Below are 56,447 nucleotides of genomic sequence, written 5' to 3'. Positions count from 1 at the left end.
AAAATATATGTCCATGCTCCATATGACTACATTAAAATCTCCAATGTTTCAAGTTTCTTAATTTGCTAGTATCGTGCACAAATTAAACAAAGAAGATCTGCTTCATTTAGGATTTCATGCACCATCAGCGAAACTATCTAATTCAGACTACACATATTACAATATGCATTCATACCACCTGTTATTTGGATCACATCTTTCAGTTCTTAAAGCTAAATTATCTATGGAAGGAAAAAAAGTTATCTCCAGTTTGATTCAGATAATGAAGTCAGTCTCCTCATTCATATTCTATATTTAATAACCATATCTCTTGATTGTAGCAGATATTAATCGTAGAAAAGTTCTTTGCAATTTTGTAAAAATGATTAACTGCTTCCTGCGTTTTGTACAGTTGATATATAAGTCTTCTTTCAGTGTGCTGAAGTGATATAGAGATATACACCAACAGTTCCTACTCGTATTCCATCTGCTTTTTTCTCTTGCCCATCAGTGTTTAAGGCTATGTTCGGATGCTTGATATTCAAAAATCATGATTTTATTTTCTAATAATTCTAAATGTTTGAATTTTAAAAAAAAAGTTGAGTTTTTAAGGTGACACTTGGTTGTTGGAAAGAGAAAGTTCATAACTGGAAAGATTTGAAGATAAGAATGAGAGAAAAACATGAACTTTGAAAATTTGTACTCAAAAGTAGAAATCCTTAGTTTCATGATTTTAGGTGTTTTTTGAAAATTTATGCGACAACATACATTTCACATTACAAAATTATGGTTAGTAATTTCGAAAAGCTAAAATATCATGATTTTGAGGGACATCCAAATGCACCCTAAGTGATGTACTGAGCAAAGACACTTTCTTTGTGCAGGTTGGATTTTCTCATTCAAACATCCTTCGTACCATTATCCAGCATGCTTGCTTGCGGTTCCCTTGTCTTGTACCATGGAGAAAGTCATGGAGTGCATTGTCTACAAGACTGCAATCTGCACATCGTGCAAACGTCAAAAGAGAAAACAGAGAAGCTCAAAAGGTCTTTGTTATCTTTGGAGGAGAAACTTCAGAACGTCAAGTATCTCTCATGAGCGGGACAAATGTCTGGCTTAACTTGCAACGTTTTGATGATGTAAATCGCAAAAGCTTACAAATAATTGAAGCTAGTTAATGTCTCATCTTGGATGTTAAAATTTGTGCTGTTAAGTGTCGAAAATATACTTTTTCAGCTACTTTTCATGTTAATATTGTTAAAAAGTTCAAAACCATCTCTACATGAAAGTTTTACCAAGATTTCTTCTATTTACCTGAACTCTATGAAATAGCCTCAATTTGCATCGTCCAAGAAATTTTTATACTTTATCTTTATAAAATTCATTTTTGAGCCTAAAAAATTCTCTTAGAACTCATTTTTTAATTATATTGAGATATTTGGCCTCATCATCATCTTTTTGTGATATTACTTGTTCTATTATATGGATTGTTTGTGATTTTTTTCCTTTCAATCACCAATTTAACATTTTAGCCATAAGCATAGTTCTCTTTGTACTATAACATAAAACATCAATTTACATGCATGCGCTTATTTACGCATGTCAATGTTCATGTAATTGCAACTGTGAATCCTCTTTTGGGAATCTGAAGCATCAAATTCGTTTACCTGACACACACCCATACTCGTATCTTAGCAACATGCTTTGCATGCAGCATACCAGTTTATAATATCTGCAAATAAGTGCATAAAATTTTTTAAGTGACAGGCATGCCTTCTTATGGACATTGATGTCAGTGTATGTAGACTTCTCCCCCTCATCTGGGTTTCTTCATTTTGTGAATTTTTTCCCTTATGTATTTAGAATATAATTCATTGCTTCAAAGTAGCTTACATTTTACCTTTCTGGCCTTATATTTTCCCACTGTATCCTTTATATTTTCCTATCTATTCTATTGATAATATAATTTGCTTGCCTCTAGAATTTTTCTGTTACTCCCAAAGAATATGCATATTGAGATTTAACATGAAATTTTTGTTATCATTGTTATTTTCTCTTTAATTGTTTTGGGTGACTTCAGGTTGATGTACTTCCATGTCTACTTGCTCCTGCAAATGGATATTCATCTACCCAGCACCACGACGAAGATAATGATGCAATTCAAGAATAGTTTGGTCTTTACCGTAAGTGTTCTTTTTGACATATATCTACAGTGATCCAGACAAGTAAATCCTTGCCTACTTAAATGTTTGAAATCTTTTAGGCCCAAAGGGTCATGCTTGCTTTTACTGCAAGTTGTATAACCTGATTCTTCTTGTTATTATCACCATTTTAACCAATAATGTTAGAGCTTTCATATCATGTATTCAATGTGTTCATTGGAAAATTTGACATATAAGAATTTTAATATTTGATCAGGGAGTCTATCTCCTAGCATATCTTTGTGCAACATTATTCTTTTAGTTCTTTCAAAATATATTACTAAAACCCATTTTCTGCTGCAGTTATTCTCTAGTTCTGCGTCATACAACAGAGGAGGTTTTTGCTGCATGTGTTGAGGCAATCGAACCAACTAGAGCTGCACTGACATCTCATTTACGCAAGCATGTGGTGACTGAACTCGCAGAAGCTCTAAATAAACATAGTTGGTTCACGGGTTTTGACATTGTTGATGAACCTCCTGTGAAATATTCACTGAAACAGTGGATTGAGTATGCTAAAGAAGCTCAAGCAGTAGCGTTTATTGCAGGTTCATCCTGAATGATACCACATTCAGTAAATTTATGTTTTATGATTGGTTTAATTTTAATTTCAATTTTAGTTAGTGATGCTTGCTTCTTGTTTTTATGGTAGTGGAGTATGTGTATGGACATAGGCATGTAGATGGAGACATATACAAAACATGCCCACACACTTATATGTGTACTTATATGTGTGCATATATATATATATATATATATATATATTTTTTTATATGCTATGAGGCGTGTGTGACGTGCAAATGCATGTGAATGCACACATACTTGTGTTTTGCTTGTTTATTTGTTTATTACATTTATTTTGGCAATTAGTATATTGGGTGGAGAGAGGGGGGAGAGAGAGCAAGAATGAGTGTCTGGCGTGGAGCATGCTGCCTGTTTGGAGACAAAAAAAATGACTTGATAAGCCTTCTTCTAGCTAAATTTATCTCAAAAAAAAAAAAGAAGCCCTAAGCGGTGCTGTGCTGGGTCCTGGTACTGGCCTGACTTGGACTGGCACAGGCTGTCACTTGAGATGACGGTGGTATAATGTAATTCCCCGACAAGCCTAATATCTCTTTCCCTTATGTACTGCAAAATAAGCTAGTACATTAGTCTATGGTAAAGTAAGATCAATCGATGCTTCGTACTTTGTCATAGTTTTGTTTGCGTACTACTGATCAAAGAGTGTCTCTGTTAATTTGGTTCTAGTTTATAATCAGAATAAAGCCAAAGAAACTGAACTTCTGTTGTGTATTGATGCCTTATTTTTCATAAGGTTACTTTAGTTCTTTCGATTATCATCATTTGCCATTATCTACAGTGCATGGTGGTATTGGTGAGGATGGTACCCTTCAAGCTTTATTGGAGGCTGCAGGAGTTCCTTACACAGGTTTGAGCTTTCATGATCGTTTTCTATCTTCTAACTTATACTCTTTTGCTATACAGCTGGGCTTTTGTCATAATAGTACATTTTTCAGGTCCTGGATCAATGGCTTCCAAAATTTGCATGGACAAAGTGTCAACATCTCTAGCCCTTAGCCATGTATGCTATTTGCAATACTTTTCAAGGATGGATATGCATACCAATTAATTTATTCTAATTGAATGGTTTTATGTTTCTCAACCTATGTATTTAATGTCGGTGTATAAGCTAAACATGAAAATGGCTTTGGTATCAACTGTCAAGTATATTCATTATGAGGTGAAATAGCTCTATTTGTGATGTTGAATTGTAGAATAACTTGCACAAGTTACTTTATGCAGGTGTCTTGTTTCTGTTTTTATGTTAAATGGAATGATTCAAGTTTTAATATTGGCTGAACTATTAAAAATTTGCAAGAACAAGATTATTAAGCTCAAGATAGTGTTGTGGGTAACTCATGTTCCACCATGCCTCTTCATATAGGTTTTCAATAACGGAGGCTTGAGGCATGTTTCAAGTTGCATATTTTGCTCTTAGCCTCTTACAATGAGTCACACCAGAAAACAATATACATTACTTGCTCTGACAATACACATACTTGAAAGTAGTGCCTAGGAAACAACAAACCTCAGGTCGCAGTGTTCCTTTTGGGTCTGCCTATGAGTCGCATCAGAAAATCTTTAAGTTTCCTTTATATGTATATGAATGATCTAAGAACTGTGGGGCATGCGCCTGCCATATTATATCATACCAACTTTTGGCATGAACTGGCATGCTTCGGTGCCCAGCCCTATTTATTTCTTTTGCAAAATGCTGTTCTTTTATGGATTTATGCCTGTCAACTATGTGAATGAGACCTGAGATTTATGTATCTATGATTTGGCTAAAGAGCTAGCTACCTTAATCTTTTATTTTATGATGTGGCATTTATTATTTACATTCTCAATCTGCTAGAATTTGTGATTCTCTCCACTGTTGAATGCAGCTGACAAGTTCAGGAGTGCTTACCATACCTAAGGATGTAAGGAGTAAAGAGGAGCTACTAAATTCATCTCCTCTTGATATTTGGCATGACTTGACGACAAAGCTCAAATCTGAAACATTATGTGTGAAACCAGCTCGTGATGGATGCTCGACTGGAGTTGCTAGACTATGGTATGTGAATGCTCACACAATTGTGACTCTCCATATGTACTTTTGTTTGCCTGAGACTGGCATAGTGTTTATTAGTCTGCATCTGCATGAGTTTTGATGCACCAATCACACTGTTTTGCAGCACTGTGAAGGATTTGGAAGTATACATAAATGCATTGCGGAACTTTCTTCCACGAATTCCAGCTAATAGTTTGTCAAAGGTCTGCAAACTCCTACATTTAGGTTTTTCAGACATTGTGGGTAGGAATTTGTCTTGTAAGTAGGTCCTTTGTTTAAAGGCAGATATAATGCCAGTGGAACTTAAGTTTTCTCCAGTCATTTGTTTGGCTCCTTATGGTCAACTCATTAAATGGATATTAGTCAGAATATGCATAATCATATCCATATCTGCCTTTTGTTTTAATGTATACGAGTACAAATGTAGATATCAGGTGAATTATGATCTTAATTATTAAGCATTCTCATTTGGCATAAAAATGTACAAATGCATCTCAGATATGAAGAACACATCCCCTTAATGTTCAGTTCCGGGCCAGTATCAGCATTCTGCACTGGGTTGGTACTGGGCACCAGGCAAGCTGCTTGTTATTGCATTGCTACTTATGTCCTCTTTTTTCTTTGGGCATGGTATCATGCATGCAGGTGGTCCTACTTAAATCCTTAGTGGCATCATAATATGTTTGGTAGCTTACCTATAGTTCCTTCACTTAGATTAATCCGAATTTGGCTTTTAAATTAACATAACGTGCAGTGCATAAATCTCTCTCATCTTCAGGATTTATAAGTTTATTTGTCATGATAGGAGACACATTAAGATGATCTGCCTTTCAATTTAACCCTGGCCGGTAAAGCTATGCTATAGTATACAGGGCAAAGTGTCATTTTAGCATGGCAGTTCATGATCATATTGAAAATATTTATCATCAGGCACATGACCTCTAGATATTGAAAAGAATTTATCAAGTGCATCTTTCTAGACTAAAATTTGCTTATCAACTTCTTTTTATTTGTTGGAAATTCTTAAGTTATTCTTGCATAAATACATAGTATGCTAAGATAATAAATTAAAAATATATTGTTCAATCAAATGCAATTTTCAAAAGTTCCTGTTCAATTGTATGTGCTAGGCACACGGGGTGATTGAGATGCCAAATCCTCCTCCACAATCATTAGTCTTTGAGCCTTTCATTGAGACGGATGAAATAATTGTTTCATCCAAATCAGCAAATGATGGTGCTCGTAGTCTAATATGGGAAGGACACAATGAATGGGTTGAAATAACAGTTGGTGTCATAGGTAAACGTGGAGAAATGCGCTCACTGAGTCCTAGCATTACTGTTAAAGAAACTGGTGACATCTTATCGCTTGAGGAGAAATTCCAAGGTATGTTTTCCTATGCCTAATCTTACAGACAATCATGGTTCCATGGATGTGCTCTGGCTATTTTTTAGTTGATCAGTTTAATTATATAGAACAGCATGTTATGTGTAAATTGTACCTTTTCCACATTGCCTGCTCGTTGAATGCTTTGTTTTCTTTTATCTTCTTTATTCTTTATGATAACTGTGTTATAATGAAAATAACCTTGGGCATCACCTGTGCCTTAGACCATTAGTTCTAGGACCTCATTTTAGTCTATGTACCCTGTAAACTATATTTCAGATCAGTAAAGTGGGAATGGCAACAAAGATGCGGGACAATATATATAGGTCTCTATATGGATATCTACATTTTAGGTATTCCACCTGAATTGGACATGCAGGTGTTTAATTGAGTTTAAATATTCCATATATAGTATACATGTCACATGATGTGTGTTATGTCATGCTCGCAGTTGCAGCTATAATTCATATTGACTGGGTCCTCAGTACAATATGATATTAATAATATTACAACCATGGTATGTTGAACCGGCCGGTACGGGCCGGTTCAACATGTATCGGACTGGTCCAGTCCTTGACCAGTTCAAGCATGGAAAATGGTTTGGGGCCGGAATCGAGCGGTATGGGGTCCGTACCAGCTTGAACCGGCTGGTACAAGAGCGAACTGGACGGAACCAGACCGGTTCCATCCGGTTCGGCCAATGCAAACTGGCACCTTAATGCCACAGAGTGGCATTTGATGCCATTCTTTGGCATTTGCCACAGAGTGGCTAAATGCCATAGAGTGGCTGTGGAGCGCGTCGCACACACGCGCTGTGCGCTATTGGCCGGTTCAATATAGGACCGTACCGGTCCGGTAGGCGACCGGTACGCCTACCGGTACTGGTACGTCATACCTTGATTGCAATGTATTTTTTCTTCTTAAAAAAGTTAATGTTTTTTATTGAGTTTGGGTTTAAATATAAGATCTCAAGTAGCACATGCTAATGTTATAATAAGATATTTTTTTTTAACTTGTTATAAGAAAAATTGCAGGAGCACACTTACGGACATATTTTTCAGGCCTTGAATTGGAATATGTGATGAAATGTCATCATTATCTATTCCTCTGTGTGTGTGTGTATTGTACATATCCTATATATATTATGCATATATATTATAAATACGTATTATGAATGTTAATAAAAGCACATTATACATCTAAAATGATGATTTGGAGAATGAGACTTGAAATATTGCATCCATGGTTTGTGATTTGCTGGGGTATGTAGCCTTCATAAGTTTTCGCTGATAGGTTATGAAAGCAGAAAAGCTGGAAGTCATTATGTTAAGGAGGTTGGTGTACTTCTTTTGGAAACTCAGCAACAACAACTTGGGCCATATTGTGAATGCTTAAAAACATACTTATGTGGATTACTTTAGGAGTAATAAGGTTTGATGGACAGGGATTTTCCAAGCATATCACCACATTATTATCCTAGGCAGGAATACTGAGAGGACAAATATTAGGCTATAAAACTGATTCTATTGTGATAATGTTAGTGTGATTGTATGTAGGGTGGTATTAGTAACTATATTATAATCCTTTCATCATCTCATCAGATTTATTTCTAACACAAAATTAACCCTTGAATGCAGTGGATTTTTTTTACATTGAAGGGACCATTTAACTATGACTTAATATTTGGGGGAAAGTAGACAGATTTGAAAAAAAAAGCCATCTGTTTGAGCATAAACAGGTGACTAATAGATTCAAGTGAGCCTTTAGTTCACCCTGGGCATGCATATTGAGATCCCCAAAAAACCCCACCCTACAACCAGGGCAGTTGAACCAATTTTCTATCTTGAACTTGCCTTGCTTTCTTTTATCCTTAAGTTGTACCAAGGTTCTCTTCCACCTTTGTCATCAACAAGGTCTTAAAACCTAGACTCTGCTAACTAAAACCCTATCACCTGGGATCTTGACCAAAAATTTAATTAGATGAAGCCTTTAAATCAGGCAAAATGCCTGATTATAAAATTTAGTTTCAAGTGGACAAAGTTTTAGCAAGAAGGGTCTCAAATGTAGGTGATAGTGGACAATCTTTAATTTGGTTGTAGCCTGGTCAAGAACTTCTCTGTAATATTGTTATACATGTACTATGTATCGTAGAGATTAGTTGCATGAATGACAACACATAATATTTAACAACTATATATGTTCCTTTAAGCTAATGATATTGACTACTAAAACTGACTGTTTTGTAGGTGGAACTGGCATCAACTTGACACCACCTCCAGCAACAATTATTAGGTTTGTTTTTAAAATCCTTGATCTCACCTATATTTTAATTGCTTCTAGAAGTACGTTTAGTGGTTTGGGCGGCTATACAAAAAGTGGTTTGGATGGAGTTTTCTAACTCATTTTCTAATTACTTTTGAGGCATTATAGCTTTGTGTTCACTGGATGGTTAGGATGCCTGACATTATGCAGGAATCTGGCATTTGATTTAATCTCTAGATACTATTATCCAAATGTAAGTCAAGAAAATCATCAATGAGTCAACTTTAGCTATTGAAGCTGGCGTTTAGAGCGGTGTTTCCTTAGCAATATAGGTGGAGTAGGTTTCCACGAAAGCAACTCAAAAACATTTCAGACAAAGCTTGTAGTTGTATGTGCATTCATGCATGTAGGTATGTATGTATAAGCAAATACGCATACATTACAAACCTTAATATTTTATTGTGCTGCCTTGTTAGTGTTTTGGCACTTCAGTCTATTGAAATATCATCTGTCACTGAGGACTCTGCATTCTTTTGTTGTCTACATATAAAAAATTCAAAAACATCTTGTCAAGTGCCTTGACTTGGATGTGAATGTATTTCTCACCAATATAGGAAATAATTTCTCCATATTGAAATTTATTTGATAAGAACTTAACATAATTGAGAGATATTGATATGAATACAGAGAGAATAGCTTGTATTGTGCGCATAAAATGTGGCTGTGCAGTTTTGATGGCAGTTTTGACATTGGAGCTAAAATGAACTTAGTTTGCCCACAATATCTGTGCTTTGCTGAGATGGAACCTTGATACATGATAAATAGCATGAACAATGTGCAAATTCTATCAGAAGCTTTGACACGTGATGACTAGAGTATAACATTTATCCTTGATTAAAACCTAATTTTGGGAAAATCTAATTCATCTTATACTATTGGGAGGAAACTCTGGACAGTGTAACAGCAGGTAATGAAAGCTTTTCAGATTTGGTTAAGTAGGTTGGATGAAGCGTCTCATTGTTTGACAATCAGAATCATGGTACTCCCTCTCATTGTTTGACAATCAGAATCATGGTACTCCCTCTCGAATAATCACATAGGAAGCTTTTTAATTAACAAAAGTGCACTCTCTTGATGCTTCTAACAGATTTCTGCTTGTTGCGGGTGCATGAACTCACAGATTGTGTGCTCATATATCATAAATTACGTAAACTAGTACTCCTTGCTGGGACAAATCCGTCATGAAGTTTATTGTTGTTATCTCTTTTAAACTTTGCAACTAATATGCTAATGACCAAAAGGAGCTTGATAAAGTAACATGCATTGAGACTTTCATTCACATGCGCATTTTGTCTTCAAAAGAACCTGTACTGTATCATCCTTCTGAGGAGATCGCTTGCCCAATTTCTTCAGTAATGATGCCTTGCAAAGATGCAAACAGCGGATGGAGGAAATAGCAAATTATTTGGGGTTGGAAGGTTTTTCACGAATTGATGCATTTGTGAATGCATACAGTGGGGAGGTAAGCTGATCTTCTCAATTAATTGAATATTCTATCGTCACTATTCGACTTTGTTTTGTTAGGAACTATTTGACTTTTCAGATAATGATATTATGCTAATGTTTTAAAGAACCTAAGAAAAGAACTTCTTTCAAAATTAAAAAGCGAACTTACTGTCTTTGTATCTCTTCTATGTCAGAAACAATTGGTCTTAATTGCAAGTGTACGCGGCTGCTGTGCATGCATCTGTGTCTGGTCGGCACTGGAATACTTATAGGGACAGTTAGACTGTTAGTGTAGCAAACTCGAACAAATGTATACCCAAGATATCAGTGGACCCAAGAATTTGGGATCAACTCTACTGGCTCTCCAATCTCTCTTACTCTCTCTGCCTACTCTACATAGTTGAACTCGGAACTTCCAGTTGCACTTCTTGCCCATACTGGGCTAGGATGCATGGAGTGTATCAGTGCATCCAACACCTCTTAAAAAATTTACATGATTTATAGCCATGGAAAATTCCGAAATAAATTAAGTTTCAACCAAGGTTTGTTTTAGTTTGATAATACATGTATTCTCAAGATTATTTACCAGTGTTTTTTTTTAATTAAAATCTGATAGTACAAGTATATAAAGAAGGCAGCTTTAGCGTAAACTGGACACAACCTAGCTACTTAGCTATACCTGAAGTTAAATTTGTGTGATAGGACATCCAAATTAATGATCCATTGCACTCTTCATGATCTATAACATCCTAAACATCTAGAAACAAAATATGCTTTGGAAACTCATCACCTATGAAACAAATGGTCATTTTAAGCGAACAGATTTCAACAATGGAACGTGATGACTGTGTCAATTGGTGGTTGCTAAACAACCTGGTTCACTTGAATTTTGGTTGATTTATCTTTCAAAATATGGGGAACAAGGTGAGCCATGTGGATCATTGACTTGGATGATGAATCATGTGTTTTGGCAAAGAACACAACTAAAATAGTTATCCCTTGAAAGTGTGCCATGCTAAAAAATGGACAAATGTATGATATATTTTTATTAATTTATTTTAAATATGGCTCTTTTCAGGTACTGGTGATAGAGGTTAACACAGTACCTGGGATGACTCCATCCACTGTCTTGATTCATCAGGTAATAGTGAAGTCCTCAATAACAATAAGAAGCATTCTTGATATAGTGCTACCATCTCAGGTCCATTGGTTTCTGTTCTTTGCCATTTCAGGCACTCGTGGAACAACCACCAATCTATCCCCAACAATTTTTCAGGATGGTTCTTGACTTGGCCTTTCAAAGATCTGAATAGATTTTTAACATCTGTGCATCACTTTCTAAGAATAATTAAAATGTATGTGAAAAGTGGCAATCCGTGTCCTTGCTAAAACAAATTTAAGGGATTATTTGATGAAAATTTTTCAAGTGCCAAAGTCTTTTGTGGAGTCCCATTCGGTGCTTGGGTTGCATCTAAATTGCAAGGGGTTGCAGTTGAAGGAGTAGATAAATACTTGGAGCGGTGAGCCACTAATGTGGTGCTAGAAAGACTGCCGTTGTGATCTCCTCTATAATATGCGGGCCAGCTGATGGCTTATTTTATAATTATTGAACCTTCTCTCTCCAGGTATCATCATTAGGCCACCCTGGTATTTATCCCCAAAGTCATTTGTGTCACAGCAGATTGTCTGTCTGTGCTAACCATGGTGGCTGTTGTATGGAACCTTCTGAATATCTCTTATTCTCTATTTCTTTTTCCTCTGTTCCTGTTTGCTCCTTTCTGTAACAGGGGGTTATGTACTCTCTGAAGTCGCGGTCGAGGCCCATTGACTGCCGAACTAAAGAAGTCTATGGCTTCCTCAGTAGTGACTGCATTAAATACAGATGAAGGTTTGTTAAATGAAGTTGGGACATTGAAGAAGAGGCAGATATGGAAGCAAATATAACTTACGTAGAAAGGCTAGTTTATGTTATGACTGCATGGAGGTGGGAGCGAGCTGGGCTTGCTTTGAAATTGAAATTTCAGCATCAGGAATTTACTGCAATACATTGTACATGCCCAAGGCTGAAATTATGTGGGGCTTGATTATTTTATATGTTCTCATAGACAGGTTTATCACAATAATGCTTCAAATGACTGGATCGCATTCTGCCTGAAACGGATGTCCTGCTAACCCTGTGATTAGAGAACACTGTCAACTTAAAGTTCATTTTTAATCATGCAGCACTACGTTGTAATGTCAGGTTGTCATGGTGCAAGCAGCAGCTGAACGCTCAATAAATAGGTTGAACTAGGTTATATGATTTTCGAAGATATAATTACTTCCCATTTGCTTCTAGGATTTTCTAGAGAGAGAAGCTCTGAGATTTGGGAAAGGTTCGAGAGAGAGAGAGATGGACCAAGATGCGTTCCGTTTGGCCCCCCACCCGCCAACTCTTTCCTCTCTAGCCTCTTCCCTCCAACCTCCCCTATTCTTGGCAATTGGAGTCTTTTGCCTTCCATGCCGGCAACTGTGAATGGCCGCCCAGTAGTAGCCGATGGGGACAATGGGTGGAGCAGCGACCTCGCGATGAAGCCGAAGTGGTGGGAGGGAAAAAAGTCTTAAAAGTTGCCTATCTCAGTCAATGGTGAGGAATAGGTCGACGTTCAAAGTGGTGGTATTGGAGGCGACGAGGATGAAGACTGGTGATGGAGGTGCTGTGTAGGTGAGGACGAAGACTGGTGGCCATAGCTTTCGTGCTCGGAGGGCGACGGCTGCCGAGCCATAGAGTGGAGACAGCGACGATGTCGAATCACGGAGGTGTATGAGGATGCTAAGAAATGGGCTGTGACCAAGTCGCAGGAGCGGCAGAGCTCGACGAGGAATGGAGGATAAGAAATGGGCTGGTTTAGGCTGGCTGGGCTGATGTACTTTGTTGGACTGTTCCATGGCCTGGTTGGGCTTGTTGGTTCGCCCGTTTTTATCTTTTCTTTTTTATTTTCTTCTTCTACTTAGTATACTTTTTCTAAATATGGTTGGTCCTCTAAACCTCCATTCTTCTCAAAAAAAAAAAAAATTATTACTTCCCTAGGCCACACGAACTAGAAGCAGCTCTTAGTTTGAATTTATGCTCTGAATCAATTGGAGATTTTGCAAAAAAAAACAGGTACACTTTATTTTCATTTTTTGTGAGTTTGGATTATTTATTTTTTCCTTTTTTATATATTTGGAAAGGTTTTTTTTTTTTTTTTTCCTTTCCCGGAAGGCACGGGGGGATGGAAATATCATTGTTTTATTTATTTATTTATTTGTGTTGTGTTGTCCATTCTTCCTTCTCTGGAAGTTCCGCCAACTGTTCAAAATTCTCAGCCTTCGTGCTTTTGACGCGGAGCGGAAGGTTCCCTTCAAGAAAATTAAGCATGCGAAGCTTTTAACGCGCTCGCCTCGAGCACCTCTCTTCCCTATTTCCCTTTCTGGCTCACCTTTACCCGCTTTTTATCCTTTTAAGCTTCTCTGCACTTGAAGAGGATGAAGATGAGGAGGGGCTTCCATCGTTTCTCGCCTCTCTCCAGAATTTAGTGTGCGTATATTTTTGGCTTTTGAATTAGGCTTTCTTTGTTCTACTAGGGTTCGATATTCTCCAAGCTAGCTTTCTGCATCAAAATTTTAGCCGAAATACAGAATATTTTTGAGTTGTTGGGGATGATATGCCTGCTTGTTTCATGGCTTGTTGCTTTATGGATGACCTAATATATGGATCGCGCTTTACATCTGCATGCTTTGGTTAGGAAGTGTAGGTTTAATTAGTAAAAATCTGGTGCTGAAGTAGATCCTGTTGTTCTTTTCATGTGAGAGTAGTTTAATCGGTGCTTCTAGCCTTAAAGTTTAGGGCTTCCTTTCTTGAAGGTACCAAATTTGTGTACAGAAGTATTGAATTCTATGGTTCTGTGTTCTGGATCTAATTAGATCAAACCAAATAATATTCATGTCTTTTGTTTTGAGTTGCCAGTATTATGAACTCTTTGTAAACTTAGTTTGAGTTATTGACGGGGAGTACTTCGAAAAAACCTTTTTAATAGTTAATTTTTGACATATTAATTCTTATAATCATAATAATATAGCTAATAACGTAGGTGTATAATTTCTTTTTACCAAAAAATGGGTGACATTTTGTATATTCATATTATTTATCATCTAATTTTGTTCTTTTATGCATGTCAGCTTCTTCATGTTAGTGTTTTTACTCTTCATTACAGTTGACTTCTGTAAGCATAGATTGCTGCAATCATCAAATGAGAATTTACTTTAGGAGTCTATGGTTTTTTTTCCCCTTTTGATGTAAAACAGAACTACTTTAGGAATCTATGATTAACTTTCTGAAGAAAATACAATTGATAGCTGATAATTTGGTAGCCTTGGTTGCTGATCTTAAGAACAAAGGTTTATGAAGCCTTGCACTGCTTAGGAAATTAGTAATTGTTATTTTGAATGGTTTGGTTTCAGGTTATTCTCTCATGAAAATCAGGATAATAAAGGATAAATGAAAATATGATATGCTTCTTCTGTTTTTACACTGAGATTGAAGAGCAGGTGCAGATCTTATAGTCAGAAGGGCTAGTTTTCGTCAAGCCACAGAAAATCCCCAGAAAACATTCACTATAAATCAGGCTTTCTGATACTAAACAAGAGAATGGTTTCAAGTGGTTATGTGAAACACACAGATGAAATTCAGGAAGAATTTGGGCCAGCAAAAACACCTAGTGGTTACGAGGCAAAGGATCATATCTCTGTTCATGTTAGTACATCTCAAAGAGGACTTTTAGATGACAAGAAACACAGGAATAAATTTCTGAGGGGGGCAGCAGCTTTTCCAGGTAAATCCATGTTTGTGAAATTTGGATCTTCCAGTAGGTTGTCTTCCCCTTCGTCCAAGTTCCGGCGGATGGCAGAGGAAAGAGATGATATCTCTCCTGTAAGTCAAAATCGTTCTGGACGTTTCAGTGTGCCCTTTGCCAGGAAAATCAACTGGGTTTCTCTATGGAGAATGTGTAAGGAATGGATAAGAGATCCCTTGAACATGGTGCTGTTTGTTTGGATTGCCTGTGTTGCCATCTCAGGTGCTATCCTGTTCCTTGTCATGACTGGAATGTTGAATGGTGTGTTACCAAGAAAATCCCAACGAGACACCTGGTTTGAAGTCAACAATCAAATCCTCAATGCACTATTTACCCTTATGTGCCTCTATCAACATCCCAAACGATTTCACCATCTTGTGCTTTTGTGCCGATGGAGACCAGAAGATGCTCTAAAGCTCCGAAAAATATACTGCAAAAATGGAACAAACAAGCCTAATGACTGGAAGCATATGATGATCGTAGTGATTCTTCTTCATATCAATTGTTTCGCTCAGTATGCCTTGTGTGGTCTTAACTTAGGATACCCAAGATCCAAAAGACCTGCTATTGGAGTTGGCCTGTGCATATCTGTTGCAATTGGTGCACCAGCAATTGCCAGTGTGTACAACATTCTTAGCCCCCTCGGGAAGGAATATGAGACTGAAATAGATCAGGAAGCAAAGGGTCAGACTAGCTCTGCCGTTGATAGCAGACCTGCTCATCTCCGGCTGAAATCTTTAGAAAAGAGATACTCTTTTATTGTAGGTGATGAAAGCAGGGTTGCAGAAAGTAGCCCACAATGGGTGGGGGACTGTTTGATTTCTGGGATGATATTTCTCTGGCGTATCTCTCAGTGTTCTGCAGCTGCTGTATTTTTGGATGGAATATGGATAGGCTTGGGTTTGGTAACATGTATGTTCATATAGCAACTTTCCTTCTGTTTTGTCTGGCTCCCTTTTTTATCTTCAACTTGGCAGCTGTCAATATCGACAATGAGGTTATTCGAGAAACATTGGGAATCACAGGCTTTTTGCTCTGCATCTTTGGTTTGTTGTATGGTGGTTTTTGGAGGATTCAGATGAGGAAGAAATTTAACCTTCCTGGAAATACCTTCTGTTGTGGTAAACCAGCAATTGCAGATTGTTTTCAATGGCTTTGCTGTTGTTCGTGTTCTCTTGCTCAGGAGGTGAGGACAGCAGACTACTACGATGTTGTGGAAGATAAATTATACTTGAAGGAAATGAACAATAGCACTCCACCAATGCTGTTCCCTCTGCCTCGTGAAGCTGGGTCTACTTCCTTCAGATCAAGCCCTAGCTCTTCACAGGGCGATTCCAACCAATCCCTCCTCAGGATGGCCAATTTAACAAGTCCTATCAGATCTTCAGGTGGTTTAGCTCCGGAACGGCATTTGCCCATCGTCAAGGACTCCTCAGTACAAGGTAAAGATGAAACAATGAAGCCACCTGTCCTATCTGTGATACAAAGATAAGATAATATGTTGTCATGGTGTATGGAGCGTGATATCCTAGCCAACATATCCATTTTTGATGCTTCCGTTGTTGTATAGAATATCTTCACAGAAATTGTTGTTGATATAGCGATCATTTTTTTTCTACACCTGTCCTTGGTGTAGAGATGAGTGATATCCAATTTGTGCATGCAATTATCATCCATAATTACCTTCCTTTCATGTGCACAGACCCAATCTTTTGAGGATCTCATCTGTTCCATTTCCACCATCAATGAAGTCTCTGGTGCCTAGCTCATGAGAAGTATATTATGCTGAAATGAATGCCAAAATTTTTCAGACCCTTAATCACCTGCAAATGAGGTTTAAAATGCTGAATCAGTCATGCAAACGATGCTTATGAGATGATCTTCACTTCATGATAGAAGATCTCTCATTTCTGCAGGAGCTGCTACATTAAGGTGTCTTGTTGTGGATGAAATGAACCAGCTTTGCTGGTACTCATGTAATCTTTCTTATCTTGTTTGTATTATAATGACTATAATCAGTGTCATTTCTGGAGCCGGGAGTTTTAAGCCAACTGATTATCTGGGGTAATAATTGTGAGCACTGTGGCTTCAAATTCTTCCAAGTATTTCCAGAAATATTATCCAAATAGTGTTGCATCGCATGCATTTTCTTGACGGACTGGTCCATGCTGTTTGCCTCTCGAATCTGATATCCAGGACAAGATTCTATTAGAATTGCATCCCATCTCGTTAAATCCCGGTATTCTGCAGCATTACAATGGCATGCAACCAAGAGGAAGCTGTTCGAAGAGCTATCATATTCTTGCACCAAATTTTCAGGTTCTTCATGTCAGATTGTTCCAGTTTCGTTCTTTGAATTTTTATCTGATGAGCTGCAAGACATGATCCCAATTCGGTTGTTACATGACGACTTCAGAAACGCAACCAATTATAGAACCATTAAGAGAAGCACTTTGGAGCTGTGAAATCAATATTTAAATAAACCCTAGCAACCAATACCAGTCCAATATTCTGCTCCTACCGCTCCACCGTGTTGTTTGAATGGTCTATGCCTACATGGTGCCTGCTGACTGGAAGCTTCTGCCCTAAATTCTAAACTATGGTTTTGTGCGACAACTAATACGAGTCTCTGAGTGCATTAGACCGCAGCAGGTTCTTAAATGAAGAAACCAATGTCAGAAAAGATGGGAAGAAAGTGGTGGGCGTTTCCAAGTCAATAATTGCAAGCAGGTTTGGCTTGATCAAACTGATGCTCATATCCTACGATATCTCATTGGGGGTTTGACATGGTCATGCTTCGCTATTCCTTTTCCTTGTTCCCAAATTCTAAAGTTGGATTCCAATGTTCCCGTTTGGTCGTCTCAAGAGCCTTTTGTCGTTATACTGGGGAAAGTGGTGACCGAGCTCTCTTTTGGACACGGCGTGGGTTGGAGCGTCTGCTGAGCCGCGCTTGACCGTTTCTTCCCGCTATGGTGATGTCGAAGTCTTCTCTTCCCAATTCAAGGGCCACTAACAAGGAAACTTCTCTGGTTCTAAAGCTTCTTTCTGGGTGATTTCCTTTCACGCCGGGAGGACGGGAGGAGTTCCGATGCTCAGTTCTCTTGCCGGAACTATACTATGCAATCTCTGCCATCTTTTGTGAGGATCTGGACCGGTACGTGTTTAGTCCCACATCGGTTATATATTGAATAGATCTTGATCCTAACTATATATATTTGGTTTTCGAATGTAGTCGTATCCTTACTTGTTTTTTCGTCTTTTTCTTTTTCTTTTTTTCCCTAATTCAACTCTTCTTCTGGGTGATTCGAAAATCTCTGATTTTTTTTCCCAAGAAAATGGAAATCTCCGTACCTAACGAAATTATTTTTCACTTTTGCGAAATATTTTTCCTGAAACTGGAAAAACTTGCGAGCTAATGCTGATCTATTGAACTTCATAAATCAGAAAGTTATATTATAGAACAAGTTTTCTGCCGAATTCTTACTGTTATGAGAGAGGTGGTGATGATATAACTTGATAAGTGTTTTTTTTTTGCAGGAAATTTTGATGAGAGGTTGACTAAGGTTGTTGAAATCCATTGAGTTATAGGATAGTCGATTGTTCACTTACTTCTTCGGAGGGGACTCGACAACAGTGGCGAAGCAAGGGTTCGTGGGTGTTTTATGTAATCGAACAGAGAGATGTTATCAAATGGCAACGAGTACACCAAAGAAATCCTCAGAGAACTCGAGTTGGGCACGAATTCAGATGCCACCGAACTCATTGAAAGCATTCGTGTTTCCATTCCATCAGTTAATCAAACGGAATTATCATATCCGAAAAATCACAAGAGACGATTTCTCGATTTCTTGAGGGCTGATCTCTCAAGAGACTGGTTTAAGAAACTAGGATTCTCTTCCCCATTAACCATCCTCCAGCGAACTGTGGATGAAAGAGAGGAGATTTCGCTTTCAGTTTCTTCTCCTGTTGGCACGCAACAGCATTTCCATATCAACTTTATCAGGAAAATCAACTGGGCTTCTCTTGTGGATATCTGCAAGGAATGGATAAAGCATCCCATGAATGCTGCTCTTCTTATTTGGTTAGTATGTGTTGCCATCTCTGCCTCTATGCTGGGCCTACTCCTGCTTGGACTGCTAGATAAAGCATTCCCCACAAAATCCTCGAGAAATCATTGGATTGAGATCAACAACCAAGTTCTCAATGCTCTCTTCACGCTCATGAGTCTATATCAACATCCAAATCTGTTCCACCACTTTGTTCTTCTATGCAGATGGAGATCAGAAGACATCATAAGACTTAGAAAAACATATTGCAAGAGTGGAGCTTACCGACCTCACGAGTGGGCTCATATGATGGTGGTTCTTGTGCTCCTCCACATCACCTGTTTCTCTCAGTATGCCTTGTGTGGACTCTACTGGGGATATACAAGGACACGACGACCAGAATTTGCTGAAAATTTCTTTGTTGTTCTCGGCACTGCGACAACCATCATTGCCGGTGCCTACACTGTATACAGTCCTCTTGGCAGGGAGTACAATTCTGACTCGGATGAAGAATCACCACGTCGAAATTCTAGTGCTGATGTTAAGCACTATAATATGGTCGGCTTGGCGTTGAACGATCGAAGAGTTGTAGTGAGCGAACCAGAGTGGGCAGGGGGGCTATTTGATTGTGGGGATGATATTACTGTGAGCTGCCTTTCCTTATTCTGTACTTTCTGCGTCTTTGGTTGGAACATGGAAAGGCTTGGATTTGGGAACATGTATGTCCATATTGTCACCTTCCTTCTCCTGTGTGCTGCTCCATTCTGGATTTTCAACATTTCAGCGCTGAAAATTCATGACCAAGTTATTGGTGATATGGTGGGGACTGCAGGGATAGTTCTCTGCGCCTTTGGTTTGGTTTATGGTGGTTTCTGGAGGATCCAGATGAGGAAAAGATTCAAACTTCCTGGGAATACTCCATGTCTCGGCTCCCCCTCGCTGCCCGATTACGCCCAGTGGATGTTTTGCTGGGCTTGTTCTCTAGCTCAGGAAGTGCGCACAGGAAATTTATATGATGTGGAAGATGGCAGCCTCTACAGAAAGCAATTGGAAGGTGATGAAGAGAGCAGTCCTTTTCTAACTCCTCTACCTCGTGAGGGGGGATTAAGTACAAAGTTTGGAACAGATGGTGCCTCTCAGTTTCCAATCTCCTACCCTGCTAAGTTGCCAAATTCGACGGGGGTGGGAGAGGAGCATGGCATTCAAATTGATCAGCTGCATGTGATGCAGGTGGAGTCTTCCATATTAGCTTCTGATGATGCATTGAGACCACCTGTTCGACCATTAATACCGTCATTGAAGAAAGTTGGTGATGGTAATTCAGCTGCACCACCACATTTTCCCCATTTACAGGCACGGGATGATTCATCAGCTTCCATTCAGAATGGCTGACTCGAGTCTTCAGGATTATGTTAATGAAATCTTTAGGCACTTGGTGCCTACTGCGTTCTCAAAGAAAAAGTTCTTGTATGTAGCTTCTTCGGTATCACTTGCTCAAGCTTATACAGGAAATTTTTCTCTGTATACACTATCTTTTCCAAATTATCAAGAGAAAAGTTTGCTTTCTAGATACATTAGTACCCGATTAACAATTCCTCCTATGAAAACTGTTATATTGACCAAGAATATTGGTCTATTTCAGTATCTATGCATTTTAGATTTCTTCTGGGTGATCGGTTTGGTTCATAATTCATGATCGGACCATCGAGAAAGGGAGCTTCTAGAACAAATCATGCAGGCTGTTTTGTCTTGGATGAATACTAGAACTTTACAGATAAAATGAAAATCAAATGGTACAGGTCAACCTTGACATTATGTAATATATCTGGAAACTACATATTGGCTATGATTCATTGAATTGAAATAAGAGAACTTTTTTCTTCTTAAGCAATTTGGCTTTCGGGATGGATATCAATTTGTAAATAGAAGGAATAAAATGATGCAATCCAATATGCAGATAAAGACCTGAGGCAGAAGATCTATCTCTCTAAAGATTTGTGATCAGGTTTCATTGAAATATAAAATGGCGGCCAGACGAAGAAAGAAAGACAAAAAGGCTGCATTTTTTTCATGGAGACTGTTTTTTTTTTTGAGAAACATGGAAAGTGAATTTTTTTTTGAAGGACCAAGTTATCTAATTTTGACATTTCTTCACCATGGGGATTAGCAACATTTATATGGTAACTACTTTCCAAATGCATAAAACCTTATGTTGCTGGAGTTGTCATTTGGTTTGCGATTGAAATTAGAATCAGAATCAACAGTTTGAAATGGAAATATGAATGATCATGTATTATTTTTTATATATTTGGTTCCCGACTAAAATTAAAATGAAAATCGGAATAGAAATAGAACTTCCACCAACCAAATAACTTAAGAGGGCGTTACTCATTTTCATTATCATTCTAGAGCCCAAGAGCCCAACTTCTCCTATCCAAACATAGCCTTAAATTGTAGTTGATAGAAAGGAAGACCCAAGCCTTGCTGCTTATATCCTCCAATTAGCCCTGCGCTACATTTCCAGGTTTGAAAACTGGACGACAAGTGCAATCATATCTGGTCAAAAGTGAAGGTCAACCTCCTCTTTCGTCAGCCATTAACAAGTCAAATTATGACCGTTCGTCCTTCCGTGATCCACGTTCCACCAGTTGGAGCCGGCCCTTTTTATAATAAAATATTAACAACTTCATAGTGAAATAATAACGGTTTTTTTGGGTTAATGAAAAGAGTTAAACAACACAAGTGTTCGGAAGCATCCTAAATGGTTGACAAATAATTCCATTCAACAAAATCGGAGTGCTCAATACGCCGCATCGTTTCTTGGACCATCAATCAAAATTTCTAATTATTATTTTATTATTTTAAATAAATATAAAATTAATAGACTTTAAATTACTTTTTTTTCTTGACTCTTACGCCAGTGCAGCTGTTCCTGGTCCACTTCTGAGCTCATCCTTGAAACTTTTATAATTAAGCAAGAGATCCTCTAAATCTGCCAACTTGTAGCTCATGCAAGTTTGACAATTTCTTTTTGAGCTTCACTAATTAATACGTTAAAGAAAGGTTTCAAATCCCTAGAATGAGGCCAATTCCGTTTTTCTATTTATGGAAAAGGATGAACCGTTTCCCATCCCGATATTTGGGATAGGGATATTTTAAAATGCATTGATCGAGATGCTAAGACGATGACAAGATGGTCCCATCCTGATGCCTACCCCATCAAAATACCTCGCCCGATATCTTATCTGAATTTGAAATTCATGTGTTAAAAGAGCTCAAGTAACTATTTGGTGTTTTAATGGTTACATAGAATAGTTGAAGCCTTTTATGGTGAAACCACTGACCTAAAACCTCAGTTTTGTATATAAAAGTTAAAAATGATGCCATACTATAGCCTAAAAAAATCGAAGTCAAAAAATGATGGCATGTTACAGCTTAGAAAATATCTGTCCCAAACCCACCTCACTTACCGAGGGCTCAACCAAATTTTTAATCACTTTTAACCAAATAATTTGAGCATTAAATGCAATAACTAAAGCCAGATATTAGCTATAGGTAATTGCTAATTCTAGATACCTCGTATAACTTTTAAAGAATTATATCTTTTTTGAATTGGACAGCAAAGATTCCACATAGATCACCTAAGCCGTTAACCATGACCTACTATCTTTACATTATTTATGCATAAAAAAAAATATGATTTGATGACTCTTGATTTATATATAAAAAAACTGAGTGCATAATGAAGCGTAAACGTGAATGGAGCAAAAGAATTCTATTAGATTTTTTTTTTTGCTAGAGCGGGTAATTCATACCTGACGAGTACGAATGCATCCAAGAAAATCAGAAAACAGAATATTTCGGAGCGCCCAGGGGCCCATAAGGCATTCCCAACATGGTTGGCCATATAAGCGACCATCCAATCCGCACCCCTATTAACTTCACGAAATACATGCTTAGTCTGAAATGCTCCTCCATTTTTTTTTATTGTCTAAATATCTCGAAGCAATTGGGGGTTGTCATCGACATCCAATCCGCAGCCCTATTAATTCACTGCTCTAGCTGTTGAGCTGATGTAGCCGTCATCCTTGACGAACACGCCGGAAAGTCAACAACACGATGGAAGTGGGTGGTGGTGGGGCCCGGATTCTTCTTTCGTAGAGCCAGCAAAATTTGACCTTACAGTTTGGAGCTCGTTATGGAGACTTAAGCAGGAAATTTTTTCTGCTTGTCATTACATCTTGCTCTCAAAGCCGCGGCATGCACAAAATTAATAATTTGGACACGGAACAAGCAATACCGTCTTGCTATCCACCTCGTCAATCTCCTTTTACAAAGTCTCTCTATTCAACTCACTTACAAGAGAGCACATTTGCTCTGGATCTGTATTGATTTATTTTGTTCTTGGTTCGGCTGATTGATGCTTGCTCTAGTTGGTGAGCATGAACTAGGTGAATTGGTTTTCATAAAGGTTGACTTATGCTCAACCTAACCTTTAAAATATAATCATTAAAGTTGAATCGGACCGATTTGAGGGACGAGAGAATCGGTGAACTAGAACCCTAGACAATCCAATTTTCCTATAAGATCAGAAATACAGGTTAATTGATCAAAAAGTACCAAAAATATGTTTGAACTAGTGGAGAACCATTGAGTTGCATGGTTTTTGTAAGACTGATGAATCAAGCATGCAAGAATCGATGAATTAGAACCTTGGCCTATCCACTTTTTGCTATAAGATCGAGAATGCATTTGAAGTGGTTCAAAACCGCAATTTAAGTTGAATATACATACATACTCATTTTAATTTTTTTTTATATTCTTAAAATTTATTATTTAAAATGTTGAAAATACCAATAAGTCTTATTTAGTTTGTTACATCATATATTTTTTTTATTTTTAAAATTAAATGATTCACTTTTCTATTTATGGTACAAGTAAAGACTATTATATGATGTTGAACAATGTAATTTATAAAGCAGTATATAAATAAAAATTAATATAATTATATACTAGTTTTATATATTTTATTTTTTATATGTAAATCTAATCATCAACTGACCTAATAGTTGGACTGATTACCTGATGATGCAGATTCTTGACCATGTGATCCGATCGGGAAAAAAAGAAGAATTTTTTCAACCTACTTAATTCGAATCTTTGAAAAAAAAATTTAAAAATGGATGAAAAATTGGTGAAAATAGGGTTTAGATCCCCTTTGTTTCATTAACTATCATAAAAGTGAGGTTTGCCCTTGCATAATTTAGATCGGATTTCTCTTTTAATTCTAATAGAATTTACTTTTCTAAAATAGTTATGATTAGTAAAAATGAACACAAAAAAGCTAAAATCCTATAGGACGTAAATCTTGACTCTTACATCAACTTTTTCTTCTATCACTCCACGTAATTCTTTTCGGATTGGAACATACGTCCAATTAAAATAAAAAATTTGAAAAGAAAGTTTTTGGTTTGACAGGTCTATTTTGGGCCCAAACGATGGAATTTGGATCTGATCGCTACGGGCACGGCCCTTTTTGGAGGCATTATATAACTAAGTTATGATCTTCGAATGGCGCATGATTCGGATTTTTGATGTGATGGATCTCACTCTTAGATCCTATCCAATTCCATCTATAGTGGCCAAAGTGGTCCATGTTAAATCTAGTGATCCTTCTGAATCACTAAGTTGGTCTTTGGTTCGGATTTAAGAATTATACTTGAAAGTAGTATCTCATAATATGGTACAAGTTTTTCTGCATTAGTTTTCTTAAGACAGCCTTTATGATAATAAATCTTGATGGCAATCCTAAAGTTGTTTGCAAGGGATGCTAAACTAGATAGCCTGGGGGATAAGTTTGACATTAGAAACTCATATAAATAGCCATATGATTTGTGGTCACTAAAATTAGAGTGGATAAATCTCATACTATTGTAGCGAGAGGATTTCAATCCATTTGATTAGCACATCCCACTAAAGCACTTGTATTAAGAAAAGTTTGGCTGAGCTTTTCTCTGCTTGCATGAGGAAGATATATATAGTGATATTCAGGGTTTGTTGTTAGCACAGTTAATCAATTGGCTGATATATTTACCCAGGCCTAAAGGTTCCCTCAACTTTGATCCAAGTTCAACATACTCATGCACCATTTTGCTTGAGGGGGTGTTAATTACAACATATCATCTATTAACACCACCAAATCGACTTCACCAATCACATCTGTTAATCCTAATGAAATTTACTCCTATTTTAGAGGAAACAAATAATGACATAGACGAAAACAAACTATGGCATATATTTGCTTATGAGAGAGGAAATAAACAATAGCATACAAAGAAATAAACCACGGCATATATTGTTTTATGATAAAATAAATAAATAATGGCATACAACTAAACAAATTATGTCTTTTTTTTTTTCTCACGTTGTTGTATGGTTGAACAATCCTTGTAATTATAGTAATATTTTTATCATATCACTATAATTATGCCTATAATTGTACAACCAATAAAGATTTTTTTTTTTGTGTGGGCGCGCGTGCTTTTAATATATATATATATATCCCCCACCAGTTTAATGCTGTTGACTTATTCCATTTATCCTTTTCCTCTTCTACCAACTCTTAATTTTTTTCAATACAGTGTTGATTTTTAGGGTGGCGAACACTTTTTTTCCCCTAAATGTTGATGATGATGGGGATGATCGGCTCCTATTATTTAAAAATTAAGGGAAAAAAGAGAGAGGAAAAGACTGGAAATCACGTGGCAGCGGTGGATCAACCGTTCCAACGGCTGCAAACAAGTGTTCTCAACCGTCTAGAAGCTCAGTTTTTTCACGACACACGTCATCATGATGCCGTAATTGGGCCGCAGTTTGGTAAATCCAAGTCGTGGGCTGAACCGCCACCGGCCTCAACTCGGCAGCGGACCGTGTGCGCCGGGTTAGAAAGTTCCACTGACGACCATTTCTGCCCCTTTTGTCAAATGACAAACTAAAAAATGAATGCATTCCCCTCTCTGAGTCTCAACCGGCTTCTCTGACTTCTTCTTGTCTCCCTTCACACTCCGAAGCCTTTTATAGACTTCATTTCCAGGCGCGAGGAAGAAAGCAAGATTTGACCCAATTATTGGATCTTACGATACTCTGTCAACAAAATAATCTAGGTGGACTATGGAAACACAAATGTAGAAATAGAATGGCCTTTGAGTCACCAGATGCCCCTTTCACCTAGCCTTCTCTGTATGTTCATATATAGATGAAAGAAATATTTCCAAACACCTTCTTCACCTTTTTCTGTGTTCTCCTGACGCTGGAAACTAGGGAACCAAAGGCAAGAGGATGCATTTCCAATCTCCCCTCAACCTATGAAATGAGGTATTGCTGCTGGCTTATCCCCTTCGATGAACTTAGTAGCTGAAATCAAATGTTTTGCCTTTCCTCAAGAAGTTTATTGAACTTTGATCTAGTTTCCTTCCATTACTGCTTCTTCCTACTAGCTTTTATTGCAAATGCAGACTTAGTACCCTCAAAAGAAAGAGATGAGTGCAGGTTTAGAATTCTGGCTTACGCTGCTGGAGGTTTTGGATGTCATATTATCATGAGCTTGCCTTTCTTGTTTATGGAATTAAAATATATTTGTAGAAATCAAACTGGTGGTCATTTTTAATTTCTTTTTTCTTAAAAAGAGTAGATCTTTCAGTTAATCATCATGTATGATAAAAAATGTAAATGTTCTTTGCCTTGTGCTTCAGTTAATCATCAGTTAATCCAAATTACTCTTATATTTTTCTGCTTTACTTCATTGGGGAGATTTGGTCGAGTCATATAGATAGCGCTGAACACAGTTTAGTTGGCTGATGCCCATGAAATAAAAATATTAGCATGTCAGTGTTTTTTTATGCATTAACAATCTATATGAGATCCAAGCGGAACAACAAGGGTATCCAGAATATTTTATATGTCCTAGAATTTTCCAAGCGGATGCTGAAAGACTTTATTGCATAAGAGGAGGAAAATGGAAAAATTAAAGTTTTAACAGGAAAGCGAGAATAGGATTGATGAACAGGGGAGGAGACAGAAGAAATTATCTAATGGAAGAGGAAAAAGAAAGAGAAATGCAACGTAATGAAAAAGAGGAAAACGAGAGAGATTCCGTGTGGAACAAGCAAGAAAAGAAGAGGATGGCAAGCAAAAGGGATATAAAATAGATGGAAACAAGCATAAGAAACAAGGTGAAGACTGAAGGGAACATTTATTCAAGGGGTTTCAATTATTCATAAACTAATTTGTAGTTGGCTAATAGAAAAAACTGGTGGTTTTTCTCAAATACTAAACTCTCGGAAGGTGGATTAAACAGTAGCTGTTATTAAAGTTGGATGATATCTGTGAAAAAATGTGATGATGATTCTTGAAATATGGTGAAATCATACCTTGAAAGCTGACCTCAACTGTTTCTAGGTAGAAGGAAAAAAAGAAAGTTGAGTTAAACCAAAATTTAGATCTTATTTTATTCTCCTGGTGTAGATTTTAAATAGTAGATAATCTAGCTTTCAAATTGTACTAATAGATTCTATTCTCGAGTTCCTGCAGGTAATTCAGACACCAGTCAGCTAAGTTAAAATATTTGCCGTTTGAAGCCATCAACAAAGATAAAGTGACACTCAACTTTGCATGATTGCTCCCTGCTTAGCACTCGAGATAATAGATTATATCTATCGAGAGAGCTAGGTAGACATTTGAAGGAGATCCAAGTATTGGGTATCAATTATAAAGGCACAATGATCTCAAATGAGAATGGAGAGCACAAAGATGAAATCCAGGAGGAACTGGAGAGAGGAACAACAGGCACCAGAATGAGGCTTGTGGATTACATCCCCATCTACATTCCGACAGTTGAGAAGGGACTCTTGGATCAGAGCCACCAGAAGAAAAGATTTCTAGATTTTCTCAGAGCCCATCCATCCAAAGATTGGTTTCTTAGGTCTGGTTTTGTCGGTAGACTGTCTCCTTTCTCCTTCGTAAGGCGAAATGGAACCCCAGGTCATGAGTCCTCTCCTTCTGATCCAGCTCCTGGCGGTGCCCGACGGCGTTTCCGTGTGCCATTTGTCAGGAAAATCAACTGGGCAGCTTTGATCAGATACTTCAAGAAATGGATAAAGAATCCTGCGAACATGGCTCTTCTTATTTGGTTGATCTTTGTTGCTGCGGGCCTCATCATTCTTGGTCTGCTCATGCTTGGAATACTAGATGGAGCAATACCAAGTAGCTCCCAAAGAAAGAGATGGACCGAAATCGTCAATCAAATACTAAATGCACTCTTTACAATTATGTGTTTATATCAACATCCAAAATTGTTCCACCAGCTAGTTCTTCTATTCAGGTGGGGATCGCCCGACAAGGTGGAGCTAAGGAAAATCTACTGCAAGGATGGAGCGCAGCGACCTCATGAAAGGGCTCATATGATGCTAGTTGTGATCCTCCTCCATCTCACTTGTTTTGCTCAGTATGTCATGTGTGGCCTTTACTGGGGTTACACAAGGAAGACCCGACCGGACTGGGCACTAAATCTCTGCATTGGAGTAGGAATTGCAGCACCAGTTATTGCTGGTGTGTATACTGTTTATAGCCCTTTAGGTCGAAGATACGGCGAGTCCGAAACCGAAGAAGAATCTCAGCATCAGGCAGCCACAACTACCCAACCAGATGATTCTGAACTGAAGATATTTAGCAGAAGGGTTGTGGTAACTAGTCCGGAGTGGATTGGGGGACTATTTGATTGCTGGGATGACCTCACCGTATGCTATCTTTCCTTCTTCTGTACCTTCTGTGTCTTTGGGTGGAACATGGAAAGGCTTGGGTTCGGCAATATGTATGTTCATATAGTCACTTTTATACTACTCCTCATTGCTCCTTTCTGGGTCTTTAATGTGTCTGCCCTCAATGTCCACGATGATACCATTAAGTACATAGTGGCGATATCCGGCATAGTGCTGTGTTTCTTTGGGCTACTCTATGGAGGATTTTGGAGGATTCAGATGAGGAAGAGGTTCAAACTTCCAGCCAATCCTTTCTGTTGTGGCTATCCATCGGTGACTGATTGCATGCAGTGGCTCTTCTGCTGGTCATGCTCACTAGCTCAGGAGGTGAGGACAGGAAATTTTTATGATATTGAGGATGAGAGCTTTTATCAGAAGGTTACTGGTGAGGACGGTCGACAAGTCCTGGTTCCTTTGCCCCGGGAAGGCGGGTCTGGAATGCGTAGCTACTCTTGCCCACCCAAAATTGAGCCAGCTAATCTACAAATGTCTAGTGATATATCAACAGATGCTAGGATTTCAATTACCCTTGAGAGATCATCTACATCCGGGAAGGTTTATGCAATGAGACCACCTCTTCCACCACTAATTCAACTAGAAGACAGCTAGCTTCAGAAGAAATAATGGTTTTGGAAGCAAATGGTCGGGCAAAAACATCAGAGTTAGCTCCTATGCGAGGTATGAGAACAGATCTTCCTCTTTGCAGTACAACTTTTGGAAGTTCAATAATCTCGCAAATCTTTAAAACATGTCATAGTTCCTTTATTATTAATATATCGATATAAGATGGATTTGTAAGTTATTATTTGCATTTGGTTGGAGACTACACTTGTAAACTTTATGTTAGTCTCAAATCAATTATCATACAATCTTTTTTTGGGGGAAAAGCATAGAATAGATCACTTGGATCACAACTACACTTTTTCTGCTTGTAATAACCGTATACCATTATCCGACTGCTGGCACTCCATTTTTCAATAATTCAACAGACAATGGAAGAAGTTTGAGAATTGATTTTTTTTTATATTTTTTCTGAAGTCACTTCCTGTTATGTCTTCATTCATCATTATATAGTTTAAAATTTCTGTTGCGACTTCAAATAGATGCCCTGTTAAGAAGTTCAATTCGTGAAACATAGCATCTCAGTATACTTAGTAGCTTACAGAAACATAATTAATCCACAGCCTACATGACATGTACTGCTAAACCTAGTGTGTGCTGCTCATATTTTCAGCTCGTTGATATTTTAAACTCATTTCTTCATGTAATGTATCAAAATAATTATGGCTAGGATAACTTCAGACATTTATTCTTCCCTCTCATGCTGAGAATTTGGCTTGTCTAGTGACTAACCTTCCCCTCATGCTTTGAGAGCACGCAGTTGAAAGTATTTCAGTAGTCTTTTGGGGCAAAGAAACATGATAAATTGCGGGCAAAATAGAGGATGGTACATTCTTCTGCTCTTGTTTTAATTAAAACACTTGTCTGATTGCTTTTCATAAAACCTAGTTTGGAAAAGCTGATAGGATAGCAAACCTAGTATGAGCTTTCTAAGGGACCCTCTCTTGTTCTACATAAAATGCTTCTCTATTTTTTTTGGTAAAACTGGATCTTTATTAAATCATCCTTGAATAAATAAAATGAATTTTTATATTTATTGAATGAAAATAAAACAGAACCAAACAGCCCCACATCATGAAAATATTCCATTAGAAGATCACAAGGAAATCAAGGTACTGGAGTCTCAAAAAAGAGCAGTGTTGGGGCCATAATTTGTGTTCTTATACCTTAATGACTTGAAGCAATGTACTAAAGAGTGATCTTAGATGGGATATACGACGAGTTGCGAAATGGATAAAAGGGAAGGCAAAATCTAGAGAGAGTAGGGGGTGAGGGAAGAAAAGGTGAATGAGTTGGGATAACGTAGCGGTCATCATTCATCAACCATCAGTCAGAAGTCTCTTTTTGAGAAAATAAGCCACAAATTCTCAATGATGGGAAATATATAAGTGCAGTCATATCATGAAACAAAGATAACACAATACCATCATTGTTTAGATATAATATGAGAAAGATTGCTCGTATCACAAACATGCATGAAAGATTAGGAGGCATATGGGTAGCAAATAAATTTCTGGAAGGTGGAAAAACAGGTTGTTTATAGCTAAAACAATATTATAAAGTCTTCCAGGGAGCACAAAAAGGTAATATTTCCAATAATACTTTTAAAGAAGGTCACATAAAAGTATAAATATCCTGTTCTTTCTCCATTTCTTTTTTCCGACGAGCAGAAACCAAATTCTTAAATGCACATAGAGATGCCTATGGTAACACATTAAAGAAGGCACATGAAAGTGCAGGAGTTGATGTAGTTCATTGAAAGTATAACATGTACATCTCGACTGTCAAACCTTAATCCATAGCAGCATCTTGTGTGATAGAAATCAAACACGTAAATGGACACAGATATACCTATGGTGATGCATTAAAGATGGCACATGAAGGTATAGGAGACGATGTAGCTCATCGAACTATAACACAAACTTGATATCAAGCCATGATCTATATCAGCGAGATTTCGAACAGAAATTTTCTTCCCTTTTTTCTAACGAAGTTTTCAAAAGAAACAAAATTCACGAAATGTACATAGATGATAGAACATGGTAAAGAATATTAATTAACAAACTGAGCTGCTCGCTTGGAAACCAAATACAGATTGCATAATGAAAACCAATATTCTATGGGGCAGAGACTTCACAATTGCTTTGTTGAAGCAGCGTCAGAGAAGACCATGTCTCCTCTGGTACGTTTTATGCAACAGACCAAGTCGGGCGTAAATGGGCCTCAAAGAGATGCTCGAACGATGCTTTTGATGGGCTCTTCAGGCCCAAGATTGACTCCCGAATTGACGGGTTAATTGAATTCGTCTGCTTTAGTGTCCTGTGATGGTTTGTTGGAGTGCTGGTGCTATAAATTTATAATGGATTAGTTCGGATACTGTTCGATTAAATTAAGTTTTAATGTTTGGATGAGGTGTTTGGTAAGGTGAGGTATGCATTATGTCACCTTATTCCATTTTTTTATAAGCAGCTCAAGTTATAATATTCAAGTAATTGCCGATATTAGCAGTAAAAGGCTACAAATGGGTCGTATTGACTCGTGACACGATCTGACCCACTTACACAGTTACACCCAACTTGACCCGTTTTGGAGGACCCGTGGGCTAGGCCGGGTTCTAAAATTGGACTCATTCCATTTTTTCAGATCGGATTTAGGTTTACTGAATTTAGACCCGACCCGATCCATTTGAAATTCAAATAATTTTGAATTTTCAATCCTACGACCGGCCCCGACCCAACCCGATCCGAATTTGTAAAATTATTTGGGCCCACTGCCCGCAGCCTACGGGAGTGAAAACAAGTCATGTTAAGGCCCGACCCAAGCTCTGTATCTTTGTGAAAATTGAAATCGCGCTCAAGCCCAAAGCCAAGCAGACGTTTATAAAATAGAAAGCGAGGTTGCGAGGCATATGACTCGCAACGCACAAGGATTTCCAGTACCGTGGAGGCGACTCGGGCGAGGGGGAGGGACGGCGACAGGGACATGGCCGGCTTGGGAGGACATGAGGGCTTTGGAGGCGGGGAGGCCAATCTCCCTGGCGCTGGCCTTCATGGCAGGGAGGGCGGCTTTGATGAGGTGAAAGAGCCCATGAGGTTGACCTCCACCATGAAGCAAACCTCCTCTAGCAACTGGGCTTCTAACTCTTGGGGCACGAACACACCCTGGTTGCAAATGAGAACGTCGACGGGGCTGACCTCCTTGAAGGCCCAAGCTACAGCAATAGGTCCCGGACGTCGGCAGCGAGGGCGACGGCATTGATGCCAATGGCGAGTTAGATGGCATTGTAGACCTCCGGAGGTGGGTGGGGTTGCGCGCGAGGATGGAGATGCAAGTGCCCCTGGCGGCGATGCGGTGGGCGAGGGCGAGGCCGATGCTGCTAGACCCGCTGCTGATGAGGATGTGGCGGCCCTTCATGGGGATCTAGATGCGTCGTGGGCGAACGACGGTGGCCAGGAGGACGAGATGGAGGGCGGCGAAGGGGACGACGAGGAGAAAGAGTAGGAAGAGGGAAGCCAAGGAAGGGTTGATCGAAAGAAGAAGAAATTTCCAAACAAACAAACATACAATAGCATTTTGGCTACTAAAACTCTCGTGCACTCCACTGGCAATTGAATTGCTACTTTAATTGCCGGTCCCTATGCTTCCCCTTCACATGGAAGTTTCGATACTGCAATTAACTACTTTAGTTACCACCCTTTTCCCATCTCTCCTCACACGGAAATTTTAACACTGCCCTTCACACACGCACTTCGGAAATCCGAACCGGATTCAAATTATTTTGGGTTGGGTCCGAGTTATGCATGGACCGATCTGGTCCGATCTTTTATTGAGTTGGGTCTAGGTCCAAAATTAGAACACGAATAAGAAACTGAATTGGGTCGTGGTCATTCATGATCCGATCCGACCCGACTCATTTGCACCAGTAGCAGCAGTAATTCAATGGGTAGGAAACAAAATGAGGTGGAGCATCACCAACACACTTGGGTTACCATGAGGAACACAACCACGATATCCACGCATGCTTCCACTGACAATCGTGCCTCTAGATCCATCTTTTCTAATCTTGATAATTTGAGTCCACTGATCAAGTGGACGTTCTTTTCCAAACTTTTCCTCGTACTCCCAAATCTGATGTCCCAACCCCTCCCACCATAATCTCCCATATTGGCAGACAGCCGGTGACTATAGAGAGAAAAAAAGGAAATTGGAAAGGATGATTTGCTAAACCAAGACTGCATAAAGCTGAATCAAGGTATTTAGATCTCTATACGTAGGTTATCTTGGTGAGTAGCCAAGACCGAGATGAACTAAGGTCGTAAATAAAAATTTTGAAATGTCTTCATCAATTAAAAAAATGAAAGAACCAAGATTTTTCAAAATCTCAATTGATATTTTCAAGATCATGGTCAATATGAATAGACCTAGATTAAAAATTATACCTATATTTTAATTTTGAGATTTATTGATTGAAACATCTTATGTAAGGAGGCAAAAAAAAGTGACAAAGATGTCAACCTATATAAATATATCACTTCGACCAATATCTTGGATTTTATCTATTTATATCAGCTTAGATAATAGATCAAAGATTTTTACTTCGATCATATTTGGATGTACCTGATGCCAATACAAAACAAGATCTCAATCAAGATGAAAACCTTGAGTTGAATGTGTATATTGTCCACACTTATGATATATCCCTTAAAACAAGTTGAAACCTATTTGGTGTTTGGACGGTATGACTTAGCATATATCAAACATTCAAAAATTTGACACAATCTATTCATCATAATTTGAACTATACACATGTTTATAAATATAAAATTTCAAATATTTTAGAAATAATCATCTATGTATTAAGTGATCAATAAATGAAAGATTTAGACGTAGTAGAAAAGGGTTTTGATATATAATTGGAGATTAAGTGTAAAGACCGGAAATTGGGCCCGTTCTTGGGCCCAATGAACTGAAGTCGGCAATGGATGCCGACTTCAGTCTGTTCATCGTGGTCTTCCCACGATGAACACGCCGGCCGAATGGCCGGCGAAACCCCCGCAAGCCCCCCCCCCCGCTCTTCCCTCTTCCCCTCTCTCCCTCTCCCTCTCTCCCTCTCTCTCTCCCTTTCTCTTTTCTCTGAGAGCCCATCCCTTCCTCTTCATTTTTCCCTCTTCTAGAGACGGTCGCCGGAGCCGTAGTCGTCGCCGGAGCCACCACCGCCGCCGGGTATCCTTTCGTCGACGACCGGAGGTGAGCAAGACAACATAGACCTATTTTTTTTTGGATTTAAGGGGAGAGAAACGATGGGAATCAATGGGTTTTACTTCCCCTGTTTCGGGGAAGTTCCTTTTGGGAGATTCGGCCGGCCGACGGCGGCCGGCCGGGGTCAATCCGGCCGAAACGGGTTCGGCCGGAGGTGGGCGAACAGGGGGCCGGGCTTCCCAGCCTCGGTCCCTCTCTTTCCTCCCTTTCTTCCTCTCTTTCTTCTCTTCTTCTTCCTCCGCTCGGCTTGTGACAGTGGGATGGCCGACGGCGGCGGGCCGAGCACCGCCGTCGAGGGCCACAGTCGGCAGTCGAGGGCCGACCGGAATCACCAGCCACCCCCCCCCCCCCTTCTTCCTTTTCCTTTCTTCTTCTTCTTCTTCTTCTTCTCTTCCTTCTTCTTCTTCTCTTTCTTCTTCTTCTTCTTCATTCGGCCTGGGTTTTTCCTGGCTTTGAGATCCGTGCCTCAAGTGGGGATCAGACCATGAACCGGTTTAGATTATGAACCGGTTCCACCTAATCCTTGTATTTGGTTTGATCTGGATTTGGGTGAATGGGTTTGGGTTATGGTTTGGATCTGAGTCAGAAATTTGGGTTAGTCTGACTTGAGTCTAATCTGGTCTGATCAGACCTGGTTTGGGTTGGGCTAAGGATCTGTTTTTGGGCTGAGTTGAACCTAATTGGATCTGTGGGCTGGTTTGGTATGGGCCTGAGATCTGATCTGGACCTGAATCTGGTTTGGTTCAATTGGGCCTAATCTGTTTTGGGCTACAATTGGTTTGGGTCTAAAGAATTCTGATTTTTGGGATTTAGTCTATTTATTCTTAGGGTCTATGCTTGATTTTGGGGACCCATTCTTGGATCTTTGAACTTAGAAATTTAAGGGGTTGGAATTAGTTTAAATTATGTTTCTAAATTAATTAAATAATTAATATTTATGTTTAACCAGGGGTTCGTGATATCTGTGGCAGGAATTTTTAAGCGAACCCAGGTAGGTGACCTATTGCTTTAAAGTAGAATTTTAACATGTATCTTGCATATGTTGATGTTATGTTTTATTATTGGCATTATGTGTTAGATTTAAAATTAAATATTTAAATTTCATAAATTGTTATATGCTTTACTGATGGGAGTATGATTATGACTTTAATTTGGAAAGTTGATTTATTGATTTTTAAAATCCGCGTGACTATAGTCTAGGCCCCGCCAATGGGATGATACGTTGGCCCTGTCGACTTGTACTGAGGAACTAGTTCCGACACCGCGACCACCGGTGATAGAATAGTGGCGGCACAGGGGTGCGTTTTGCTCTTCGGAGCGGCTCGGTGGAGCGTGAGTTTGGCACCAGGGGGTGCGGCACAGTGGTGCGTTGGCTCAGTGGAGCGGCTCTTCGGAGAGTTGTATTGGCACTTCGGTGTAACCATGCCACTGGGTGATGTGGCCGTAGTCATGCGGTTGAGTTATTTTGAGTCTCGGATTGGGTTTACAGATTATTGTGTGGATTTTTGGATTTATGTGTTTAGCTGCTTTTATATGCATTATGACATATTATATGATGACTTTATTGCATGATGTTGCCTACTGAGCTGTTAGCTCACTCCTACTATTTACATTTTTTACAGGTGATGATATGTGACTATGGGGATTACGGGGTGGAGTGATCATGATGTAGTTAGCTAGTAGATATTGACTTTTTCTTTTGACTTATGTATATATGGACATTTGAATTGAAAGTTGGAATTTATCTTTGTTTAGCTATTGATGTGGAATCTGATTCATCTGCCTTGCGTGCCTGCGGGGTTCGCCCTGCAGGTGCGCGGCGTCTGCTCGCGCCCCGGGCCCCGGGTTCGGGGCGTGACAGATTTAGTGGTATCAGAGCTTAAGGTTAAGGTATCCTAGGGTTTATGTTCAGGTGAGTATCAGTGGAGAATTATGATAGAAAAACTATCAGAGATGTGGTTTATAATCACTTGAGATTGTAACAAGAATGATATTGTAATCTAAGATTTAAGACCACTAGGGACTGTGGCCTTAATGGCACTAGAGTTTGACGTTTAAAACCATTGGGGATAGTGACAAATTGAAATTTGAGCATATGTTTAGGATCACTCGGGATTTAAGACCAAGTGGCATCAGTGTTTGTGGTTTAAGATCATTGGGATTAGTGACAAAATTTGAACCCAAGCATAAGATTAAGATCACTTGGGTTTGCGACGGAAATATATCATAGCTTAAGGTTATGATCACTTAGGACATGACAATTAAATTCAGTGCTTAAGCTGTAAGATCATTGGGCATTATGATAAAATGTATGCATCGGTTTGGTTTTCGATGCATACGAAAGGATAGTATAAATTGTCTTTGATCATGATAAGAGAGGTTTGACCTAAGATAAGTGTAGGTCAACAATGGCATATCGAGTATACCATGTTCAGATATTATTTAAATGATTTGAAAGTTCAAATTTGATGGGGGTTTTAATGTGATCATACTTTTGGTTTTGCTGCTAATTATTAGAGTGGGATTTGTACGTTGATTTAGTATTGGAGTAAGCTAAGGAGATTTCATAATATTGAAAGGAACGTTCTTCGAAGTTGAAAATGTATGTTGATTATATCTGGTGTTGGCATGTTGGATATTGCAAATGGGTCTATTTCCTATGGATGTATTTGATTATTTTGAGGCCATAGAGTATGCATATTGATGGGAGAATTCTAATTATTTGAATTCTCATTTTTGGATTGGGCTACTGGATTTTACTTATAATTGTAGAAGACTATTTGATGTGTTAATTTAAAACTCAAGCCTAGGTTTAAGATTTGAGCAGGGATCTTTTGTCGTTGTTGATGAAGCCACTAATAAATGTCATATTGAATAGAGACTTCGGTCATGAGATGCTTACATGAATTATCATATATAGCATTACTGATGGATGTTAAGAATCTTGGTGAAGGAAGATCTGGAGATCGATCGAGTTAAATTCTAGTGTATTGGCTCAATGACTCCTAAACCATTGAATTTGAAGTAAATCTTTTGGAAAGAAGATCAACGTGGATTGTTTAATCGAATTGCTGAGGAAATCCATGGTTAACTTATTTTAAATTAAACCTAGATATTTTGGATTCTAAGAAGGTTGTGGAGATCACATAGTGACCTTAAACTTGACTAAAGGATCGGGGGTTAGTTATGGTATGTACACTCTATATAAATTGAGGACAAAAAGATCTAAAGGTTTTGCTCTAGTTCTACTTGGAAATTTGAAATTTGGAGTTTCTTAGTCTCAATGCAAAGTGATACTTTAGTCAGAAATCATTTTGTGACTTTAAAGAATTAAATGAATTAAATCAGAGAGTGCAGCGGAAGTGTGGTGGTTTGACTTATTTTGAAACCGGTTAAGATCATTAATATTTGATCTAAAAGGCATTATGATGAAATTGTTGGAAAAAATTTAAATGCGCACGCGGCCCGAAATTTGGCCGCGTGCGCGTTTGAGAGAAAAAAAAAATAAAAGGGTAACGCCCAGCGGGCGTTACGCTTTGGAAACGGCCGCGGCCGCGGCCGCGTGCTCGTTTGAAAACGAAAACGCCAACGGGCGTTTTCGTTCGCATTAAATGGACGCGTGCGCCCGTTGGCGCACGTTGCGCGGACGCGTCCGCCGAAAAGACCATATTGCCCCCGATTAAATCCCTATATAAACCCCCTCCATTTCATCTCTTTAGAAACACGAAAAATTTCAGAAAAATAGTGGAAAAATTCTGGAAAAATTCTTCTCCCTCTTAGCCACTTCCAAATTTTATTTTACATTTTTTATTCAGTTTATTTAGTTCTTTTCATTCCGTTCTTTGCTGGATCTGCAAGTCCGATCGGGTTCGCTTTGACTTCTTCCGAGACGTGCCGAAGAAGAGGTTGTAGGGTCGTCGTATCTCCGAGAAGGATTGCCGGGTGACCCGTACGTGGGGGCAAATACTTCTTTGGGACAGCGTCTACGCGCTTCGACCTGCTTTCAATCAGGCTATTTCTTCTACCTTTATTTTTAATTTAATATTAGTAGATTGGTAGGATTTGAAATTCTATGATATAAACTTATTAAATGCATAGATTTACTTTGTGCTAGAATAGATTTATTTTGTATTAAAATAGAATTATTTGGATGCCGAATGATATGCATGTATATTATTTCCTTTAAGATTTTTTTATTAATTGAATTTATAGATTTATTTATTTAGTTAGGAGATATATTGCTAACAATCCAAAGAAGTATTTATTTTTGTTAGTAATATATAATTAATTAAATTCTTTATTACAATTGTGGCATATTAGATTTTAATTGCAATAATTGTTTTTGCTAGCACATCATCAATAATAAATTATTCTAAAGAGTTAATAATTTGGTTAACCTCCAAGAGGTTTATTATACCTCCATTTGGACTTCTCAAGGAGTAATTTCCAGATCCCATTCAAACGGAAAATTCGGAAATTGGTTGATACATAATAGTTAATCTATTGAATTGACTTATTAGATCTCAATAAATTATTCTAATAAAGAAATAAATATTTTAATTTGCTGAATTGACATTTTAGATCTTAATTACAATAATTGATTTGCCATAAAATTAGTAATCAATTATTTCAATAAGGCAATAATTCAAATCTAACATATAATTCATTAAATTGATATTTTAGATCTCAATTAAAATAATTGATTTGCTACTACTAAATTAGTAATCAATCATTGCTAATTCGGAAAATTCAAACGAAAAATTTTGAAATTAGTTAATCCACAATATCTAATTTAAATTTGCATTTAGGTTATTTTAAATATTGAATTTGTGTGATTTCTAGTGATTATATCCACTAACTAATAGTGTCTAAGAAAAGCTTGTCAAAAAGGCATACGTGCCTAAGAAAGGCTGGTACTTAAGTGAGCCTAGTGCTCCACCACCGATCTGGAGCTGATCTGGCTATTAGTTTTTTGGATATATCAATTAGACATCCAAAGTTCAATATAAATATTACTGCAATCTTTTGACATAGATTTTTTTGATTTCAATCAGGTTTCTGTCACTATTCTGTAACCCTGATCCTATGGCCTCAAACACTAGTGACCATCTTAGTGCCAAACCTGAAAAATTTGATGGCCATAACTTTAGGAGGTGGCAGAACCAAATGCGGTTCTGGCTCACCACATTAGGGTTAATCTCAGCCATAGGTGAAAGTACGATCGAAGTTGATAACGGGTCCAACCCAACTACCTCTTCCAACACTGAACATTCTGCCTCCACTAGCACACCCTCTAGGACACCTGATGAGATAGATTATCATTGTATCCATAGAATTCTAGGTGCTCTTTCTGAGAGGCTGTATGATATCTATTACACAGCCAAGAGTGCCAAAGAACTCTGGGACACCCTAGATAGCAAATATGGTCTTGATGATGCTAGGGTAAAGAGGTTCAAAGCCTCCGATTTCAATAAGTTTAGGATGGTGGACTCAAAGCCTATGAATGACCAAATTCATGAATTTGAAACCCTGATCCACCAGCTTAGGGCTAATGGAACCAATTTGGATGAATCATTCCAGGTAGCCTGTTTGATAGATAAACTACCTACTTCCTGGTCTGATTTTGCTAAGACCCTGAGCCATACCCAAGGAATTCTCACCCTAACCCAAGTCTTAAACTCCATTAGGATTGAAGAGCAGCATAGGCTCAGAAATAATACCTCTACTGGATCTAAAAATAATGCATATAATGTAGAAGCTCCTCCTAAGAAAAATCAGAACCGACCCTTCCGTAAGAATTTCAAGAAGAAACCCTACAACCCTAGAAACCCTAACCACCACTACAATGGGAAGCCTATTCAATCCCAGGAGCAGAAGAAGAAGAAAGAGGAAGGTGGTGCTCGTTTCTGTTATGTGTGTGGTCGGACCAACCATTTGTCTCCACAGTGCTTCTATAAGAAGACTGCACCTCTTCAATCTAAGAAGAAGGGTCCACACACATCCAGTGCTCAAGTCAACATGGTGACTTCCGGCGCTGGCTCCTCTGAGACAGCTTTCAGGTCTGTTTCCTTCACTCCTGAAGTTAACATGACTTTACAAGCACTAGATTGGTGGATTGATACCGGAGCTGGTATTCATATTTGTTCGGATCGTTCCTGGTTTTCTTCTTACCAGATCTCAAGTGGAGGAGCTGTGATCATGGCAAACAGCTCGGAGGCACGTGTGTTAGGAGTAGGACGTGTGGACTTAAAGCTTACCTCTGGAAAAGTCCTGTCACTGCACGGCGTCCAACATGTTCCAGTTGTTAGGAGAAACCTCATTAGTGGTTCTTTGCTTGTCCAGCAAGGCTTTCGTCTTGTCTTTGAGTCCAATAAGGTTGTAATTTCTCATGGTGTTATGTTTATTGGAAAAGGATTCCTTAGTGAAGGATTGTTCAAATTGAATGTAATAGCTCCTTCAATAAATGAAAATCCTTTGATTATGAATATAGAGCCTCCTTCTATTTGGCATGGTAGATTAGGTCATGTAAATTATAATTCAATTAAGCAACTTATGAACCTAAATCTAATACCAAAAAGTGATCTCAAGAACCATGAGAAATGTCAAACTTGTGTAGAAGCCAAACTCCCTAGGAAGCCTTTTAAATCTGTTAATAGGGATTCTGATCTATTAGAGTTGATTCATAGTGATGTTTGTGACTCTGGTAGAACTTCTAGGGGAGGTAACAGATACTTTGTAACATTTATAGATGATCTATCGAAGTTCTGTTACATCTACCTAATTAAAACCAAGGATGAGGTGCTCAGCAAATTTAAAATTTTTAAGATTGAAGCTGAGAACCAACAGGAAAAGAAAATTAAAATTCTTAGATCAGATCGGGGAGGTGAATATACATCAAATGACATAACTCAATTCTGTGAAGATCATGGAATCATTCATGAAGTGACTGCACCCTATTCTCCCCAATCAAATGGAGTAGCAGAAAGGAAGAATAGGACTTTAATGGATATGGTGAACTCCATGCTTATAAGCTCAGAAGTACCAGAAAATTTGTGGGGGGAAGCTCTTGTTTCAGCCTGTTATATCCTTAATAGAATTCCCTCTAAAAATAATGATCTAACCCCATATGAAGTTTGGAAACATAGAAAACCTAATCTTAGCTATTTAAAAGTGTGGGGGTGCTTGGCAAAAGTAAAAATACCTGATTTTAAGAGAAAGAAAATAGGCCCTAAAACAGTGGATGCCATATTCATAGGTTATGCAGCCAATAGTAATGCCAATAGATTTCTGGTAATAAGTTCAGAAATAAATGATATTAGTAACAACACTATCATAGAAGCCAGAGATGCAACATATTTTGAAGACACCTTTCCACTTAAGACTAGAGTAGATAGCGGTATAGCTAGTAGCTCTAGTAGAATAAGGACAAGAACAATAGAAGTAGAAGCAGAACCTAGGAGGAGTAAAAGATCCAGGGTAGAGAAAACATTTGGAGATGATTTTTATACCTTCCTAATAGAAGACTCTCCAACTACCTTTGAGGACGCAATGAAATCTTTGGATTCACCTTTTTGGAGAGAAGCTGTGGACAATGAGATGCAATCAATTATCCAAAACCATACTTGGGAATTGACTGATCTTCCTCCTGGTTGTAAAACAATAGGATGCAAATGGATCTTTAAGAAGAAACTTAGGCCTGATGGCTCTGTAGATAAATTTAAGGCTAGATTAGTTGCCAAGGGCTTTACTCAGAGACCTGGGGTAGATTTCTTTGATGTTTATGCACCTGTAGCTAGGATAACTACTATTAAGGTCCTTATAGCATTAGCCTCCATTCATAGATTAGTGATTCATCAGATGGATGTTAAGACAGCTTTTCTAAATGGAGACTTAAATGAAGAAATTTATATGGACCAACCAGAGGGATTTAAAACCCCAGGCCAAGAAAATAAAGTTTGCAGACTAGTCAGATCTCTTTATGGTCTTAAACAAGCACCTAAGCAATGGCATTTGAAATTTGATGAAACCATAATGACATTTGGATTTGAAATCAATAGCACAGACGAATGTGTATATCATAAGAGAGTTGGACACAAATTTGTGATCTTGTGCCTTTATGTAGATGATATACTGATCTTTGGGACAGATCTTCAGATAATTGATGAAGTAAAACAATTTTTAAGTCATAAGTTTGATATGAAAAGACTTGGGACAAGCTGACTTAATTTTAAATACCAAAATAATTAGAAGTGCAAATGGAATTGAGTTATCCCAAAGTCATTATGTTGACAAGATACTCAACAAATTTAATTATTCGGATTGTCAGCCTGTCTCTACTCCCTTTGATCCCTCTACACATCTTAAGAAGAACTTAGGAACTCCTATCCTTCAAAGCCTATATGCTCAAATCATAGGCTCACTAGGATTCCTAACTAACTACACTAGGCCAGACATAGCATATGCTGTAAATAGACTTAGTAGATATACTGTTAATCCAAATAGAGATCATTGGACAGCATTAGAGAGAATTCTTAGGTATCTTAAGGGTACCAAGTCCTATAGTTTGCACTTTAGTGGGTTTCCTGCTGTTTTAGAAGGCTATAGTGATGCCAACTGGATCAGCGATACCTTAGATGTTAAATCCACCACAGGATACGTCTTTCTCCTAGGAGGTGCTGCTGTGTCTTGGAAATCCACCAAACAAATCTTAATATCTAGGAGTACCATGGAATCTGAACTGATAGCTTTAGACACTACTAGCACTGAGGCTGAGTGGCTCAGAGATCTACTTATAGACCTTCCTGTAGATGAGTCACCTTTACCACCTGTCTCCTTACATTGTGACTGTAAATCTGCAATAGATAAGTGCAACCAAGAAAATGCCAATGTAAAAATGAACAGGCACTTAAAAGTACGTCATAAATCATTGAGATATAAATTGAAAAATAATGTTATTGCCTTGAATTTTGTAAAATCAGAAAAAAATTTGGCTGATCAGCTTACAAAAGGTTTATCTAGAACAGTGGTTCTAGAGTCGTCGAGGGGGATGGGGCTTAGCCCATAAAGATAGATCACCACGGTGGGAACCCAACCTTAAAAGGTTCAATGGGTAGAAACAAACCGAAGTGTGACTAAGAGGAGCACTATTTTATGTTGTCCTCATCCCTATGGCGCTAGTGCTCATAAAAGCAAGCGGTAGGATGAGTTCGTTTGTATAACTCTTAATGAGTCCGAGACCCAAGAGGCAGGAGCTTCCTTGCTAGCTTCCTTATTAGGACTCACCTATATGTGCAGTCGTGAGGCCGCGATTATGGGAAATGGGCGATTCCCTAAAAAGCACATGATAGATATCTGCGCATGGCCATAACAGCGCAACCCGCTTAGAACCCAGATCGGGCTATATTATGTGTGTTGTTGATTTAATCTGAGCCATGGACCGAGGTTCAAGGTTAAGACCACCTTGGCTCCACAGATGTAATCAATTGTCACTAAGTGAAGGTTCAAACCGAAAGGTACCTACACCTATTACATAATATAAGATATCCAGCATTTTATTTTGATTTTAAAATTATTTAAATTTTTTGTGGGAGATTGTTGGAAAAAATTTAAATGCGCACGCGGCCCGAAATTTGGCCGCGTGCGCGTTTGAGAGAAAAAAAAATAAAAGGGTAACGCCCAGCGGGCGTTACGCTTTGGAAACGGCCGCGGCCGCGGCCGCGTGCTCGTTTGAAAACGAAAACGCCAACGGACGTTTTCGTTCGCATTAAATGGACGCGTGCGCCCGTTGGCGCACGTTGCGCGGACGCGTCCGCCGAAAAGACCATATTGCCCCCGATTAAATCCCTATATAAACCCCTCCATTTCATCTCTTTAGAAACACGAAAAATTTCAGAAAAATAGTGGAAAAATTCTGGAAAAATTCTTCTCCCTCTTAGCCACTTCCAAATTTTATTTTACATTTTTTATTCAGTTTATTTAGTTCTTTTCATTCCGTTCTTTGCTGGATCTGCAAGTCCGATCGGGTTCGCTTTGACTTCTTCCGAGACGTGCCGAAGAAGAGGTTGTAGGGTCGTCGTATCTCCGAGAAGGATTGCCGGGTGACCCGTACGTGGGGGCAAATACTTCTTTGGGACAGCGTCTACGCGCTTCGACCTGCTTTCAATCAGGCTATTTCTTCTACCTTTATTTTTAATTTAATATTAGTAGATTGGTAGGATTTGAAATTCTATGATATAAACTTATTAAATGCATAGATTTACTTTGTGCTAGAATAGATTTATTTTGTATTAAAATAGAATTATTTGGATGCCGAATGATATGCATGTATATTATTTCCTTTAAGATTTTTTTTATTAATTGAATTTATAGATTTATTTATTTAGTTAGGAGATATATTGCTAACAGAAATACTTGAGTTAGATTCAGGAGAATGTTGTTGATTCTATGGATGATCTAAAGGTAGCTATGTAATTCTCACCAGTGGATTCTTCTACTGTTGACAACTTTTGGGAGAATCTTGGGCATGTTAAATTTAGCATTTACGGATGATGATTCTTTGGTTAGTCTTAGACTTGGAATGTTTTAACATGGATCTCTTATTTGTTGGAATGATGTGGGAGAAAGAAAAGCAAAATGATTATAGAATACTAAGAGGATTTGATACTAAAGATTTCTCCTATTTCTATTAAGCCAATTATGATCTCTGGGTAGAATTAAGAGAAATTAATTTCTTTGGGATATAATTATGACAGTTTAATCCAAGGTTGGGAATTTGGAATTCTTTTGAAGGAGATCAAAAGAACTTAATACGTGTGGTAAATAGAAAGGACCAAGTTTTGAGGAGGCGCACGATTCCTTATGTAAAGGTGCAGTGGAGCAATCACAGTGAGAGAGAAGCTACTTGGGAGCTGGAGGAGGAGATGATAGAGAAGTTTCCTGCTTTGTTCTCGGATTGAGGTATGTTTTAATTTCGAGGACGAAATTTTTTTTTTAGTTGGTTAGAGTGTAAAGACCGGAAATTGGGCCCGTTCTTGGGCCCAATGAACTGAAGTCGGCAATGGATGCCGACTTCAGTCTGTTCATCGTGGTCTTCCCACGATGAACACGCCGGCCGAATGGCCAGCGAAACCCCCGCAAGCCCCCCCCGCTCTTCCCTCTTCCCCTCTCTCCCTCTCCCTCTCTCCCTCTCTCTCTCCCTTTCTCTTTTCTCTGAGAGCCCATCCCTTCCTCTTCATTTTTCCCTCTTCTAGAGACGGTCGCCGGAGCCGTAGTCGTCGCCAGAGCCACCACCGCCGCCGGGTATCCTTTCGTCGACGACCGGAGGTGAGCAAGACAACATAGACCTATTTTTTTTTTGGATTTAAGGGGAGAGAAACGATGGGAATCAATGGGTTTTACTTCCCCTGTTTCGGGGAAGTTCCTTTTGGGAGATTCGGCCGGCCGACGGCGGCCGGCCGGGGTCAATCCGGCCGAAACGGGTTCGGCCGGAGGTGGGCGAACAGGGGGCCGGGCTTCCCAGCCTCGGTCCCTCTCTTTCCTCCCTTTCTTCCTCTCTTTCTTCTCTTCTTCTTCCTCCGCTCGGCTTGTGACAGTGGGATGGCCGACGGCGGCGGGCCGAGCACCGCCGTCGAGGGCCACAGTCGGCCGTCGAGGGCCGACCGGAATCACCAGCCACCCCCCCCCCCCCCCCTTCTTCCTTTTCCTTTCTTCTTCTTCTTCTTCTTCTTCTCTTCCTTCTTCTTCTTCTCTTTCTTCTTCTTCTTCTTCATTCGGCCTGGGTTTTTCCTGGCTTTGAGATCCGTGCCTCAAGTGGGGATCAGACCATGAACCGGTTTAGATTATGAACCGGTTCCACCTAATCCTTGTATTTGGTTTGATCTGGATTTGGGTGAATGGGTTTGGGTTATGGTTTGGATCTGAGTCAGAAATTTGGGTTAGTCTGACTTGAGTCTAATCTGGTCTGATCAGACCTGGTTTGGGTTGGGCTAAGGATCTGTTTTTGGGCTGAGTTGAACCTAATTGGATCTGTGGGCTGGTTTGGTATGGGCCTGAGATCTGATCTGGACCTGAATCTGGTTTGGTTCAATTGGGCCTAATCTGTTTTGGGCTACAATTGGTTTGGGTCTAAAGAATTCTGATTTTTGGGATTTAGTCTATTTATTCTTAGGGTCTATGCTTGATTTTGGGGACCCATTCTTGGATCTTTGAACTTAGGAATTTAAGGGGTTGGAATTAGTTTAAATTATGTTTCTAAATTAATTAAATAATTAATATTTATGTTTAACCAGGGGTTCGTGATATCTGTGGCAGGAATTTTTAAGCGAACCCAGGTAGGTGACCTATTGCTTTAAAGTAGAATTTTAACATGTATCTTGCATATGTTGATGTTATGTTTTATTATTGGCATTATGTGTTAGATTTAAAATTAAATATTTAAATTTCATAAATTGTTATATGCTTTACTGATGGGAGTATGATTATGACTTTAATTTGGAAAGTTGATTTATTGATTTTTAAAATCCGCGTGACTATAGTCTAGGCCCCGCCAATGGGATGATACGTTGGCCCTGTCGACTTGTACTGAGGAACTAGTTCCGACACCGCGACCACCGGTGATAGAATAGTGGCGGCACAGGGGTGCGTTTTGCTCTTCGGAGCGGCTCGGTGGAGCGTGAGTTTGGCACCAGGGGGTGCGGCACAGTGGTGCGTTGGCTCAGTGGAGCGGCTCTTCGGAGAGTTGTATTGGCACTTCGGTGTAACCATGCCACTGGGTGATGTGGCCGTAGTCATGCGGTTGAGTTATTTTGAGTCTCGGATTGGGTTTACAGATTATTGTGTGGATTTTTGGATTTATGTGTTTAGCTGCTTTTATATGCATTATGACATGTTATATGATGACTTTATTGCATGATGTTGCCTACTGAGCTGTTAGCTCACTCCTACTATTTACATTTTTTACAGGTGATGATATGTGACTATGGGGATTACGGGGTGGAGTGATCATGATGTAGTTAGCTAGTAGATATTGACTTTTTCTTTTGACTTATGTATATATGGACATTTGAATTGAAAGTTGGAATTTATCTTTGTTTAGCTATTGATGTGGAATCTGATTCATCTGCCTTGCGTGCCTGCGGGGTTCGCCCTGCAGGTGCGCGGCGTCTGCTCGCGCCCCGGGCCCCGGGTTCGGGGCGTGACATTAAGAAATATGTAATTCCATTTGTTATATTTTTTAACTATGTAAAATAGAATGAATAGTGTGCAACAACTTGGATGGGCCTCCAATCACATTGACATGCACAATAAATAAGTAGAGAAAATCAAATATGTGAAAAATCACTGGCATGCACAAATAAGTCAAGCCAATAGACTTACCTGCACACGAACCAGTTGTAACTGAGCAAATGATAATTTCTCTTTTGGTCTTCCACTCATAACGGATGCTGACATAGTACATAGGCATGGAAAAATAAACTCTCTATGATTAGCTTCTTTTGTTAGTTTTTGAACCTGATCAAAATAAGATTTGGCATGGAGACCGCCCATGTTTCTAACCGTTTGATACGATTAATAATTTGCTTTGGCTCATCAAAAAGTGATACCATATGTCTATATCCCAATTTTCAATCAATTGTTTTAGTAAGGAAACCAACACTAGCTTAGATTCTCACACAAGTGGAGATGGGAGGGTCCATCTAAAATCCAGAAAAATATTAGTTAGATCACATCGATCATGAACAAATCCAACTAGAAAGTAACACATATAATAGTAATCTCCTTTTCCTCCTCTTCCTTCTTTATATATGTAATAGCAACACGTGCTAGAATGAATTTATTTATGGTCCATGATAAACTTGGTCCAGCTAATAATTTCTCCATGTTTGGATCTACTAGGTGAAGACTTCACTGGAAACGAAAGTAATCTTGGGCAAAATGAATCAGAATTTACACGTCTTAACCTATCAGTGGCCGGTCATTGTGGACATCTATAACTTTTATGTTGAGAGTAGATATCCATAACTTTCCTAAGCACAACTTTTCTCAAAAAAGAACAAAAAAAATTATCTGATCACAACGTAGTGATGGAATCAATTTTCCCACTTGGAAGATTTGTCTCTGTATCATCCAACTAAGAACATTCCGTCTTCTTAAAACAGTGAATAAAGTTTGAAAATATAGAAAGCATAGATTCTCTTAGCAATGCGAATCTCATGGTAGATGGCTATCCAATTCCAAGGGTCGTGCATCAGCACCCACATCAGCTCCCTAAAGTTCATGGTTATAGTGCAAAGCTTGATTGGCCTCTACCAAACAACTTTTTCATGAAAATATTCGGTCTCATATAATTAATTCGATAGTTTAGTGTCCAAGGGAAACATGAATAGCTCGATAATTTAGCTTCAGGGAGGGAAAACACTTTCAAATATATCCGAGTGCCAGGGCAAACAACAAACTTTCCTATTTCATGATAGATCTATGCCTCCAATTGTGCCTTTCGTGCAAAAGAACGGTGGATCTTTTTTCTCACAATGCTAACCGTATGCGATCCTATTACGTAGATAGAGCTAGAAAGACCTTAATTCAAAGTAAAGAATACGGTCTCTAAGCTTATGCGTGACTAATGTAGTTTGATTTTTTTTTTCTGTAAAATTTGGAGCTTGTAGCCATTCTGCATTCTACTGCCTTTTTTTTTAAGTCTCATTCGGATGTGAGAAGGGGTACAACAACTTAGTCTTCTAAGATCAATAAAATAGAGTTCTTCATGTTCAAAAGAGAATGGAACAACAAAAAAATATTGGCTTGAAAATTTTTGTGAAATTGCTTGGAACTTTCAGGAAATGAATGCTCATACTTGTAGGTCTGGATGAAGTCCTTTCCTCCACTACTTCTTACGAAGATCAACATTTTCTGTCATAATTATCAGACACTTGGTTTGGGGCCATTTAGCTTCTTTTTTTCACATCTGTTTTTCTCCTCCTTTTGACAATGTAACTCATTGCTGTTATAAATATGATTAATCTTCAATAAAAGCCGGGCGGCTTCTTCTTGCCTCCTTTTACATCAAAAACAATACTAACTGTTGCATCGTATCTTGCACAAATTTTAAAGCACTCTAATCTCTTTCATCTACCTTTCTGCACAAATCTTGACATGGTTATTGCTTGTTCCAACAGTTGACATCATAAAAGAAAGGAAATCATTCTGCGCGAAAGATACAACCCAAGCCTCCGGCTATTAGGGTCCGCAACAGCATTTTTCTTCTCTCTCACACGGTACTCTCTCTCTCTCTTTTCTTTGATAGAACAATCTTATGTGCCCTTGACATAGAATTAATCCCCGAATCAATCTAAGAAAAGAAGCAGTATGAAAAGCTCCAGCTTTGTACAATTTCATGATGATTGCTTCGAAAATTCGGCATGTGAATCCACAAGCAAACACACCAACCAGGAATTTACACATAAGCTCAATGTTTTCTCAACTTATTTGTTGTTCGCATATGTATCCACATTAGAGGTATTCTTAATGCAGAAAATTCTGGAAACAACATACTAATTCATCGAGCTAATCTGTTGAGCTCGTACTGTATGTAAGTTGGAGAACCTTCTCCCAAGAGTAGCTCACTTGAAAGCCAATATAAACATGCATGCACCGTTGAATTACACATGTATGCCCCTTGAACAACCGTTAGCCTTCTCTCAAATGGACTCGAAGATGGGCCGATCGATCGATGATGCATGTCTCAACCTAACATCTTATTAATAGATTTTTCTCTTTTTTTTCCTGAGAAGGTGACAATTAAAGACTTGTACATATTAAAATTACCCAGCTCCTAGTACTCGGAATGCAGCATTCAGAATTTGAATCGAAGACCTCTAATTGCCTGGCAAAAAGGTATGAACATGGTGTGCACGTTAGGTTAGACGAAAGACCAGATTGAACTAACAAAACCTCTAGAAGTCCAAAGGTCCGAACGATAGATAAATACTAGACCTACACCTCAACAAAAAGAAAAAAGATAAATAAATACTAGACCTGACTGGAATAACACCGAACCAACTGGTAGGCCATGATAGAAATAAAGGATGGGCATGGTCAAGCCTTAGTCATGCTGGACCAGAAACCTTAATGAAGTGGACCCCTAGATCCCTGAGATAAATGGATCTGCTGGCCTACAAAGATCGGAGATCGTGGATAAAAATACTTTTTTTAAAAGGAAAATCCAATTGTTTGATAAAAATAAGATGATGTGCCCTGTAAATTTTTTAATCAAGGAAGAACCCATAGATATTGGCCTCAGTAACATCATAGTTATCGAGCTCAGAAGTCGTTCTCACGAGCCATAGTAAGATGACAGCTGGAGGGCCCCCAGTGCCGTTTCTTTCTACTGTCTCGGTCGGCATCAGCTGTTCTCACTCTTGCTCATCTTTGAAACAATGGATGGAGTAAAGCATGTTCAAGATAGCTTTTTTCTCGCCCTGAGGATCCCAAGGATAGGGGGGGTTCCATCAAATAATGGAGTTTAAACATTGTCCCTCTCTGGTTCAATTGTTCTTATTGCTCCATGTTATGCTCAAGAAAAATTTAATTAACATGTTTTGTGCTAGGATGTGGAGTTATAATCTCATCCATCTAATCCAATCGTACCACTTCTGTTCATGTTATGGAAATCAACCAACCTTCATGGATAAAACTGAATGATAAAAGATGTCTTCCACGTCAAGGATATGTAGTACAGACAAAGAATAGCTCCAGTCCAATTTTTGTGCAATGAGTCAGTAAATAAAGAGCAATCTGATGCAATCAGCTAATAATGTTACATTACTTGTCCCATATCAATGGACAAGCTAAGATTGTCTAATAAGCAACAGATGCCACAAGAGAAAGGATACCATATTTAACGACTAATGAATCAGCATGACTATATGTGGCCATTGTCCCTAATAAGGATTGGACAATTTGAATGCACTAGCCGATAAACTAGTCGATATCAACACCGATCGCTTTCTTACATACGAATTAAACAACGATCTACCTTCCCCGCTTAGCATGGCTCGGGCGTGCACTACAAGTGATAATGTGGACGATAATTGCAGCTAAACTGATACTGAGGACAACAATAATAAGTTGTGGCATGATGTCAATTCATTCAACGAAAAGTTAGGTACAGATTAAAATGTTGGTGCTTTTCCTAGATTTCTTTTAAAAGAAGCTTTTCCCAAATTAACTCCTCAGGAGGGTTAAGAAGTGGCCAACAGCAAAGTAAAGCAGTGAAACCAGCAAATACGCATGCCGGCCAAACAATAATAAGGACAGCATGCTAGAAACCAATCGCCGCCCACCACAGGGCTCCACTGCCTTGTACAAATCACTTTGTCCTGTAAAAGAACCCCACGCTAAGCTGCCTTCCCCGCATGCCACAGCCCAGATGCGCACTAAAGCCGAGCCGACCACAAGCAGAGACAATGGGTTCCACGCCAGTTCACACATATCATCAAACACCTTTTAACACAAAACCTATACTAGTCGGCCAAGAAAGACCTGCTCCACTTCTGTGTGGGCCCCGGGGAACGCACACGCACCCCATCCAAGTATCTATAAAACCCCGTGCCCCCCATCCCCACTTCCTCCTCCCTGATTCGTTCCTCGCACCCTTCTCCTCTCTCGACCAAAGCCTAAACTCCAAAGCCTTTGGTCAAGTATTTCCTAGCTTCCATACCTCTCTTTTTTCTTTACGCTTTCGTCGGTTGTTGTTGGGGAAGCTAGAGCCCAGGGGCTCGTTCGGAGCTGGCTAACCAAGACGAGATAGAAGTTGCGGACGCGGAGGAAGAGAGGAACAAGCGGGTGGCGGGAGAGCTGTATGAGGCCTTAAACTCGCGGGACGTGGAGAGGGTGCACCAGCTGTTGGCCCCGGACATCGAGTGGTGGTTCCATGGCCCTCCTTCTCACCAGCACATGATGCGCCTCCTCACCGGCGCCTCTCCCGAGGAGACATTCGAGTTCCTTCCCCTGTCCATCGAGGCCTTCGGCTCCACCGTCCTCGTCGAGGGCACCGACCGCGCGCGCTCCTCCTGCTGGGTCCACGCCTGGACCGTGAGCGCGGATGGGATAATCACCCAGGTGAGGGAGTACTTCGACACCTCCGTCACCGTCACGCGCGTCGGCTCCGGCGACTCTTCTTCTTCTACCTCCAACGTGCCCAACCCTCACTGCCTGCCCGTCTGGCAGAGCAGGCTCCCCGACCGGGGCCGGAAGTCCCTCCCCGGCCTCGTCCTTGCCATCTAATTGCCATAACGAGTTAAGCTGGTGGACTAATAATAATAATAATAATAATAGCAGGGTGAAGCCTTGGTTCCGGTGGTTGCTGGATGGGTTGAGGTCTGGGGGTGTCTCCCCCTGTCTGTCTTTGAATCAGGGGTTGTAGTAAGCTTTGGGAGTGCTTGAGGGCTAAACGTAGTACGCTTGTATCTTGGAGGTGTGTGTTGTGTTGTGTGTGTGTTTTTAGAGATGAAGAAGAGAGATTGTCTCTCTTCTTCCGCTGCTGTTGTTGCCTGCTGGTTTGATTTCGTCTTCAATAAAAGATGCTTGTGTCGTCATTTTAATAAACAAACTGGAGTTGTTTAATTGTTTAAATATTAACAATTCTGTGAGGCCAGGCCCGGCGGCGAAGCTCTTAACCGGCCTGGGAAACCACTAGCAGCGGGTTCTTCTGATCCTACTTTGGTAGAAGGAAATGTCAAGGAATAATAGAGTTGAGCTATCACCACCACAAGCTCTGATCGAAAATAAAAAACTTTTTCGGCGTGTTTATTGTTTGCATTTTGCCGTACCGAGGAGGATGTGATACCTCTCCCAAGTCCAACGCGAAGGAAAAGAATAATCGTGCGTACGTTAACCGGCGGTAACTCGGAAACCTTGGGAGTGACCCGACGCGTGTACGGTGCTGACGCGACCTGGCGCCAGCTGTTGAGTCCCCGTCGATAATCGTGTGAACAGTAGAAAACAAGGGGCGTCCGCACTTTTACGAAGAAGAGAACAACCATACCAGCAGGCACCAGCTCCTAAAATCGCCCGCCACGCCACCCACTCACCAACATGTGGGGTCCAAGGAGGAAAAAAAAAAAAAAAGTGAAAACCAAAAGGTTGTTGCCGGCTGGATGATTCTTTGGAGCTGCGTGCGCATAGACCCACGGAAAAAACTAAAGAACCCAGCGCTTGTAAGTTTTACGAAGCTAAATATAACCAATACATGGGCCGACACATATGCTTCGTAGGAATGGTTGTGATTGTACTAGATAAAGAATTGATATTTGCATCTTAAATCAATATCTACATCCATGGTCAATTATTTGGAACAGATAATTATGTCGGAGAGTTTAAATGGGCTGTCACGTCACTGATTAAACCCCAATTTCTTGTGTTGCTTTTCTCCATGATTTCAATTTCTTAACTATTTGTCACATATAAAAACTTCCCTATGTTTTGAAGCGTCAAAACACCGCAATGCTGTTACCGTCACAAATCTACTTTATTTATGGTATACATGTCCAGCGAACCTCGTCGATCGCTTGTTCCACGTCTGTGATAAGAAGATGCCCAGAACTGGGATGAGGATACGGATGCTAGGATAACAGCATTCTCTATGTTGGTGGAGGGATCACAGAGATGGCTGGGGAAGGGGATACAAAAAGTGGAGTCTATAGCATTAGAGACGAATCTTATTGTTACTTATTGCCGTTAAATTTTGAGCAGAGGTCGGCCATTGCTCGGTATGCTCTATGATCAGTACAAATCAAAGAAAAGTAAAGTCGGGAGAGACCGAGGTGAATAAGAACTGATCATGATTAATGACAATCTGCAAGAAGTCCATTTGCAAAAAAGTTTCTGGTAAAAAATTGTTCGATGCTTAAGTCAGAATACTAGAACAACAGTGTGGAAGAGTGAAAATCAGCTTACGTAAGGATCCTCGAGCTATCTCTTTATATAGCATAAAATATGCGTTCGTTAGCTAATTTGGCGCGACGTGTCTTAAGTCCTTAACTGTGTGGCAATAATCAGCTATATGTTAATAGCGTGGTAACTATTTCACGCAAGCAATACATAGTGGCAGTCACGTAGATCATGCATTAAATACAATGTTGAGTTTTTATCGTTGTGACCAAAGTAGCACCTCGGTTTACTTCGAAGTCATTCGCCTCAATTATAGCTGAAGTTGTTGGGGGAAAAACCCCAAGTCATCGCCACGGAGGCGCTCGGCTAGGGAGCGCCAACCGGAAAGGCGCTCGGCCAAAGAGCGCCAACCAGAGAAAGCGCCAAGAGGCGCCCAACCGAAATAACCAAGTAGGGATGCTCGGCTAGAAAGAGCCGACCAGCGGGCGCCGACCAAAGAAGCGCTCCAGTAAAAAGCGCTGACCAGAGACAGCGCCAAGTAGAGGCGCTCGGCTAGGAGGTGCTCGCCCAGAAGGCGCCGACCAGGAGTACTCAAGCAACCCCGCCACAGGGTGCCCCATTGGGCGACCAGCTCGGCTCGGCACCCTTGCCGAGCCGATGCCTTTACCAAATAATTCAACTCTCGCTTGACCCTCTAAGGGACCTGACAACTCCACTATAACCTGCCGCTATTTTCAAGCCATCAAGGCATAAGATCTCCGCAGGTATTCAGCACGACCTGCCATTAATGCACGAGGCTCCCTCAAGTCTCCGATGCACTCAGTCATTTAATGAACACGGCCCAAGACGATCTCCGGATCACTGAACCATCAGAGCGTATGGCTCTCCCTGACCGTCGGTTCATTCGGTAATAAATGCACTTACCATCCACGGACCCCAGGCCCACCACGACCGGCGGTTCAACCACTTCAACAGGTCCGATCGACCGTGACAACTTCCTGATTCCGGTCTGATCCGGTCCCGTTCTCCATCACGCCATTAATGGGCCAAATCGTGCCCAATTATTACAGAACGGGACAAACCTACTGTCACCTCCCAGGTAATCGAATCCTCCTATAAAAGGGAACCTGGGGGGAAGAGGAAAGGGGGACCAAAACGGGAGGAAAAACCCGAAGCTGGAGAGAACCCTCCTAGACCGGGTGGAAAGAAGTAAACAACACAGACAATTGAGGAAACTGATCCTCTTGATTTTATCCAAATATTCTCTCTGTCTTCTCCACATACTCTCTTCCCCGCTCTCTCCACATATTTGCCCCCTCTGACTTAGGCATCGGAGGGCCGGCGCCGGGGAGCCCGGCCACCGGTTCTTCCTGCAGGACTCGCACCCCACAGTGGAGGACGCCACCAGCCGGCGCACCGTCGACCACCCTTCCAGCGGCGGAGCTCTGCCCCTCCAGGAGGACGCCACCAGTAGGCGCACCGTCGACCACCCTTCCAGCGGCGGAGCTCTGCCCCTCCAGGAGGACGCCACTAGCCGGCGCACCGTCGACCACCCTCCCAGCGGCAGAGCTCAGCCCCTCCAGGAGGACGCCACCAGTCGGCACGCCGTCGATCGCCGCCTCTGCGGCGGAAGCCCCTCCTTCTCCGGCTTCGCGGCGGCCCCCGGGTCCAATTTCCAGCAACAGTTGGCGCTAGAGGAAGGGCCCGAGTTCGCTGCCATGAAGCTAAAAAGCAAAGGGGCTTCCAATGCCTCTCGACGTCCTCCACCTAGCCCGGAGCGTTCCGTCCGAAACCCATCACCTCCGACTGAGTCAGTTCATCAAGTTCGGCCGGAGCAGTTCGGTGCCCTGGTACAACAGGTGCAGGCCCTGGCTACCGCTGTCAAAAGCCTGCAGCCCAGGGGCATCCCAACGGCACCGCCTCCTCAGGCTCCAGTTCAACCGGAGCCTCCCACAAGCGGACTTCACCTTCGAGGTCAGGACTCCCAAGTCCAGGCC

General features: G+C 39.8%; 4 protein-coding genes and 2 pseudogenes across 4 annotated transcripts; 5 read left to right on the top strand and 1 right to left on the bottom strand.

Moving 5' to 3' along the window:
• Positions 1-807: 807 nt before the first annotated feature.
• On the top strand, positions 808-11,551 carry LOC120109279 (D-alanine--D-alanine ligase-like; the record flags this gene model as incomplete). Its single annotated transcript, XM_039123040.1, is given in 13 exon segments — positions 808-1,118; positions 2,060-2,138; positions 2,141-2,162; positions 2,484-2,728; positions 3,541-3,609; positions 3,698-3,762; positions 4,628-4,797; positions 4,919-4,997; positions 5,925-6,180; positions 8,427-8,472; positions 9,856-9,964; positions 11,027-11,089; positions 11,181-11,551. Coding segments are annotated over 13 exon segments (1,595 nt in total), but the record flags the coding sequence as incomplete, so codon positions are not given.
• Positions 11,552-13,182: 1,631 nt separating this feature from the next.
• On the top strand, positions 13,183-16,976 carry LOC103702082 (annotated as a pseudogene).
• Positions 16,977-17,086: 110 nt separating this feature from the next.
• On the top strand, positions 17,087-20,509 carry LOC103702081. The gene is made up of 2 exons (XM_008784369.4): positions 17,087-17,976; positions 18,360-20,509. The coding sequence occupies exon 2, from the start codon at positions 18,503-18,505 to the stop codon at positions 20,258-20,260; it is 1,758 nt and encodes a 585-aa protein (XP_008782591.2). The 5' UTR covers positions 17,087-17,976; positions 18,360-18,502; the 3' UTR covers positions 20,261-20,509.
• Positions 20,510-25,987: 5,478 nt separating this feature from the next.
• LOC120109280 lies at positions 25,988-29,689 on the top strand. Its single transcript, XM_039123041.1, has 2 exons — positions 25,988-26,242; positions 27,458-29,689. The coding sequence occupies exon 2, from the start codon at positions 27,646-27,648 to the stop codon at positions 29,290-29,292; it is 1,647 nt and encodes a 548-aa protein (XP_038978969.1). The 5' UTR covers positions 25,988-26,242; positions 27,458-27,645; the 3' UTR covers positions 29,293-29,689.
• A 2,492-nt stretch (positions 29,690-32,181) lies between these two features.
• LOC103702213 lies at positions 32,182-33,467 on the bottom strand (annotated as a pseudogene).
• An 18,713-nt stretch (positions 33,468-52,180) lies between these two features.
• Positions 52,181-53,166, top strand: LOC103702079 (wound-induced protein 1-like). Its single transcript, XM_008784367.4, has one exon. It carries the CDS (start codon positions 52,516-52,518, stop codon positions 52,843-52,845), a length of 330 nt encoding a protein of 109 aa, XP_008782589.1. The 5' UTR covers positions 52,181-52,515; the 3' UTR covers positions 52,846-53,166.
• The last annotated feature ends 3,281 nt before the right edge of the window (positions 53,167-56,447 follow it).

This window comes from Phoenix dactylifera, unplaced genomic scaffold, assembly GCF_009389715.1.
Source record: "Phoenix dactylifera cultivar Barhee BC4 unplaced genomic scaffold, palm_55x_up_171113_PBpolish2nd_filt_p 001982F, whole genome shotgun sequence".
In the NCBI taxonomy this organism is placed as follows: domain Eukaryota; kingdom Viridiplantae; phylum Streptophyta; class Magnoliopsida; order Arecales; family Arecaceae; genus Phoenix; species Phoenix dactylifera.
The sequence above is the reverse complement of the archived record's forward strand: the minus strand, read 5'-3'. Positions and strand labels throughout refer to the sequence as shown.

Excerpts from the sequence above, each read along its gene's own strand:
- LOC120109280 (XM_039123041.1), top strand. The coding sequence starts at position 27,646 with ATGATCTCAAATGAGAATGGAGAGCACAAAGATGAAATCCAGGAGGAA.
- LOC103702081 (XM_008784369.4), top strand. The coding sequence starts at position 18,503 with ATGTTATCAAATGGCAACGAGTACACCAAAGAAATCCTCAGAGAACTC.
- LOC103702079 (XM_008784367.4), top strand. The coding sequence starts at position 52,516 with ATGATGCGCCTCCTCACCGGCGCCTCTCCCGAGGAGACATTCGAGTTC.